Source organism: Microtus oregoni, unplaced genomic scaffold, assembly GCF_018167655.1.
Source record: "Microtus oregoni isolate MIOR12 unplaced genomic scaffold, Mior012 000009F_ref0000495, whole genome shotgun sequence".
Classification (NCBI taxonomy): Eukaryota; Metazoa; Chordata; class Mammalia; order Rodentia; family Cricetidae; genus Microtus; species Microtus oregoni.
The window spans coordinates 12,318,303-12,382,048 of record NW_024543068.1 but is presented as its reverse complement, the minus strand read 5'-3'; the positions used below and the strand labels follow the sequence as shown (position 1 = coordinate 12,382,048).

The window sequence follows — 63,746 nt, the reverse complement described above, 5'->3', positions numbered from 1 at the left end:
GCCTAGGCAGCGCTGTTTCTAGAGAGACTTTACCAGAAAAATGTTCTAGCTTGTAGTATCGTAACTTGTAGACCACAGAAGACAATTTCAACCCTTATTCTCTGGGAAAAGCTTTGCATACGATTGTGTACAAATGTATTCATATACATTAAAAGCACTTTTGGAAGTGCTGGGGATTAAACCTAAGGTATTATGCTTGCTAGGATTTGGAAAACAGTCTATCACTGAGCTATATTCCCAGTCTACTCTTCTTTTTGAAAGAGGATCATGCTACATTTCCCAGCTGGCCTTGAATTCACAACCCTCCTAACTCTCTCTCTCTCTCTCTTTGGTTTTTCAAGACAGGGTTTCTGTGTGTAACAGCCCTAGCTGGCCTGGAAGTAGGTCTGTAGACCAGGCTGGCCTTGAACTCAGGAGATTCTCCTGCCTCTGCTTTAAAAAGGCTGGAATTAAAGGCATGCGCCACCAAAGCCTGCTTGACCTTTTTTTTTTTTTTTAAAGATTTATTTATTTATTATGTATACAACATTCTGCCTCTATGTATGCCTGCAGGCCAGAGGAGGGCGCAAGATCTCAGTACAGATGGTTGTGAGCCACCATGTGGTTGCTGGGAATTGAACTCAGGACCTCTGGAGGAGCAGCCAGTGCTCTTAACCTCTGAGCCATCTCTCCAGCCCCCCTGCTCGACCTTCTTAATACTTAGATTATAAACACGTGTGAACATGCCCAACCAAAGACTATAAAATTAAAGATGAATTTGGGTGATCACTAAAATTCCAGGATATATGCTTGCCACATTTAAAACTTAGAGAAGGATGTCAAAAATTAATCATAAAAACCATGAAAAACTTACGTAACTATGGGTGGGGAGGCTGGGGCGTAGCTCAGTGACAGAGCACTTAGCACACATGAAGAGCTGGCTTCAACCCTCAGCACAACACCACAAAGTTTTAAGCAGCTATCTAAGAAATGTTAGCAGTAACCTCAGCGGCTAGGGATCGACACACCCGGCTATTGGTCTTGTATTCCTCTCAGTGTTGTGAGCACAGAAGTATTTGGTCATTTCTCAGTTACTTTTTGGCTAGCTACTCACTGTGCTGTGAGCAGACGATTCAGAAAAGGGAACGGTTTCTGTTTCCCTTTGCTTAGCCAACAGATGATGTTTGTTGGTATTTTTAAATTTTTATTATTTTTGATCATTTGTGTCTGTTCTGGAACTATGCAAATGTCCATGAAGCCTGAGGCGTTGGATCCCCTGGAGTCGGAGACAAAAGTGCTTGTGAGCCACCTGATGTGGGTGCAGGAACAGAACTCTGGGCCTCTTAACCACTGAGCCATCTCTCTGGTCCCAAAACAGACAGTTTTAAATACGTCATCATGGCAAAAAGCACCGTAGTGATACAGACACACAACTTTGGAAGATGAAGTACCCGCTCCCTCTGCCAGAGGGGAAAAGGGAAGGATTCCGAAAGAGGTTTAAAGGGGAATTAAAAGGGATAAAAAGGAAGGAGCAGCCTACACAAAGATGTGGTGTGAAATAGTGTCTGGGGTAATGGCCAGCAGGGCATTATGTCTAAAGCTTGGCGTCTGTGAAAACAAAGACAGAGCCCAGAGCCCAGAAGGCAGATTAGCAGGAGTTCTGGTTAGCCGAGGAGTTCGAATTTATAGGAAGGCAGAAGCAACTGGAAGACTTTAAGCAGAGGAGTGGCAGGATTAACTTCTGTACTTTAGAACGATCTTTTGACAGCGGTGTGGAGGCAGGGTAGAGAAAGTGAAAGTGGAGACTTAAGCTTGTTTAGGAAGCTTTGGAACTAACCAGATGAGGGCCCTTACAGACCCAGTTATGAGCAGCAGCTGGGAATGGGCGACCTCTCTATTTCTAGGTAGCGATTCTGTCCAGTGCTCCAAGACTGAAGTGGCAGTGTTTCCAGGGTTTGGCAAGTGAAGGTTATGTGAAGGTTTTGAGAATTGGGCAAGATAACGCGAGTAAACAAGCAAACAACGGACAATAGGTGGTTCGTTCATCTGTCCATACATTAGTTTATTTATTCAGCTGCACCTCATGGGATACTTCTTCTGTTAGGAAGTCAGGCTTACAGGATTTGAGAGCAAGCAGAGAAGGAGGGGGAAGGGATGCCATGGGCTTTCATTGTAAGGCAGTGGGCAGAATGGTATACCCAAAGCTGGGGAATGGGAAGCCTACAAATGTTTATCTTGTATAACTTATGCCAGCGGGATACATCATTGAACTAAACAATATAAGCCCCCTGAGATTACACGCCCAGAGTTGGGCAACAAATGGCTTACAGAATGTACAGGATGGGTGGGGAAGTTAGCTTGGCTGGAGAGTTTGCATAGGGACCGGAAAAGAACAGGAGATGAAGCGGAGTGAGGCTAGTTGATGCCTTCCAGCTCCTAAAACAGTGGTTCTCGGCTTTCCTAATGCTGCACCCTTTAATAGAGTTCCTCACATAGTGCTGATCCCCAGCCACAAGGTGATTTCCGTTGCTACGTCATAACTGTAAGTTTGTTACTGTTATGAATGTAAAATATCTCAGATGGAGGTTACTAATACGCCCCCCCCCACCGCCCCACCCAGGAGTCGCGAACATAGATTGAGAACAGAGGTTATAAAAGAATAAATGAGAGAGCCCTTTACAGGTTCCTCGGTACTCTAGCCTGTTCGGGGGACCGAGGAGACGGGGCAATAAAAAGTGCATGCATATGCTTGAGGCGCTCCAGGCTCAGAGAGGCAGTGCCACCTGCCCAAGTCCGCCTAAGTCTCACTTCAGGTTGAGATTCGAGTTCATTAGCCTACGTCCTGAAGCCGTTCTCTTCCTAGAGTGCAGAGCAGAATAGCCCGGGGCAGCCAAGGGCGCCAACAGAACAAGCTCTGAGAAAAAGTAGGGAAGGCTTGAACTCGGGGGCGCTCCGGTGGCCGGGTGGCTGTCCAAGTTGGCGGCCTCTTGACAGCACCACATCCCCAGCACCGGGGCAGCTAACGCACCGGGCCTGGCTCACACTCTCGTTCCACCTCAACCTGCTAGTGGTTCGCTCCGAACACCCCTCGCTGCACGGCGGGTGCCGCGGCCTGCCTCACTTCCGGTTGTTGCCGGGCTCTATATCCGGTGTCCGCCCGCCCTCCATCCCGCTCCCTCCGCGATGCTGTCCCGGTCTCGCTGCGTGTCCCGGGCGTTCAGCCGCTCGCTTTCTGCCTTCCAGAAGGTACTGTCTGGCGGGGCCGGGGTACCGGCGGGTTCGGAAGCCGGCTGTGGGCGGACGGGCGGGCTGAAGGGCAGGGACGCTGGCCAGGCCGGGCACCAAGGGCACCGGGACGCGGAGGCAGCCGACGCCCTCGGAGCCGCCCCGCCGCGTGTGCCGAGTCCTGCCACCCTTGGCGTCTCCCAGGCAGCCTGCGCCGGCCGTTTCCTGCTGTCGGGGACCCTTAGCTCCGGGGCTGGGTGCCGCGCCCGCCGCGACATTGACTCAGAGTTGGCGTGGGGGCACGGCCCCCACCGGATTCCGCGGCCTCTCTTCCTCAAAACCAGCGCGTGTCAGTCTCGTGGGGAGGTTGACATGGTTGGCCGACTCGGTGTTTTGCATTTACCTTCTGAGTTATGAGACTCACCTGTCAGCAACTCGTTAAACTTGCACTTAAAATTAATGTTTATTGCCTCTTTTCATTTTGGGTGACGTCGATAATGTCTTCTTTCTCAACAGGGGAACTGCCCTCTAGGGAGACGTTCCCTGCCTGGTAAGTTCTGCCCTTGTGGTCACCTAAAATACTCTTCTCGTGGTCAGAGCAGCAGGTCAGGAAATGTGTTTCTTCTCATACTTTTTAAAGACAGTGAGTTTAGATAGACGCGAAGCAAAATGCTCCTCAAGTCTAACGGCTGTCTTTTATCCATTCGGTACACAATGACTAAGTTTTGTTCTGCTCTTTCTGGTGCTGGGGATGGAACCTAGGGCATGAGAGGCAAGCACCTTACCACTGAGCTACACCACCAGCCCTTGGTTATTGGATTTCCGCTGCCAGGTACTGAGCTAGCTACTCATTAGAGACACAGCCATTAAAACAGCCCCGTCCCCCTGGAGCTTAAGGCTGAAGTTAGAAAGGCCAAGCGTAAATTGCTAACCAAGTGACCAAATTGTTTAAGTGCTTGGAAACGCGAGAGGGGACAGAACAGTGTTCTTTAAGTAGGCGACATTAAAGCTGTGATTTGGAGGATGTGACAGAGCTCGTGAAGTGACCAGCAGAAGAGGGAGAACGGGATAGTATGCATGAAGTCCAAGGAGAAGAAAGCAGGTGTGGTAGTCTTTTGAAATTGGAAACAAAGTGACTTGCTAGAAGACTTTAGTCAAAGACAACAGTATCCTAAGGTAAATGATGGTGGAGAGGCTGTTGGAGGTTTAGATTCCCCCCACTCCTTGCCTGCGCCAGCTTAAATTTATTTTCTTTGTGTGTGTGTGTGTGTGTGTGTGTGTGTGTGTGTGTGTACTTGCTTGTCCTTCTGTGCCCATGGAGGCCCCAAGAGGTGTCTTATCTGGAGTAATTGGAGTCACAGGTGGTTGTGAAATGCCTGGTGGGGGTACTGGGAACCGAACCTGGGTTCTCTGCAAGAGCAATCCAGGCTCTTAACAACTAAACCATCTGTCTCTCCGGCCCCACAAAGCTTGATTCTCATTCTCACAGCTGTGTGCAGGTTCTTGTTGAGGTTGGTTTTGTTGTTGGTAGAGGGGAGGAAGAGAGAACGTTATTAACAATCTTATGTAGCTGACTTTTTGTCACATGCCTGGCAAACATTTTCCCTCTTTCTCCCCCTTCCCCCCCTTTGAGAGACAAGGTCTTGCTGTCTAGTACTGGCTGACTTAGAGCTCACTATGTATACCAGGCTGACTTTGAGCTTCCTCTTGGTCTCTGACCCTGAGATCTGGGACTACAATCTTGTGCCTACCACATCTGACTCTGACAAATTATTTGTTAAAAGATTCAGTCTTACTGTAGGCTTTCCTGTGCCAAACATTGTTCTGAATGCCTTCTGTGCAACTTTGGGTTAATCATAACCAAATGAGATTTAGTGTCTTTATTTTACAAAAGCATTTTCCAAGGGGTTAGAGTTTTAGGCCAAGGTCACCCCCGCCCCTCAGTCCAAACTACTGAATGAATAAGAGTTGTTATTATTTACTGGTCTACTCAACAGAGTATGACTGTCTGTCTGTCAGTCTGAATGACAGGATCTGATGTAGGCCAGGCTCAACTCAAACTGGGTAAGCAGTCCCAGGATGACATTTAACTTCCCAAGTGCTGGAATCACAGGATTGCTCCACCATGCCTGATTTTACACAGAACCGAGGCTTACTTTGTGCATGCCGGGCAAAACTCTTACCAAACTGCCTTGTCAGCAGACTAGAGTGCTTACTCTGCCAGCTGCTGTGCTAGGTGATAGGGATACGGATGGTCTCTGTCTGCAAGAATCTCATGGGCTAACTGGATAGATGGAGCGAATACACATTTATGTACACATTAGAACAAAATAGCACTGTGGTTACTAAGAAATACAGGATGTTGTATGAGGGTAGCATGATACAACCCTGCTTGGGAAGTTAGTAGAAGGGAGTGTTGGTGAAGGCCTCCCCAGAGAATTGTCATTTAAGATGAGACTTAAAGAATGCATGAGTTAGCAAGGGAAATGGTATTCCAGGTAGGGAGTTACTTGTGCAAAGGTTTCCAAGCAGGAAGAGTTTTGCCTTGGTATAGAAGTGGTAAGCTGGAAATACAGAGCAGGCTAGGCGGACGGTAAGGTGCTTGGACTTTAAGCCCGTGTCAGGAGGACATAAGGCATTAGCACAGTTCATAGTGCATTAGCAGTAATAGCCTTCCTTTTCAACTGGGAGTACTGAGAGATGCCACAAGTATTTTCTCCTTTTTTAATCTGTCAGGAAAAGGAAAAGCCTTGTGCTTAGGGGTTGGCATCTTGACTCAGGCATTCTGGTTAGGCTAGTCACGAACCTAGCTGTATATAAAATAAGAATAATGGCCGATGGCCATTCTGCTTCAGGGTGTTGCTGTGAGTATGAAGAGGTCATTGTATGAAACTTCTTTATAAACTTATTATAGGATAAGCTTTGCACTGAACTCCAGTTTCCAAGCATCTGTGTAGCCAGCTGTGCTCTAGCTCCAAGACAGACTCTGTTTAGAATGTGCACTGCAGAGATGACTGACTGACCTGACTCTGGGAATGTTTGCTAGGGAGTGTGCATAAGGACCAGCTGTCTCGCAGTTCATACCTTCTGCACCCACAGTGTAGAAAGGGTTGTTAATAGACACAAATAGCAGCAAAGAAAACATGAGAAATAATATCTTGAGAAGAAACAGCTGTGCTTAGTAGATATTGGGGAAATGAATTTACGATAAGGACAGTTGGTTTGGTGGGTAGACACTTTTCCCTCTCTCCCTCTCTCCCTCCCTCCCTCAGATCATTTTGCTAGAATTTGAGAGAAAAGCAGCAGGTCAGTAAGCTGTAGATCTGGCAACTGCCATGAGGAGGAAATACCCAGACCTTTTGATTTAGGGTCTAGGAAAGCAGGCATGTTCAGCAGTGGACGTTGTGGGCAGCAACTATAGACAGCACAGTCTTCACAGAGACACTGGGAACCCAGAGTGCCAAGGAAAGCAAGCTTGGGTCATTGACCACTGTCCAGAAAAGAAAGGGGAAGTTACCCTTTTTGAATTAGAACTCAAGACTCATCTTTTGTTAGAGTGACCGGGCTGGAAGACTTAGGAAAGAACTGACAAGGAGAGAGATGATTTGCTCAGTCAGAGACAAGCTGAAGACCCTAGGCCTAAAGCTGCCTGGTCTTTGCTGCTAGGGGTCAGTCAGCAAACATTGTAGCCTAATCCATAAATCCCAGAGCAGTTCCCACCTCATGTTAGGTCCTGTGAAGTCACGGGGTAAGCCATTGTGTGTCTTATTTTCAAGTTTTAATTGTCTTTGACAACCTGCGGGCTAGAGATATTATGCAAACATAAAGGCAGGTCGATTATACAACTTCTAGGGCTGTCTTCCTCTCCATATGCATACCTGCTCTTAATCTCCCATACCTATTCTCTGCCAGTCAGACAGATAGAATGTTTAATAAGCATGATTCCATATGATAAAGATTATGTCGTTGCCTGAAGTTGGTCCACTCCGTCTAGGGTATGTGGGATGAATAGCTCCATTTAATATAGTAAGAGCTCTTGATTAAGAGTTTTTTTTTTTTTTTCTTTGCAGGGGTCTCCTTATGTCAGGGACCAGGTGGTTACCCTGACAGCAGGAAGATGGTGTAAGTATCACTGGGTACTATAGATGTGTGGCCATGATTGATTTACTTAGACACGGATTCTGAATTTAAACATGTCTTTACAGACCTCCAGTCCTATAATTGAGGTCATTATATTGAACCCTTAGACCCAGCCTTGATGGTCATGGTCATTTTTATTATAATCTACATTTGTCATCTGTTCAGTGGTTAGGTATTAGACCAAGAGTATCCTGGAACTTCTTGGATAATTAAATATAATGAGTGTTAACTTGGAACTTTTTTTTTTTTATGGAAATGGGTGTCAAAGAGAACTAAAAGATTCTAGTTGGATATAAGTTCAGCTGAGGGGCTGGAGGTCACAGTTGTAAAAATTGAGAGCATTCTGTTGGTAGCATAGTTACTTATTTAAATGCAAAAGACCAGTTAAGCCTAGGACTTTTGACTGGTTTGTAGGAATGCTATTGTTGTATAATGGAGAGTTTGGAGGAGGGCCATCCACGTGTGGTCAAGATTACCTTGTACTTGTGAATGTTGTTTTGAGTTACTTTGCATTCCAAGTATTTTTAGGGTGCTGAGAGGCTTCTTTCTAGTAACCTATTGAAGAACTGTGGAGCTGCCTTGTTTACAGGGTGCATGAAGAGCTGGCCTGAGAACTTTCTTATTATGCATCACAATAAGTTTGCCTTTTATTCCAAAACTGGTTCATTAACGTGCTATTAGAAGTATAAAACTCCTGAAACTTGTGTTTTGCAGACAGGGTTTCTCTGTGTTTCTGGCTATCTTGAATAGCTTTGTGGGCCAGACTAGCCCCAAACTCAGATCCTCCAAGTGCTGGGGTTAAAGAAATGCCGCATCATGCCCGGCTCTGAAATTGCATTTCTAGGATCTATACTGAAAAATTTACATACTCAGATCCCTCTCAAAAATGAGAAACAACCAGGGGTTATGCTTAGTATTTTAACATGTTTCAATAATGACATGTTAAATAAGAGAGATTTACAGAATTCCATTTTCTGATTGTGTAATTCCATTATAGAGTTCTTTTTCCTCTTTCTAATATTCTGCAGTGAGTAAGTAATGCTTTCATAATTTAAGAAAGTGACTTAGAGGAAGTTGAAACGTATAACTTGTGTGGTTTAAATAAAATTGGGGTAATCAGGAGTAATCGTGATTTATGTAATGAATACATCATGTAGCTATTTGAATGTTACTTGTGAAAAATATCTAAACTTCCAGTTGAGACACTCTTAATTATGTCCCCCTAATAATACCTTCGTGTTGCATATTGTCTTTCTTCTATGCTTATCTGCTTTTTTTATTACACATATTTGTGTGGCGGGGTGAAGGGAGCACACCATGACACTGATGTGGAGGTCAGGGACCACTTGCAGACATTGGTTCTCTTTCTACTATTCTGGTCCCAGGGGGACCAAACTCAACCATCAGGCCTGATGGAACCTTTTCCCCTGAGCAACCTCACCACCTTGAAAGATCATTTAACGTACAACTTTTTACTTTATTTTTATCTAATAGGTTATTACGTGTTTCAAAAGGAAAAAAGCTGTCAGGTATTTTTATCCCTGTCCTCTAGCACATTGCACCTCCTCCAAGAGGCAGCCAGAGTGCTGTGTCCAAGTCTCTGCCAGAGCAGCCCCTGCCTGTCCACGTTAGCTGGAAGTCTTTGCCCATGAGCATGTGTCTGTACAATCTTTATACACAGCACTCTGTGTTCTGTACATCACAGTTTTTGTGTTGTTCCCCTTGGTGCTACATATGTACTTTACAAAGTCATCTCGACATCAAAGTAAAAAGGCCAAACGACAATTAAGTCCATTTTACTTATGTATTGTAAAGATACCTGTTGAGGTATAGTGGCACATACCTTTAATTCCAGCACTCTGGAGGCAGAGGCAGGTGGATCTCTGATTTGAGACCAGCTTGGTCTACAGAGTGAGTTACAGCACATCCAGGCTACATAGTGAGGCCCTATCTCAGAAAAAGAGGGGGGGGGGGGGAGATACCTGTTGAGACTGTCCTTCAAAATCCTTGTGTAAAAAGCAGAAGTTTCCATCAGTTTAATCTTTTTCTCAAAATGTAGAAATAACTGCTGGCTGGCAGATAGCCTTAGTAGCCATGTGTATCTGTGTATCTTTCACCCCCCCAGAAGTAACTGTTAATGAGTGTGCACGCAGGTGATAGCTCTTTCCAGCTTGTTCTACCCCAGGTCTAAAGAGGCCTGGTTGGAAGTTCTTTGCAGTGAGTCCAGGATGGGCAGGTGTGCTGCCTCTTAGCAAGAGCATGCTAAAGGAAATGCCATGTAGGTGGGCTTTTGCTTCTGTTTTTTCCTTTCTTCATTCCTTTCTCTTTTTTTTTTTAGGTTATTTTTTTGTGGGGGAGTTGGTGGTTGCCTAAAAACTTTGCTTGTTTCTGGGTTTATTATCATCTTGCTGCCTTATCTGATCTAAATCTGTGACCCTGAGGCTAGAAACACCTTTGTATTTGGCACACCTGCTGGCACTGCTGAGGACGTGCCATGTGTCTTAGATTTGGATAAAGGAATCTAGTCAGGAAGGTAAATCATTTGGTTAGTTCGTAAAGAACCAAGTTTTTTTTTTTTTTTTTTTTTTTTTGAAAAGTGACATTTCATTACAGTACAGAGCACTCTTATGGCACCTAGGTCATGTCTTTGGGGTCCTACCTGGTAAGTTAGAGTCTCTCCAGGTCTGGCCTGGCGTGTGTGCTTTGACAAGCTCCCCTGCATGGGAATCTGGTCAAGATTCATCAGTTTAAAGAGGTGATCTGTGGAGCCTGGACTGGACAAGATACTAGTGGTTCACAGTCTGAATGAGCTAACATTTGTGTTTCTCTTGTAGCATTAACAGCAGTAGTGTCTTCAGTGTTCGCTTCTTCCAAACCACAGCTGTGTGCAGTAAGTACCTGATTTCTTGTGAATGGACTTTTACTGGAAAGAGCAACGACTGACTGAGCTTATTAAAGAAAATCATTAAAAAGACAAAATGGAACACTCATGATTTTCCCAATTTGTTTTTTTCCTAGAGAATGATGTGATTACAGTTCAAACCCCAGCGTTTGCAGAATCAGTTACAGAGGGAGATGTCAGGTGGGAGAAAGGTACGATTTCGTTCCTTCTGATGTGAGTTAAAAACTTCTAAGGTCTCTCTTACCTGAACCACAGCCTGTGGGACCTGTGATTCCACCTTTCTTTACCTACGTGCCTAATTCCTCCCAGTCTTGTAGGAAACGTCTTTAACACATCAGGCTGAAAGAGTACAGAGGCTCCTGGCTAAGAGGAGATATCCTTTGATTGTCTTTCAGCTGTTGGAGATACAGTTGCAGAAGATGAAGTGGTTTGTGAGATTGAAACTGACAAGGTGGGCTTATTCTAAATCAGTGACGTTTTCTTGTTAGTCTAAGGAAAGAGATAGGAACTTACTGTTCAAAGATCAATTTTAAGTAGCTCTAACCTCACTTGTAAAAATTTCTTGAGGGAATCATGGAAAAAAAGATTTATTAAAGTTTAGCTTTGATTATTCTGTATGTACTATGTATAGTATTCATCATTTGATAGATTTCATTGTTTTCTTTGTAGTTCCTGGCCTGCTTTCAGTGTTTTTCCTTGTATCACTTGGAAACATACTAACTAACGTTTGTTTTAATGTTTCTAAGAAAGGTCAGACGGGTGAATTGTCACAGTAGCAATGACTTGTCATTCTCTAACTCTGAAAATGTGGCCTTAGGTGTTTCCGTGTGCAGAGGAGATGTAACATCCAGATGTAACATGTTGCAACTCTTATGACTCATCCTGTTAGTGATTACACAATTGATTAATGCTGATACAAATGTAGAACGTGTCTCTATCTCTTTCTTTTCCAGACTTCCGTGCAGGTTCCATCACCAGCAAATGGCATCATTGAAGCTCTTTTAGTACCTGATGGGGGCAAAGTTGAAGGAGGAACTCCTCTTTTCACACTCAGGAAAACTGGTGGTAAAGAAGTTCTCCTGGTGGTCAAGGTCTCCAGTATTTTCCCGTGGTAGCAATTTCATTGTGGCCCACACTGGCATTCTGGTTCCACTTTTAATTGAGAGATAGGAGAAATCCTGTTGCTATGTGGTGAACTTAAATTGTCAAGTTTTAGAACAAGAGTAATATAAAACAATAGCCCATAATACTCTGCTCTTTCCATATTTCTCAGATTGAACCTTTTCTTAACTAACAGAAGTGAAGAGTATAAAGATAGTGATTTTCTCCACACTGACCTGAAAAATATAAATGGAAAGGCTTTGAGTGCCAGATATAATAGATGCATTGTTTTTGTTGTTGTTGTTGTTTGTTTGTTTTTGTTTTTAGTGTTCCCCTAAGTGATTTTGATGTATAGTCAACCCTGAGAACCTCTATTTAAAAGTGAAAATTACAGCTAGGCAGTGGTGGTACACGCCTTTATCCCCAACTCTTGGGAGGCAGCAGATCTCTGTGGCCAGTGTGGTCTACAGAATGAGTTCTAGGACAGCTAAAGCTGTTACACAGAGAAACCCTGTCTTGAAAAACAAAACAAACAAACAAACAAAAAAATGAGAATTACTGTTGTATGTTGTCTGTTCTAGACTATTCAGTGTAATTTTTCTCTTTTAATTTTTTTTTTTTGAGACAGGGTTGCTTTATGTAGCCTTGGTTGTTCTAGAACTAGCTCTGTAGACCAGGCTAACTCACAGAGATCCACCTGTCTCTGCCTCCCAAGTGCTGGGCCCAAAGGCATGTGTGTGTTTGTATGTTTATATCTGTGACAGGGAGTGTACATGCAAAGGCATGCGTGTGGAGGTTGGAGGATAACTTAAGAGTCAGTTTTCTCTTCCTGCCATGTGGGCACTAGGAATCAAACTCAGGTTCTCAGACTTGGTAACAGGTGTGGTATAGATTTTTGTAGTTGTAGCATTTAGCTGCTAAAATAGTCAAACAGAAAGATGATGAATTGGACTATTGAGGTTGGTCAGGCCAGGATTAAGTTCAAAGTGAGGAAAAAATGTAAAGTAGTTAGGAAGAATGAATCTGTTGGATTAAGTCCATCCTCCCCTCTTTGTTTTTTTAATGTGTGCCTCTTTGTGTGTATGCTCATGTGTGTGAATGCAGGTATGTGTGTATGTGTTAGTGGGGTCAGAGGACAAGTCTTAGGTGTTGGTCCTTGCTTCCCGACTTGTTTGAGACAAAGTCTCTTGTTCTCTGCCTCACAGGCCAGGTTTTCTGGCTGGAGAGTTTCCAAGACTTATCCACCTCTTGTCCTGCCATAGGAGGAAGGGGATTGTAGATGTACCCACTGTACCCAGCTTTACATTGGTTTTGGGGAACTGAGCTCAGATCCTCACTTAGTTAATAGAGCGAGTGCTTTACCACTGAGCCAGCTCTCCGGTCTGAACTGTGTCATGGTTTTTTTGTTTTTTGTTTTTTTTTTTGTTGTTGTTGTTGTTTTTGGGGGGCGGGGATGAGACGAGGTCTTACTCTGTAGCCCTGTCTGGCTAGATCAGGGTGCCCTCAGTTTCACAGAGATCTGTCTGTCTTTGTCTCCCAAGTGCTGGGATAGCAGGTGTTTGCTGCCAAACCCAGCTTTATCATTTATTTTTAGTTTTAAAATAAAATTCTTCTAATTTAACTACAAAACTAAATATAATGTCCATATTAAAATTGTAGATTTATTACTTGAGCATCTAATTGCTTCCTATTAAGAGTTATTCTGGACAAAATGCTTTGAACTGTCTAATCTTTTACTTAGTGTGTGCATGCGTATGTGTATGTGTGTGTGTGTGTGCACGTGTGCATGCATAGATGGAGAGGGAGACTGTGAATGAACGTGCAGATATAAGTGCAGATACCCTCAGAGTCCAGGAATAGGCATTGATCCCCTGGAGCTAGAGTTGCACACAGTTATGACCCATCCCACATGCATGCTGGGAACTGAATTCAGGTCCTCTGCAAAAGCAGTATGTACTATGAACTCCTGAACTATATCTCCAGGCCCCAAAATAAAACTTTTATCAAATGTTCACTTAAGATTAAAGAGTTCAGAGGCTAGAGGGTTGACTCAGTAGTTCAGAGTACATACTGCTCTTACAGAGGACCCAAGTTTACTTCCCAGTATTTAATAGCTGCTCATAGATGTCTGGAACACCAGCTCTGTGGGTTCCAGTGAGCCTCTCTGGGCACCTGCATTTACATGCACATACCTCATGCGATGCACACATACACACAGTTAAAAAATAAGTCTAGGTCTGGTGGTGGTGGCGCATGCCTTTAATCTCAGAAATCAGGAAGCAAAGACAGGTGAACTGTGAATTTGAGTCTAGCCTGGTCTACAAAACAAGTTCCAGGACAGCCAGAGCTCATATAGAGAAACACTGTTTCTGTAACCTTTTTTATTTTCAATGGATAAGAGTATTCCTTCTGTGTGTTATGTTAAAACAAGATGAATATATCAGCATTGATATAATTCGAAGTATGTCACGTTTATATGTCCATTTTTCAGTTGCCTAGACTGTGACATAAAACAGTGGTTTTCAACCTGTGGGTTGTAATCCTTTTTGGGGGGTGGGGTCACATGACCTTTTCACAAGGGTCACCTAAAATCATTTGCATATCAGTTATTTACATTATGATTCATAAAACTAGCAAAATTACAGTTATGAAGTAGCAAAAATAATTTTCTAAGCCAGGTGGTGGTGGCGGCACACACTTTTAATCCCAGCACTCGGGAGGCAGAGGCAGGCAGATCTTTGTGAGTTCGAGGCCAGCCTGGTCTACAAGAGCTAGTGCCAAGACAGGCTCGAAAGCTACATAGAGAAACCCTGTCTCGAAAAACCAAAAACAACAACAATAATAATAATTTTATGGTTGGGGGTCACCAGGACAGGAGGAATTGTCTTAAGGGGTTACAGCATTAGGAAGGTTGAGAAACCATTGTACTAAAAATTTTATTTCTTTGGACTTAGTAGGTGTTTTGAAAGTATTTACAGGATTTGAAAATAGATTTTAATATTTGTGAAATCAGGAAGGCAGCTTAATTGATCCAGTAGAACATTTAGGGAAGCCTGAGAACAGAGAGTAGGGGCTTATATTAGTGTGTATATCTCTTGGTGTTTTGCCTGTAGCAAACCTAAAGGATTGGAAACAGACCTTTGTCTCTAAATCCTCCTTAGTATCTGTAGTTTAGTTGCTTTCCCTTTCAGACAGTCCCAATGGCATCTCTCTCTCTCTTTTTTTTTTTAATTCAGCTGCTCCTGCTAAGGCCAAACCAGCGGAAGCTCCTGCTGCAGCCCCAAAAGCAGAGCCGCAAGCACCGGCAGTCTCTCCTCCCTCTGTAGCAACTATACCCACTCAGATGCCACCAGTGCCCCCACCCTCACAACTTCCTTCTAGCAAACCAGGTAAGACCCTATGTTAGCTAATTATCTCATTGCTGTAACAACCACCTCATGAAAAACTACTTAAGAAAGATTGATTGATTTGAGCTTGTTTTGAGAATGAGAGAGAGTCCATCATGTCAGGGAAGGTATGGTGTCAGTGTGAGGTGGTCCCAAAGCCTTTACATCCAGGAAGCAAGAAAGATAAACACTGCTCCATCCACTTACCAAATGTCTTCTTTTAAAAAAAGAAAATCACTCCAAGACCCCAGCCCAAGTTATGGTGCTATCCACACTCAGAGTGAGTCTTTCCACTCTGAAAATGAGAACGTCGGTTTCTCTGGAAACCCGTGTGGACACACCCAGGGTTTTATCTCCTGAGTGGTTCTAAGTCCTGCCAAATTCAGTCAAGATTAATACTCATAGTTTATATAGGAGAGAGTGCCTCTTCTTTTTCTTTTTTTGAGACAGGGTTTCTCTGTCGCTTTAGAGCTGCCCTAGAACTAGTTCTTGTAGACCAGGCTAGCCTCGAACTCACAGAGATCTGCCTGCCTCTGCCTCCCGAGTGCTGGGATTAAAGGTGTACACTACTACTGCCCAGCCGGAGAGTGCCTCTTCTAGTACCATCTTCCCTCACAGGTACAGTCTGAGGCTGTCCATGGCTCTAAACGCGCCACGTTGACTGCTTTGTAGAAAGACCTCTAGATTTCTAAGTACTGGGTTTGCCTCCCAGCTTTCTATTTACTAACCATCTGACCTTATTCTCAGTGCCTCTATGAGCAGATTGTTTATCTGTGAGTTTGGGATGATGCTGAGAAACCTCAGTATCTTGACGGTCGTGATAATATGCTGTGAGAGTATTGCTTTCCATGTCTAAGGTAGCTGTACCCTCTCTTCATTTTCAGTTTCTGCAATAAAACCCACTGCTGCCCCTCCGCTGGCTGAGCCAGGAGCTGCTAAAGGTGTGCGCTCGGAACATCGGGTAAGCCTCTGAAGACTTCCAGAGAAGTGGCGGAGGGCTGCTGAGAGCGAGTGTGGTGCCCATCTCTAAAGAGCTGGTGCCTTCCTCCCTCAGCTTTGAGGGTGTGGAAAGTTACTTTTCAAGTTCTCAGATGGTATGACTAAAACATAATGTCTTCTGAACACTTGTCCAGTGGGTTCTCTGCTGTGTTGTGCTGTCTGAAATGCTTCCGATGAGTAAACTATCTGTGGAGAACAGCAGCTTTGGAGCACACCTTCTCTTTCCCACAGTGACGTGCACTCCACAGAGGCAGTCTACTGAGAGCTGTATTCTTAAACTTCCGGGTGGGGGGCAGTGGGCCAGATTGTTGCATTGTAACAGTAAGCTGTCAGAGCAGACAAAACCTCAAGGAAGTATGGTCAAAAGTGTGGGTTTTTGCTTGAGAATACTTCCTAAAAATACCATAGCCTCAACAATTTGTTGTTTTTTGAGTTTCCGTTCCCCAAGTAACTATTCTCACGCAAACCTTTATCAACAGAAGTTGCCCTTTCTGTAATGACTCTTAAGTTGGCTGGTCTACACCACAGTCTTCCTTTTATAAATTGGTTTTGGTTTTTAAATCACACTATTTCCTGAGCCTCTGTTCTTGGTCAAATTTCAGGCTCATCTGAGTGAATACTTTGATCTCTGTTTCTGTGTTCTTGATTTGAGGCCATTCGGGAAAAGGGAAGCCTGTAGTTTAAGCAGTAATGATTGGGCCTAGCATTGTGGCATATGCCATTAATCCCAGTACTTCAGTACTCGGGTGGCAGAGGCAGGAGGGTCTCTAGCCACCCTGGTCTCCATAGAGAATTCCCAGCTAGCCAGGATTAAGTAGTGAGACCCATCTCAAAACAAAGCTGTGGTGCTTGCCATCCATCTCTGGTGTGCTGAGTTGTCACTGCCTGGGGAGTGAGATTGTAGTCAGGTTGTCAACACTTGTTCCACTTATCCTTTCAGGAGAAAATGAACCGGATGCGGCAGCGCATTGCTCAGCGTCTGAAGGAAGCCCAGAATACGTGTGCAATGCTGACCACCTTTAATGAGGTTGACATGAGGTGGGATCTCTAGACTTCTAGTCTGTGTTTCTGTTAGAGTACTCGGACGTACCCTATATTCCTTACCCACTGCTGATTCCAAAACTAGCCTGGACAGCTAGAGGTATTTTTCAGCTTTGCTCATTGTTGACTTATGCAACATGACCTACTAGTTTCATTTGCTAATTTACTTTTCTGATGCTATGTCTCCCTCTTCTGCAATGTAAAAAGCTTCACCTTTTGAACTTTCATGCCTGAACTATTATGATTTCTGATAAATGAGCCTAAAGTAATTATTTTTTTTATTTAGGTTTTTATATTTATTTTTACTTCTGTGTATGTATGTGTGTGGGAGTGCCCACAGAGGGCAGAAAAGAGCATTGGCTCCCTTAAACTACGGGGGGTTGGGAGCCCCTTGACATGAGTGCCAGAAACTAAGCTTGGGTCTTCTGGAAGAGCAGCATGTGTTGATAATTGCTCCAACCCTGTTTTGTTTTTGAGACAAAGTCTCACTTTGTAGCCCTGGCTGGTCTAGAAATAACTATGTAGACTAGGCTGACCTTGAACACACAAGAGATTTGCCTGCCTGAGCCTCCATAATATAGGGATTAAAGATGTGTGCCATCGTGACCAATCTGTTTTTATTGTTTGGTTGTTTTTGAGACAGGTTCTCATGTTACCCAGGCTAGGCTTACACTCTTTGTAGCTGAGGATGATGTTCATGGTGCACCATGGCCTACTGCTGTGGTGGCCCACTTCCAGACATACTGCTCTCTGGAATGGGAAACCCTTCACATCATGCCCAGAGCCAGGACACCACATTCTGCTTCTTTCTATCGGGGACTGTTGGGGACTGTTTCTTGTATGTTTCCCAAACAACTCAGAATCAAGCAGACCAAAGGGCAGCTACTAGCACCTCTCACTCTTCCCAGTTTTGATCATGGAATTGGAATTAAGTTGGGGAGGGAGGGAATATGAATGTGGGTGGGTGTGCATATAAAAGCCAAATCTCAGCTTAGTGTTGTTCCAGGGAGTAATCTGCCTTGTTTATTGAGTTAAGAGTCTGTTAAATAGGCTCTGCTGGTTGGCCAGCGGGTCCCAGGGGATTTCAAGTGTGTGTCACTACACCCAGGTTGGTTGGTTGGTTTTCATGTACGTTTTGGAGTTCAAACTCCTCGTGCTTGCCTGAGAACTGAGGTATCCTGCCCAGCTCCCAAATAATTCTATTTCTAAAATATAAACCTTAGTTTACTACACCCATTCCTGTAATAAGCCAATTGGTGATTTACTTGTTTGTGCAATACAAAACTTGTTTAAAATTTGTGGAGAAGAGAAAATAGTTTGTTGTTGTTGTTGGTTTTTTTTTTTTTTTTTTTTTTTTTTGGTTTTTCAAGACAGGGTTTCTCTGTAGCTTTGGAGCCTGTCCTGGAGCTAGCTCTTGTAGACCAGGCTGGTCTCGAACTCACAGAGATCCACTTGCCTCTGGGATTAAAGGCATGCACCACCACCGCCTGGCGAGAAAATAGTTTTATTTTACAAGCATTGTAAGTGTTTATCATATGCAGAGTAAAGTGTGAAGTTCAGGGGGATTTGCAGATGAGTATAAAAGCTCTCTGAAGCTTACTGTCCCATTTTGGAGAACACTAAAGAAAATATAGAAAAAAACCATCAAAAAGATAAAAATGAGTATGAAGTGGAGAAGAGAGTGGGTTTGTTCTTGATAAGGGTAGCATTAGCAAAGGTAGGGTCAGGGAAGGTCTGCAGGAGGAAGGAGTCTGAATGAGCTATCAAGAATGACAAACATTTAAACCAGATATAGTGGTGCACTTATGTAATCCTGGTGCTTGGGGGTTGGAGGCAGGAGCAACAGTAGTTCAAGGTTATTCTCAGCTACATAGAGGTCAAAACCAACCTATACTATATGAGACCCTGTTTCAATAAAAACAAAAAACAAAATGCTGAGTAGTGTTATAGAGAAAATCATTCCAGGTAGTTTTAACAGTCTGGATCATGACACAGTCAAGAAAGTACAAGAAACAGAAAAGGTCATTACTGCCATGAACAGTATATAAAAGAAGAATGATTAGATCCATATTTCACTAGGTTTTGAATGTCAATGTAAGAATTCATTAAATCAAAAGATCATCAAATCTCCTAGCACCCATCTCCTTTTCTGTGAGTATTAAGTCTCTCCCATGTACTTTTCGGTGAGGAAATTTGTTTCCTTGGTTTATTGACGGTGGAGTCTGCTTACTCTCACTAGAGTCATTGTTCTACTAGGAAGCCTTCTTGATACTGCATGTCATTTTCTGGACCATCCACAGTATAGAAGGACTTTCAGTAATGAATCACCAAGGCTGCAGCTTATGTTTCCTGCATTAGGAGCAAATTGTACACAAATTAAATTGGACTTTGAAATTTTACCCAGTTTCTTAAGACAAGCATGTAAATATTTATGTCCCTAAAAGATGTAGTTGGCCCAACATCCGTGATTACAAGTAAGTTTAATAGCTGGATCTCCTTTCAGTGGCTATCTAGTGTCACTTAGCAGTGGCATGAGGCCTCCCTGTGGCCAGTAATCTGGTTTAGATTGAGTGCCCTTTGGGTCTTGTACCTATCAGCTAACCCAGAGGAGGCTTTTCTGAGACTTGCTCCTTCCTCCATTGTCCCAGCTCTGCCTCCAAGGACAGACCTCTGAAATAGAAACTCCTTAATGACCAGAAAATGGCATTCAGGCAAGTCTGAGAGCAGAGACACTTATCACGCCTCTTTTCCCGCTTTTGCTGCCTTGCATCTTGGGAACCAGTAATGTCTTTAGGGTGGTAATCCTAGCACTAAATGAGGTTAGACTCAGGAAAAAAAAACATTTAAACCCAATCAGTCCCCCTAGGAAATTTTTCTTTTTTTCAAAAACGAAAGGTCTGAAGTGGGCAGTTAAAACTGTACCACATCTTCTCTTTCCTGTTAATGTTGAATTAAGCCATTACAGGGGGAAAGGGAGAACTGAGCATTTGGGCCTGAGATAAAGTTAAATTCAATTTCCATCACAGAATATCATTCCTATAATCAGTTCCTTTGGGAAAATGATAGGAGAGATGTTTCTCAGTAACTCTGTAGTGCTTGTGTGGAAAACAAACTAATAATAATAATAATAATAAAAAAAGAAAAACCCTGCTTGATAGACCAGAGGATGTTCAAATTGCAGTCTTCTCAGAGACAAGCCCTGCTACTGAATCTGAAAGACAGGCCACAGCCCACACGGAGCCACTTTCTAAATACCAAGGAAACCACAGTCAGTCAAACTAATCTTAGGGGCAGGCACTGAGCCTTATCACATCTCACATGTGATGGGTCTTAGTTACCGTTTGATGAACAAGTAGCAAGAACTGCTAACTCAGGAAATAGTCTGATTGCTCTGCACAGCCTGAAGGAGGATTGGGTTTACCCTTCCGTGTGTAGTTAAAATTGCTTGGACTTGCACGGAGCCCATACTTCATGGGTAGCTTTTTTCTTTTTTTGCCAATTAGGTAGAAATATCACAAAATAAGCAGCTTTAGTTTTTGTTTATTTAATATAATTCTAACAAAAGTAATATTGTTTTTTAAGAGTTGTTTTTTTTTTTTTAATAAACTTAATTTGTGTCTAGTGGGGATAATTCATGGCTTTAGTGTAGCCAGAAATACTTTTCCATTCAGGGAAAGGATGTTGATATTTGGTGTGCTCTTCTGCTCATGTATCTGACACTGAAATCTGTGACTTCCAGGACAAAAAAGGATCCCCTTAAAGATAGGTTGGCACTGATTCTTCTAGGTCAATGTTTTTGTGATAGAGCAGGTTATTACATTGACTGCTAGTGAATGTTTCAAAACTTGAACTTAGATAGTACAGACTAAGGGAAAAACTCATCCAGTTGTATATATGGGAAAAAAACCTATGAAAGTCCAAAATTGGACTTTAGCCACCCTGGTAGGTGGTACAGCCAGCTCTTCGGATGATTGACTCAGGAGAATTGCATGTTTAAGGCTAGCCTGTGCAATTTCATGACACCAGTCTTCAAATTTTAAAAGGGTGAGGGGCATAGCTCAGGAGTACAGCACTCAGGAGTGCCAGCGTGGCTCAGAGGTCTTTGACTCAGCCTCTGGCAATATTCACATGTGCGCACATGACACACACACCAGAGCTGCATTGGGATTTTTTTGTATTATGTATTTACAGTAACATCCAAGAGATGAGAGCTCGGCACAAAGATGCTTTCCTGAAGAAACATAACCTCAAACTCGGCTTCATGTCGGCATTTGTAAAGGCCTCGGCCTTTGCCTTGCAGGAGCAGCCGGTTGTAAATGCAGGTGAGTTTCTTAAGACCAGTGTGGCAGAGGTCTTTAGAGCTGTTTGTGAATACAGACCTGCTGTCACATTTAGGGGTCTTGACCAAGGCTTCTTGTTTCACAGTTGTGGAAACATAACTGCCTTCCCTAAGTGAATTTTTCCATTCTCCTTTTCCAAATACTCTCATGATTACTATCTCCCAGCCAAGTGGGCAGAGAGGGTTCCCCTACTGGGTTGCTTGGCAGTCGCTCTGGCAGCAGGCTACTCGGGGTCAGCCCAGCTTTCCAGGCTGCTGCTTCTCACCACCATGTGGGCCCTTTACTTGGGGCTTGATTTCTACATTTAGTATAGGCTCACCCTGGAGGATGACCTTTGATCTTGCGTGGGCTTGGTGCTCTTGTCTTTGCCTTTCACTCTCGTCATTGAAGCGTTGCTCTAGCTCACAGTACTTTCCTGTTGAGGCACTTCTGTGTTCCTTGGAAGACAGGAAAGGGGACATTGACACTTTTGGAGTCTTCAGCATAAAATCCCTAGTCTCCCCCGCTTTGAGTTCTGTGCTCTAGCTAAGTCGGAGGCTGTCTTTGCTTGCAGGCATCTCAGCATTCTCATCCATTTTCCATGCATTCTGACAATACAATGTAGACTCTTTGGAAAAGTCCCAAGCCCTGATTTTATTAGCTATCACTTATAAAGCTATCACTTTATATCTATCACTTATGTAGCTACAATTTTCAGCAGGTGGCTTGCTATTTCAAGATGGCGTATTTAAAAGCCAAACCACCTCCACATCTACCTGGATCTCTAGAGAGAGGATTCCCTTGTCTTGCTGAGGAAGTGGATCAGGCAGCATCCTCTACCTTCCTTTACTTTTCTACAGAACACTCAATAACTAGTTATTGTCTGCTCAGAGAAGGCTTGCATAGATAGAAAATGTACATTCACTGTGGGAACCTTCTGTGAGCTGTGCTCCTAGTGCAGGCTCATTCAGAGCTTGGCAAATACTGTCATAAATTGGGATGGGAGCAAGGACAGTGCCAGTTGATTGTAATGTAGTTATTTTTTTTGTTGATTCATCAATCCACACTGCGTTGGCTACTAAAAATTTTCACTCTGTTAACTCATTAGTCTTGGCCAAAAGGGTTATATGTAACATGTGTTTCTCTTTCATAGTGATTGATGATGCAACCAAAGAAGTGGTGTATAGAGATTATATTGACATCAGTGTTGCTGTTGCTACTCCAAGGGTATGTTGGAACAAGAATTGGGAGTGCTTGCTTAGATCGTGACTTAGTTATTTCTCTATTGCTATGATAATGGCACGACCAAGGCAACTTAGGAAAGAAAGAGTTCATTGGGTGGGCTTCAGTTTCAGAGGGGTCAGAGTCCACTGCCATCGTGACAGGGAGTGTGGCAGCAGACATGCTGCTGGAGCAGTTGCTGAGAGCTCAGCATGCTGAGACAGTCAGCAAAGCAGAGAGAGCTAGGCAACTGGGAACGGCACGGCTTTTGAAATCTCAAAGCCTGCCTGCAGTGACACACCTCTTAATCTCCTAAACAGTTCCACCAGCTTCAGACCACGTATTCAGATATATGTCCCATGGGGCCCATTCTCACTCAGACCACTACAGATCTCACTTATTTATATTAGAGCACACGGAAGGGGTCAGTAGTAAAATAATTTTTTTTACATCATACCACATTCTTTTATCTTCATGTGAGTCTTTTTAATTCTAGTGAGTTTAGGGTATTATGGTTAGGAAGACCTGTGGATTAAACCAAGGAAATTATAACTATAAAGAATATTGTTATTTTGCAACTGAAAACAACTTTTCATTCCAGGGTCTCGTGGTTCCTGTCATTAGGAATGTGGAAACTATGAACTATGCAGATATTGAACGGACCATCAGTGAACTAGGAGAGAAGGTACGGTAGGCGGAGTATGTGGGTGAGCTGCTGGGCAGTTGAGGGAGCGCAGCCTGCACAGGCGTCATTGCTCAGGCATCTGGGATCAAAGGATGCAGAACCACCTAGAAAAGCCGTGGCTGTGTGAGTCCAGGAGAGGCATCTGCCAGAGCCTTCCATGCTCAGGTGATAGAAACTTCAGCAGTCAGATCTGCTGGGAAGTAGTGTTGGCTGTAGAATCCTGCTTCTTCTCACAGCCCCCTTAGCTGAATACCTGTCTTGTTAGCCGGAGTTTGTACTGCTGAGCTCAGATAAGAGTTTCCTAAGTTTACTTGTTTGGAGTGAAGAAATCTGGTTTGACTTAATGTTTCAATTATGAAACTTGTTTTTAGGCCAGAAAGAACGAACTTGCCATTGAAGATATGGATGGTGGTACTTTTACCATTAGCAATGGAGGAGTTTTTGGGTCACTGTTTGGAACACCCATTATCAACCCCCCCCAGTCTGCCATTCTGGGTATGCATGGCATCTTTGACAGGCCTGTGGCTGTGGGAGGCAAGGTAAGAACCATTATCTTCGATTTTTTATTTTTAATTCTTTAACCAAATCCTTATTATAAAGCATTCACTGTAATTTCAGGCTTAAGTTCCATTTCTTTAATTACTAAATGATAGCTAAGGCACTGCTTCTCAAACTGTGATCTGTGGATGTCAGCGTCATCTGGGAATTTATTAAAAAAGCAAGCGCTGAGCTAGAGAGATGAATCAGCAGTTAACCTGGGTTCAGTTTTCAGCATTAGCCATCAGTAACCAGTTCTGAGGGATTAGGCACTCTTTTCTGTCCTCTTCAGGTACCAGACATGCACATGGTACACATACATGCATGTAGACAAAATGCTCATACATATTAAAATAAATTTTTTTGAAAAAGCTAATTAACTACAGAAGCAGACATGTAGACGGTTCTGATGTTAAAGCCTGAGAACTACTGAGCTAACTACTCCACCCAGGCCTCTAGGACTTGTTGACATGCTTCATTGCCAGAGTCCCCCAGGGAGTCAGGGATGGATAGCCTGGGAGACCCTGGGAAACAGCACAGTGCACTGCAGTCTGTGAGCTATAGAATTGTGTGAGAAACTTAGAAGTTTTCTGGGAGGTCAAGGATTGAGACCAAAGAGCTTGAGTTAGCCATTGGAAGATAAGTTAGTTTAAAAATAAAGAGATTTCTGAGACTGCTGTGTCTGGAACGTGTGTGGGTCCAAAAACCGTGGGTCTTCTTTCTGCAAAACAGTTACACGCCTAACTTTATACATAAGAGATTCTTGTTTTATTTATGGATTTTCAAGACAGGGTTTCTCTGTGTAACCCTATCTGTCCTGGAACTCTCGGTGTAGACCAGGCTGGCCTTGAATTGAGAGAGCTTGCCTCTACCTCCTGAGTTCTGGGGTTAAAGGTGTGTGCCACCACACCTGGCAGATAGCAGGAAATTTGAACTCGGAAGATTAATTTTCCCCCTCAGACTATGAGTATAAACTAGTGGTAAAGTGTTTGTCCAGTGTATTCAGAGCCCCTGGTTTGATACACCAGGTGTGATAGTACATGCTTGTAGTTACGGCATTTAGGAAGTAGAGCCAGAGACCCAAGATTGAGTGTCGTCCTTAATTTTACAGTGAGTTTGAGAACAGCCTGTGTTACATGTGACCAGTTGCAAAAAACAACACCAACAAACAAAAAACAGCATACATTTTCCTCTTTAAATTGTAACTTCAAAAGGTTGGGGATATTTCTCAGTAGTAGGATGCTTGCCTAGCATACTCAAGGCCTAGCGTTGGTTCCACATCATTAAAAAAATAATAATAATAATAAAGATTGTAATTTCAGCCCGGCCTTTAAATCCCAGCATTCAGGAGGCAGAGGCTGTCTCTGAATTCAAGGATGGTGGTGGGGGTGGAGATGTGCGCAGAGAAACCCTGTCTGGAAAAACAATAACAAAGATTATAACCCCGGGATGCACCCTTTAATCCCACCACTCATGAGGCAGAGGCAGGCAGATCTCTGAGTTCGAGGCCAGCCTGGTCTTACAAAAGCTCGTTCGAGGACTAACTCCATAGCTACTGAGAAACTCTGTCTCGAAAAACAAAAAGCAACAAACAGACAAACAAAAAGAAAAGATTGTATCTTCAGACTATCTCTCTTGGCAGTCACAACTAAAGAGAAAACCTTTCTTCAGGGACCAAATTAGCCGGTTGAATGTGGCGTTGCATATTTCTTTTAAGGTGGTTTGAGGACCTGCTTTCTTGTTTGGACCTTGCTTCCGAGTCCCAGAGGTTTGCACTAAAGATTAGCTTGGTCTTCAGAATAAACCCACATTACCCCAGACATCACTGTAGGGAAGACTTGGAACTGCGAATGCTAGTATGTGCTTTGTTCTCTCACCCTTGTTGCTCTTCTCTCTATAGGTGGAAGTGCGACCTATGATGTATGTAGCCCTGACCTATGACCACCGGTTGATTGATGGCAGAGAGGCTGTGACCTTCCTCCGAAAAATCAAGGCAGCAGTAGAAGATCCAAGAGTCCTCCTCTTAGACCTTTAGGAGGAAGCCACGCCCCCTACCTATCAATCATGCAGGAACTGAAAACAGTCTTCTCCCTGTCCCCTCATCAGTCCCAGAGTTCGCCTGACGACAGGCAGGCACCATACTGTTGGCCTCGAGCAAGGAAGCCAGGGCACTATATAACCAGCTTTCACAGGCCTTTCCTTCGTGTTCCTTCTAGACTCTTCCTCTCCCTCTCTGTGTCCTTCTCTTGAGAGAGAGTGAGAGCCCTAATGGATGCCCATTGATATCCCACCTTTCTTCCAGCCCTCTGCAAAGATGGTTTTGTTTCTCCCCAGTAACAGTATACTACAGGGATGCCACCAGGGACCATGTGACCAAGTTTGTCTTTGGAAAGTGCTCTCCAGAGATGCCTAGGGGGTGCTCTGCCTCCCGGGCTCTGAGCCTCTGTCCCAGCTGTGCATATTCTCAGCTGCTGCCACCTGTGTGGAGGTATCGGACACAGACAAAGGCGCTGCTTTGCTTAAATGCACCACCATTCTGAGCTGTCAGTGGCTTCATGGTGCCTCTCTACCTCTCCAGGAAGCCCAGGCCGGGGGGCCTTGGGGATAGGCAATGTGGTGCGGAGTCCCCTGAGGTTACCTTTTATAATCCCAGATGGGAGTAGAACCCTGACTTGCCTCGCGGGCTTCATTGTAAGCTCACACTGGGAAGATTCTTTTTGGTGTAATCACATACAATTATGGTCATACCAACCCTTCCCAGGGTTCTGGGGTCATTCTAGAACACTTCGCATTTAGAGCAGATTTTTAGTACATCTTGGCGGTGAGTGAGGGAAGAGCCTGGTGAAGGGACTGGCTCTGACCAGATCAGGTTGGCTAGAGTTCTCAAATTCAAGGAGGAATCAGCACGTGATGGGAAGGGGCTATTCTCTCCCTTTCTGGGTGTGGCTTGCAAGGAGCAAGGTCTTGGCATCCCTAGCAAGACACAGATACAGGGGAGGATGGACTGTGGTGGGATCCAGCCTCAGGAGTCAGTCCAGAGTGATGGACGGGCTGATGTCATCTCCAAGGTACTGCCCTTTGGGTGCTGGCACAGTCACTGGGATTTCTTGAAGCATGGGAAACTGCAAGTGACTAGGTATGGAAGGAAGCTCCTAGACCTTGTGTCCTCTGCACTGAGGCCTGAGGCTGCTGACAGTTGACACAGGGCCATAGTGTTCAATGCCCTTTTTTCTGTCATCCAGGACAAGCTGGGGGGAGGGGGAGAGGCCAGTATTGAGTGCCTGCGGCGTCTGCTACTACATCTTCACTATCCAGAACTTGTAACTAAAATATTTAAAGAGGCTGATTTTGAATGAAAATTAAAGGGCAAATGTTCTCAAACAGGGTTCCAGCATCTGTGCTCCTTTTGGCCCTTGAGATTGTACAGCCAGTGTCTTTATCATTGAAAAGTACTTCTTGAATTGCTATCTTGTGGTGTCCTGAGGCCCCCATCCCATACTTTAGACATGTTAGGGCTATGCTAATTTAACTGTCAGCCAGGGGCACCCACAAACCACTTAGTACCCTGGGTTCCTTTTGGGGAGCCCGACAGTTGTGACAAGCCAACTCTTGAAGAGATGTCGTAGCTCCTACCTATGTGAATCCCTTTAAAACGCCGGGGAACAGTTGCACCTTCGAGGGACTTGTGTTATTTCTGAGATGGAGTGGAGAGACATGAACACTTCTAATTTCACTTGAACTTAGTTGTCACATGTGTACCAAGATGTTTGTGGTTAGAATAAACAGGTCGCCTAGGAGCAGTAGTATGTGAGGGACAGGACAGGGTTGGTCACTTTAGGGTGACCACAAGGGATAATGGGTATGATGGAGGGTAGACTTCAACCCTCCCAGCCTTCACACAGAATCCGGTCTGTTGATCCTGCCTGCAGTGAGGCTCTCTGTCGCAGGAAGAGGAAGCTGGCAGGTGGTTCAGTGAATTGTGTGTCAGATGCAGTACTAGATATGCTATCAGATACAATGTTTCCAGCAACTTCTGGAGTAGCTGCTGTCAGAGCTGGGACCTTGGTGTTCCAAACGAAGTGGCTTGTACTTCATAAAGCAGTGGCAGAAGTTGGTTTGCATGGTCTACCACAGCAGCCTACACCTGTGAGCCAGCACTAGTGGTCGGTTCTAAGTTAACGTCTCCAGAACCTCTGTTTTCTCAGGAGGAGCTTCCATGGGCTCACTGCAGAGATTAAGGTAGTGTATTCCTCAGGCACCATGGTCTTCTAGAGCATCTCTTCCCTTTCCTCCCTTTCCTGAGCCAGTTCTGCAAGAGCAGGGGCTGCTTCCTTGCAGACCACTTTGACTGCAGTAATGAGGCGAAGATGCCACCAAAAGAGAAGGCTTTATTAGAGTGGACCAGCCCCAGGGGCTGCTGGGATTCCAGCCATGGAGCAGCTGCGCTGTCCTTGTCCTCTGCTCCAGACTCAGCACCAGGAATATTGGGCATCTCCTCATGTTGCCCCCCCCCCCCCCACACACACACATAAGTGTTTGGTGAGTTGCCCGATGGGTGAACTACACCAGATGCTACCTTGTAACACTGGAGGGATCTGGAGATTGGTCAAGTGAAATTTTGTTGCATCTGCCACACCTCGGGGATTGGGTTGTCCTGTTCTCAAACCTAGGGAAAGGACTGTCTGCAGATACCCACTTACCTAGTTCTTCAGAAACCAGCAATACTGGACTTAAAGCATTGGGTAAAATCAGTCTGTATGTTCTGTGGTGTCTCGTTCTAAAAGCGGACAGTGGATTGAATAAACTTCATACTAAAATGCAGAATGGAAACAACCAGCCTGAGAAAAGACTGCTGACGGCCTGTGGGGCAGACCCTTCTGACACAGGAGAGCCAGCCAGAGAATAAAGCTCTTTATTCTGTTTGAAAACTCAGTCTGAGTGCTAAAAAGTGCATTCTTACCCACTTGTAACCCTACTGACATCTCTTCCCCTTAGTTGATTCTCCAAAGTCATTGGGCCATACTTCCCCACCTCTCCCTACTTAACCCTACAGAATAACCTACTTCCGAGTGCCCCAACCCCTGCGGGAACAAACATCTGGTAGAAGTAGCCTGCGAAAGTGGACCGAGGACAGTCTTGGATTGGGTCTACTAGCCATGGGATCAGTGTCCTGAGATGTCTTAAGTGGTTGGTGTGCATGTCTGTGTCACCAAGTGTGTCAGTCGGCTCGGCAGGTGTTGAGAGGTTTGGAGCTAGAGCAACAGAAGGCAGCCTTTAACATGAGAGGTCCCAGCCAACGGTGCAAGGTGTGTGTCCAACAGGCATCTGTTGCTGATGGGTGCAGGTCGCTCAGCAGGGTGCACCTCACCGCCCCTCCCAACAGTTACAGGGGCTGACTTCTTTAGGACAGAAGCAGTCACACGTCTGAGGCCCAAGCAGATTCTGAGCAGGTAAAGCAGCTACCGCCCCACCTTCGTCCCCTGAGGTCCACTGATTAAGGGCCAGCCAGGTGGCAGACAATCAAGAACTAGGCCATCTTCTTTGTCCACTTACCCACCCCTTACCCCACTAGTCGGCTCCATTGGATAGTACTGAAAAAGGGGTGGGACTTGAGTTTGCTGGCGCCACCACCTCCAGCACCGAGGCGCCGCTGGGGATCGAACTGCAACAGCTGTGGGGAAAGAATCAGCGCTCTGCCTCCTTTCCCCATCGTGGAGGTAGGCACCCACCTCCTGCAACTCCTATTACCAGCCCTCAGGGCGCTCATTCCCCTTCCCCATGATGCTGGTGGTAGCTGGCACAGGCATGCGTGGGCATTTATTGCCCTATTGCCCTAGTGTTTTTCAGCTTACATAGGACAGGTGGTTCTTCCCATCCCCCCCACCCCCCCCGCTGCCGCCCACATACCAAAGAGCCAGCCAATACCTCACCTCAGTCAGCAGAGAGGCTGCTGGGCGACTGAGCCACTCAGGCAGCTGAAGTTGGGTGTGGGCCTGGAATCCTGAAGGGTGGCTCTGGGACAGGGCCTGGAGAGGAGGGGGACACAAGGAGAGGCACTGAAGTGGCCACTTTGGGGAAGCTTACACCCTAATGGTAGCCAGGACTTGGCCCACTCCCATGGCACATTGCAGGGCTAAGATGCTGTTGATAGTTGCCTTTTGCTAGAATCTACTGATGACCCAGACACAGAGCTAGACCCTTGACACTAAAAACAAGAAACTGGTTCAGGAAAGGGGACTTGGGTTAGCATTGGGATTTGAACCCGCAGCTAGTTGGAAGCATTCTCTCCATTGTTTTTAGGGTGGACACTATTGGGAACAGCCCTAGAACTTCTTTCCTTACAGAAAAAAAGGTTCCACGAGCCACACATGAGATGGCAGGCCTGGCCCGCAGCCACTGAGAGCAAGGGAGGAATGTGGAGAGAAGCAGAAGTACGTGAGGAAAAGGTGAGCAGCAAGAAGAGAGGGGGGAGCCACGTGGGGCCTAGGGTATTTGTCTAAACGGTGCTCAGAGCCCCTGAGCATGGGGAACAGGCAGATCAGGTCAGGTCTCTGGGTCACACAGTAGTTTGCTGGGGCCATGCAAACTGTTTTCTGCTCAGATGTAATCTGTCCTCTCGCTTGTCTCCTACCTAACAGACCCCAGATGGAGTTCTGGGCCCATCTGAGAGGAGTAAAGAGGGCAAAAGTCTTAGCAAGTGGGCTTTCTCCTCTCTCTCTCTCTCTCTCTCCCTCCCTCCCTCCCTCCCTCCCTCCCTCCTTTCCTTCCTCTCTCTCTCTCCCTCTCTCCCTCCCTCCCTCTCTCCTTCCCTTCCCCCTCCCTCTCTCTCTCTCTCCCTCCCTCCCTCCCTCCCTCCTTCCCTTCCCTCTCTCTCTCTCTCTCTCTCTCTCTCTCTCTCTCTCTCTCTCTCTCTCTCCTGAGAGCATGTGGAGACGAGGCTGGAGATGGAAGTCTTTCCTCTATTGCTCTCTGTCTCACTGGACTTCACTTGACTTTCACAGGTTGCCGGGGAACTAAACTCAAGCCTTCATCCTGGAGCAGCCGGCACTTTTCCCACTGAGTCAGCTCCCCGGCCTGTGAGTGGGCTTGCTTGACCAGGCTGGCTGGGATGTGAGAACCTTCTTCCACCTTCCAGGTCTAGGGATCACAGCTTTGGAGGGTGAGTGGGGGTGAACAATAAGAGGATATTTAGGACATGATCCAGAAACCTTCCGGGGAGGGATTGCGGCTTCTCCAACCCTCAAGCCAGGCATGCTCTTCCCTAAACCCCTGGCTATCCCAGCTCATGTAATTCATAGAAATTGACTGTCTTCTTAACAACAGTCCCTCGTGTGCTCTGCCGGCCTGGTGGGAGTGACTTCCTCTATTGCTGGTGGTCTGGTGGGTAGAAGGACGTCCAGCCCAAAAGTCAGGCACAGAGAACCAGGCGGCCTCTGTTTAGATCCTGGCTGGCTAAGAAGCCTTTGTTCGGCTTTTCCTCTGTGGTCCCCAGCAGGGCTCTGTACCCTGCCCAGCTACTCACCGTTCCCGTGAGCAGTTCATACAGAAGTGACCCATAGCTCCACCAGTCACAGGCTTCGGTCAGTTCAGAAATCCCCCCGACCTCTGTGAGAACAAGAACACATAAGATGGCCCTTTCTGGTGGCATCCTGGTACCCACTGCCCTTCCCCTGTCTTTAACCCACACAAAAAGCACACAAGATCTAGAAGCTTCCCCCAACTCCCTTCTTGCCTGGAGCACTGTACAGGCTGTCTGCAGCCTCCTGGCTGCACCGCGGCTCCACTTCTGACCACTGGCCAAAATACGTGAGTCGGATGTGACCTTGTCCAGGGTGTGTAGGGAGGAATGGTGGGGCAAAGGTTGAAAGTAGCATCACTGAGCAGCTGGAATCCCTAAGTGGTCCCAAGGCTTCCCCCAATACAGTCATGTTAGGGGTTAAAGGTCATCCCAAGTGCAGTCTCCCTAAGGGCCTAGGGAGTGTTTCTGGAAGGGCAACCCCAGGCTCAGGTTCTCATAAGGGGCCAGATGAGGAAGGGGCGTGGGGAGGGACGACATGTAGCCCTATAACCTTGGGGGTCCTGTTGACTCTGGGTCCCTCCCAAGGAGTGGACTTGGAGCAGGGGGGCTAGGGCTCCTACCTGCCTGATCCAGAAGCAGGTTCTGTGGGTTAAGGTCCCGGCACAGTACCCCTTGCTCATGGAGTGCCTCCAAGGCCACGAGCATCTCGGCTGCCCACTGCCTCACCTGCTCCTCTCTCGAGCTCCAGACCGCTCGTCCACACCCCAGGCTGGCCCTGTTTGCCGATGGGGGGTTCTGGCCTCTGCCTCGGCCGTAGACCCCTAGCACCCGGTCGGCCCCTTCCTGTAACCAGTGGAGCCTCCGGCTAGGTGCAGTGTTCGAACTCTGGCCAGCTCGCCTGACTTGGCTGCGTGAGTGGCCACATGGAGCTTCTGTGAGGTCCGAAAAGCAGAAAGGACCTGTCCTGGCCGAAGGGTCACTGTCAGCCTCTTCCTGAGGCTGGAGGGATGGGATCCCCTTGACTGGGAGAAGGCTTTGAGAAGTCCATGGAGGCTCCATTGGGATTCTTTCCTGCCCAGAAGTGTGGCCTGGTAGGAGCTTTGCTGGGGTCACGAGGCAGAGGCGGGTGTTGAGCTGGACTTTTGACTTCTCCTGAGCAGAGCCAGACTTGAGCCCAGCATATTTAAAGTGGGCCTGGGAGAGTAGATGTGACCACAGCCTGCCTCCTGTGGGCCAAACAGGGAGGGAGAAGTGTGGACACTAGGTCCAGGCCCAACCACCCCCATGTCAGCATGCCCCCGTTTCTCATCTCCCTGCTCTTCCACCTTGTGACATAGGACACCCGCTCCCCTGCTGTGACCCGCTTCCAGGGGGTCTCGGCTTCACAGCCCACAACCCCGATTGCTGGTGAACTTGGCCCGAGTATAGCACCAGCTAGAGCACCAGTGTTCAGACTTTCTCTTTCGTTTTAGGGAGAGTGGTGTCACCAAAGGGTAAAGAGCCAAGCATGGATTTACAGCGACTGCATCATGACCCGAGGATGTGCCGCACATTTTGAAGTCACTAAATAGCGGCCCCACAGCTCAGTTCCCGTCTTGACAGCTTTAGTTCCCAGCCGCTCTGTGGCCACTGGGGACGGGCAGTGACTGGGAAAGTGCAATGCAGAGACTAACAGGACGGCAGCTGAATAATGCCCTTGTCCTCTGCCTAGGGTGGGGACATCCTCCGCAGGATGTCCCCTGCTCCCTCAGTACACACAGGTTCACAACAGCCTGGCCCTCCCCTCAGCCTTCAGAAAGACTGGGTTCCCTGTCTGTGCCACACATCTGGAGCAAATGGCACTCCTCCTCGGGGCTCAGCATCCTTTTTCTGGGGTGTGGGAAACAGGAATGCCCCAATGCTCGGGAGTTGACGGGGCCCCACAGGTCCCCTCACCTTGCACGTGCTCCAGGTGCAAGAAGATAGAGCCCTCGCTCACAAAGTAACGCAGCAATTTCGTCATGTAGGGGACGCCGTGTGGGATGATGGTCAGCCGCTCCCGGCTCACCACATGGCATCTGGGAAGGCTCTGGGGAGGGGACAGGGTACGTCCATGAGCTGACAGCGCCCATGACACTTCAGGACACTAGGATCTGGATTGGAAGCTAGGCAGAGCAACAACTGCTTCTCCCAGTCCCTGACCCAGCCCTCGCCCCATAGCCCCACGGAGTCTGATGTCTGAGGATGAGATAGTGTGGGGGCAAAGCCTTGGGCAGTGCCCAGGAGAACAAGCAGCCTTGGCTTTGGAGGGACCATGGGCCTCATCTGTGCATTCTGGGGAAAGGGTGGGAAGTGGTCTCAAGAGCTCTGTGACAGTTCCAAGAGGAGTTGCCATGTGGCAGCAGCTGGGCAACACCTGCCTTCAGAACGAAGGTTCCTCCCGTTGCTGGGTCCTGGACCAACTGCACCTGCCAAAGGAGGCACTGGTCAAGGTATTGTTGATCCTTGGGCTTTCCATGTCCTGAGGCTGACATCCATTCTGTCCTAGCGACCAACCCTTGCTATGCCCAAAGTTTCATAGATCTCTGGTGCGTTTTCCTTCAGCATCTGGGACGCCTACCCTATCTTGAGTGATTTCTGGGCTTATCCTCAGGGGAGCTTTCTCACATTAGCCCCCTGTACCCGCCCGGATGTGAGCTCCACAAGGGCAAGGACCATCCTGTCCAACTCAAGGACCCCACAGTTCTGCAAAATGGAAGGATGAAGCAGGTACTTCATGTATGATGGCAAGTGATGTAAGTATCACCCTCTGTTGTGTGAGTCAGAACCCTCATTAGGACACTCCACCCTCAACTACCCACACTAGCTAGGCCCTGTGTGGCCCAAGGACAGCCAGAGTCAATCCTCCGCTGCAGGCTTTGGCAAGAGTCCAGCATCCTGGCAGGGACTAAAGGTGGCATGGCTGAAGGACCTAATGGCTAGTCAGTTCTCCTGAGCTTTGCTTACAAGTGAAGCTAGGCTAGGCATGGTGGTCCATGCCTTTAACCCCAGCAGAGACCGAGAAAGGCAGCAACGTGTAGATCTCTGTGAATCCAAGTGAGCCCTTGTCTCAAACCCAAACCAGTCAGGTGGCGGTGGCGCCCACCTTTAATCCCAACACTTGGAGGCAGAGGCCGGAGGATCTCTGTTAAGTTCGAGATCAGTCTGGTCTACAGAGAGAATTCTGGGACAGCTAGGGCTACACAGAGAAACCCTGTTTTGAAAAACAAACAAAACCCCAAGCAAGCGAAGGAGCTGAGGCTCTTGAGAACGCGGTTCCAGATCGGGTAGACTGAAGGAGTCAGGCTCGACAGACCAGGAACCTCTCTGCCTTGCTTCCCTTCCTTTAAATAAGTCAAGCGTGACTGTGCACACCAACCACCTGAGGCTGCCCTTTAGCAGTATCTGTCTCCGTCTCAGGGTGGTTCTGTTGACAGGCAGTGGTCCACTCAGCACTGAGCCTTGTTTGGAGTTGTGCCCTTGAATCATCTCCTGGCCAGGCAAGGGTGGACCCAGCTGCAGGAGAGGGAAGCTGGGCCCACACTGCTAGACAGTGGTGGAAACTGTAGCCTAGGGATGGAGGAGGGGAAAGAACCCTGTATTGTTTCTTTACTGTACTGGGGGTTGAACCTAAGGCCTCATCCATGCTATTCGAGAGCTCTTAGATCCCCTAGCCCAGGGCTCCAGTTTTAGAGCTTGGGCAAATAAACTGACTTTCAAATAAACTAATCAAAGAGGAACTATAAACCCACCTATGCTATATCACTGGTTTATTATCACTGGTCAATGAAAGCTATGAGAATATGATACACCTGCCAAGCTGCACCTTGTTCTTGTGGGGTGTGTGTGTGTGTGTGTGTGTGTGTGTGTGTGTGTAGGCCAGAGTTGATGATTCTGGGTGTGTTACTTAATTGTTCTCCATCTTGGTTTTTTTTCTCTTAATTTTGTTTAGATTTTATTTTATGTGCATTGATGTTTTGCCATGGGTTCGGGTCCCCTGGAATTGGCCTTACAGACAGTTATGAGCTGCCATGTGAGTGGTAGGACTTGAACTTAGGTCCTCTGGAAGAGCTCTTAACCACTGAGTCATCTCTCCAGGCCCCATCTTGGTTTATTATTATTATTATTATTATTATTATTATTATTATTATTATTATACAGTGTTCTATCTGCATGTGTGCCTACATGCCAGAAGAGGACACCGAATCTCATTATAGACGGTTGTGGACCACCATGTGGTTGCTGGGAATTGAACTCAGGACCTCTGAAAGAACAGGCAGTGCTCTTAACCTCTGTGCCATCTCTCCAGCCCCTCTCTATCTTATCTTTTGAGGCAGAGCCTCTCACTGAGCTTGGAGCTCACCTATTCAGCTAGGTTGGCTGACTAGCAAGCTCCAGGGATCTTCCTGTCTACCTCCTCTGTGTTGGGGTTACAGACATGTGCCCCACCATGCCCAGCTTTTTTAATGTGATTTCTGGGAATCAAACTCAGGTCCTCATGTTTTCACAGGAATTATTCCATCAATTGAGCCATTTCCCTAAGTGCCCTAAAAATGGGATCACGGCAGTTCATACAAGCATCATTGTGCTTGATAAAAGCAGAGAATCCAAGTATAAATTCACGGTCATTATCCATGTCATTGTAGAAGACAGAAGCATTGGCTATAATGCGTTTATTCTGTCCTTATTTAATTTGGTTCTCCTGACCAGCTGGGGGTGAGCCACTTTATTGATGAAATTGGGGTTTTGAGAAGTGAAATGATTCACAGCCCTCCTGCTAAGAAGTGGTAGCATCAGAATTTGAATACAAGCAGCCTGATCCTAAAATGAGTAAGTGCCTGCCACGCTGGGCCTTAGTTTCTCATCATTAGTAAAGAGAAAGCAGGGCCTGTGTGAACAGCACCACCTCCTTCCTACATCAGGGCAGCAGTATCGCTTTTGACCACAAGAGGTCGCCCTCTCGTGGCTAGAGACCTAACTCAGTGGGACCTTGGCTCCCTGACCAAACTTGTGCAATGTCTGGAGAGGCAGTAAACGCTGGGGTCATTTAAGAAAAGTTTCCCACAAGTACTGGCACCCCTAATGATTCCCCAAGTGGGATTCCCCGCCACCCCCTTCTTAGTCAAGCCCTCTGATTTACAGCCTGAAACCCAGCCAAGGATGGGAGCCAGAAACCTCCGTATTTAAAACACCTTAAAACCCATTTTACAGAAGGAATTAGACTTAAAAGTTAACAGCAATTATCTTGAAGTTAGGTACGATGGTGAATTAATTTCTTTTCCTTCCTCTACCTACTTTCTTTCTTGTTTTGAGCTCCCTTCTCTTTCTGTGTCTTCCCAGCAGAGCAGGCATTTCCCCATCGATAAAACCAAACAAATGAAAAAAAATCCCCTTCCTCTGATAAGCGGCTTGGGGGACAGAATACCCAGCACCTGACAAACTTCGCTTTGTTTCCTTTAAGATGATTATTAATGACTGGGGGTGTTGTTTGGTTGGTAGAGTGCTTGCCTGGCAAACATGAAACCCTGGGTTTGATCCTCAGTGTCGGATAAATTGGGATACACCTGCCATCCCAGTACTTAGGATACAGAGGCAGGAAAATCAGTTCAAGGTCATCCTTGGCTACCTAGCAAGTTTGAGGCCATACCGGGCTACATGAGACTCTTTCCCAAAAGTGGGGACAATTACTAAAATACAGCACCGCCAAGCAGAGCTTTCTGTGCACTGGAACCGTAGAGCTGAGACACAGAGCACTGGATTTTAACTAATCCACAAATGGGATGCTAGCCTTATAACTGGAAAGGAGGAAGGCAATTGTGGTCACTTACACACACACACACACACACTCTCTCTCTCTCTCTCTCCCAAGGGGCTAGGGAAATGGCTAAGTGAGCAAGAGTGTTTACTGTGAAGGTATGAAACCTAGGTTCAGGTCTTCAGCAGCCATGCAAGAAGTAGCACTGTTAGGGGGGCATAGACAAAAGGTCACTGGGGCGTGCTGGCCACCAACCCGTTCAGCGCGAGGCCCCAGGGGAATATAGGAGAGAGGACAGCAGACTATTCTGTGTGTGTTCATGGACACACATATGGGCACACATGCATATACACCACACGCAGGAAGAAAAGAAGGAAGGCAGATGGAATTCTGGGGGCATGGTGATACAGCGTTGCTGGAACACAGTGAGGCCTTTCTTTAAAGACACACAAGGAATCTAAATCTTCGGTGGAACCTCTCATGAAGCTAACAGGCCCCAAAGCAGCTTCAAAGGTGTTCTTGTTTGCTTTTGAGACAGGGGTCTTTTAAATATAATTTATTTATTCTTATTTTTATTTGCATTGCATGTGTATTTTGCTTGCTGCCATGTGGAAATTGAACCTGGAACTCTGGAAGAGCAGCCAGTGCTCTTACCTGATGAGCCATCTCTCCAGCCCTGAGACAAGGTCTTTTTATTATAAACCCTGACTGACCTAGAACTTGTTATGTAGACCAGGCTGGCCTCGACGTCACAGAGGTCCACCTGCTTCTGCCTCTCCCAGTGCTAGGATTAAAGATATCATGCCCAGCTCAGACAGATTCTTAAACTCAAAGACGCTCAAGCAAAGCTAGAGCAGAGAGTGGACAAGGCCAGGGCCCTGACGTGGGCAGCTCCTCCCTGGCTCCCTAGTACTACACGGGAGTGTGAGCCCCACATCTCCAGATCTGATCTTTTTCTCCAGGAGAAGCTTGAAATGCAGACGTTTATATGAAATCTACACATTTGAAAATGTTGATAACAATTAAAAAAAAAAAGAAACAAGCTGGGCATGGTGGCGCACGCCTTTAATCCCAGCACTCAGAGTCAGAGGCAGGCGGATCTCTGTGAGTTCAAGGCCGGTCTGGTCTACAAAGTGAGTTCCAGGACAGCCAGGGTTGTTACACAGACAAACCCTATCTCAAAGAAACCAACCAACCAACCAAACAAATGAACAAAAACCATCTGTATCTGACCCAAATAAAACAAGAAACACCTCAGGAGACCTTTCTTCCCCATGCCCGGTTCAGAGCATGGCTCTCTGAGGAGGTCCAGAGGAGGTAGGGACAATCCCTGCTGCAGCCCCTGAGCATCCTGGCTGCCCACCTAGTCCCTGACGTGCTCACTTCACCACTCCCTGATTGCCTCCATCCCTTTCACAGCCAGCGCCTTTAAGGGACACGGGATTGTCCTTGGCTCTTTTCCTGAGCCGGAGGGCTGCCACCGGCAGGCACTGGCCCGGCTCTGCTCCTTGCATCTGTCTGGGAAGAGCTGTGGAGCTGGATCGATGGCCCTCACACCTTCCTAATTTGGGGAAATAACTGTCCTTGACTTGGGCATAGCCCAGGGGAGGAAGAAAGACCCCAGGAGGGAGCTGGCATTCACCACTTGAGTATCTGAAAGAAGCAGCCTAAAGATCTGGATGCATACTTCCCCTGCACAGGCCTTGGCACTGATGTTTAAAATGCTTTACACACGCGATGTCCCAGGGTTGAGCAAATCGGAGCATTCTGAGGCACAGATTCCCTTGGGGACTCCTATCCATGCACACCCTGAAGGCTCTACAAATGCCTAAAATTGAAGTCCAAGTGGTGTAACTTCAATTCACTGTTTCCCAAACTTACTTAGTTTGGACCCTGCCTTCATAACTGGCATCTCACTCAGAGAAATGGTGTAGGTCTGTCTGTGAGAGCAGCTGTGCTTAGCCAAGGTCAGGCTGTGGCCACTGGGCAGTTCAATGGGAGGGGAGACTTGGACAGATGGGAAAGCGGCTGGACCTTCACTGGGCCTGGGGCCTGTTCCAGGGACCCGGAGCAAGGGCCTAGAGATGGGAATTAGGACCTCCCACTCTTGTGGCTTGCACTCAGAGCCATCAACCCTGCATGAATGTCTTAGTAGGTGCCAGGCCTTTCCCAAAAATGGTTTCATTTCCTTCCCAGACCACCCCTTTAGGGTAGAAATCCCCACCCTACTTTACTAATGAGGAAACCAGTTCTCAGAGCTGTGCAAGGGCTTGTCTACTGCTCATTGGCCAAACCCAGACCCTCCCCCCAGGCAGCACGCTGCCCCCCTGTAAGGCAGAGCATCACACAGCGCTGCTCTCTTCTCTGTGGGCTCCCAGAGCCCCCAAACTTGCCCAGTGTTTTAAACTATACCTTCTTGGGTTCAACCCTAGACATTCTGATTCCATAGGTTTGGGATGGAGTCCTGACATCTACATATTTGAGAAACTCACCAGATGACTTCCATAAATGGCCATTTTGGGAAAGAACTGTTTAGAGAACCCTAGACTAGAGGCAGAGGACAATCTGATACAGGCTCAGCCCTGAGAGGACCTCTTTGTCCCTCAGATTTCTCCATTTTAGTAGGGGTTGGGCCATCATCTCTTGTCTTCTCGTCCACTCTGAATTAAAGAAAAGGAAAAAGGTGCAAGATGGCATCAGATGAGGGCAGGAGTCTCAAGCAGAGGAGAAAGAGTGGGGCTGCCGAGGCCCTGGACAATATAAGCCACCTCGCGCTTCAGAAGTGCGTGTGCCCGCTGGACAGGCTGGGAGAGGGACCTGTCGGCACAGGAAGTGCTCAGCGGTGGGTGTCAGGGATACTCGGGGGCTACAGTCCCCCCCCCCCCAGCAGAGTGAATGTAACGTGGAGGATTGTGGGAAATGGGGGTGATTAGGGCGGTGAGCACTGAAGAGGCCCTGGGCATAGCCCCTCCCATGGTCTCTAGTTGGAGGGTAGAGAGAAGCAGACTGCTGCCTCTTCTCAGCCTCGGTTTCCTCTCTAGAACCTGGCTGGTGCATTTTGGGAGAGAGGAGGAGCCACTGGATTCGCCTGCCATCCCCTCTGAGCTCGCACACCACCCTCCGGATGCAGACAGTTGCTGCAGATGCCTTCCCATTGCAGAATTTTTGTTTACACTGTGTGCAGATGTGCTGCTGCGATTGGTTTAATAAAGATCTGACTGGCCAGTAGCTATGCAGAAGAGAACAGGCGGGACTTCCAGGCAGAGAGGAACTCAGGAGACTAATCTAGGCATGCATGAGACAATGGCAAGATGCAGAACAAGCTGAACATACAGAATGGAAGAGAGGTTAACACACACACACACACACACACACACACACACACACACACGGCAGAATGTTATAAGAGCTAGTTGGGAATGAGCCTAAGCTAAGGCCAAACTTTCCTAATTAATAAGTCTGTGTCATTATTTGGGGGTGGGTGATCCAACAAAACTTGCTACACTTTCCACCCTACCTCGCCCTCCATCCTACCTCACCTTTCACCCTACCTCACCCTCCCTCCTACCCCGCCCTCCATCCTACCCCAGCCCCCTCCTACCCCGCCCTCCATCCTACCCCACCCTCCCTCCTACCTCGCCCTCCATCCATCCTGCCAGTCCCTCCCCCACCACTCCTGATTGCACACATCTTTCCTTCCCACACTCGGTGCTCGCTCACCTTCTCAATGATCCCAACCACCCTGCATCCTCTCAGCTGCTCCAGAGCGGAGCTCAGTGTGCGGATGGGCCGGAGCCTCAGGCTGCTGAAGCCCTGCGAAGGAAGGAGACAAGGCCTCAGCCGTGACTGCCTCAGCTTTGGCTGTGGGCTGACGCATCTGGATTCCAGGAGAGTGCTGAATTGGGTAGGACTTGGAGCCCAGGAAGAGCCTGCCTCCCTGGGACAGACTGAGCAGAGGAGTGCTCTTGACCTAGAGTTTGGGGACACACTGGCTCAAGGCACTCAGGCTGACTTTTTGCACAGCCCCTATCCGGCCATGCTAGGAGTGTGTCTCGGGGACATAGAAGCCCTTTCTCAAAAGCCTTGTCTACAAAAGGCAGATGCTCTCAGGGTTTGGGGTGGGAACATCCGGGTCTCAGCCTCAAAGCTTAGACAACTTTTGTGAAAGGAAAAGCTTCAGGACGCCATGAGCCAAGGAGTGTGCAGGTCTGTGGCCTGGAGAATGCGTTTGGTCAATGAGTTAATAGCAGAAAGAGCACCAAAGGCATAGTTATTCGTGTGTGTGTGTGCATGTGTGTGCACACGCGCACATTCCTAATACTTATGGTGTGCCTACTCAATAGAAACCGAATCCAGAGGCACTGAGTGTACATGTGGAAATGGTACAGAGTCACATGCAAACTGGGGCGGGCATCTGGGACACGCATGCCAAGTGCTCTGTGAGGCTGGGTGAGGTGCGAGGGTGTGGGAGACAGAGGAAGGATGGGAGGGCACCCCTGGCTCACACCCTCCACTACCCACTCCTCCCTGAAGCAGGAAGGGAACAGGGGTGGGAAGCGGCTGTCTCTTCCCTAGGGATCCAGGGAGGGCCTCCTCACCGTGTCGGGGCTGGCTCCACTGCCCAGTGTCCGCTGCAGGTGGCAGTTGAAGATCTCCTCTGCCCTCCGTAGGTACTTGGTAATTTTCAACTTTACAGCTTCACGTCTCTCTTTGTTAGGGTCAACTGTGGGGGGCGGGGGTCACCATCTGTGGTCACAGGACTGCACCCCTGCCCTGTGTCCTGGGCTTTACTGGTAGGCTGAGATGCCAGCTCCTGTTAACTGTCTCTGCCTATCACAGCCAATGGCTCCTATTTCCTAGACACTTTTAGCTGGTTCATCCCCTGGCTCCTGCTCTGGGGCAAGAGCAGCGGCTGCCAACTGCTCTTTATAGTTGGTACCCATCACCTCACTAGCTGTTCTCATACCCGGGGAAGGAATGAGGTGGAGATTTGCACATCCTTTCCCTTCAGAATAGGAGAGAGAAGCTTCCAGAATACAGTGCTTCCTCTATTTCTGCCCGTCATGGAAAAGGCCAGGATGGAGACCAGCCCAGATGGAAGAGGCAAGCACCAGGCACTCCTGCAGCCCAGGCATGGTAGGGTCTCCTCAACGGAGAGTTGGAGTACCCCTGGTTACCATAGCCTGGCCACAAGGCTCTAGCATCTCAAACTGGCCTCAGCATGGAAATGTCTCAATCTGCCCTGATCAGCCCTCCCCTTTCCCTCATAAACCTGGACCCCCCTCCCCCTCTTTGGAACACTTGCCAGCCCCTCCACTGGACAGCACATGTACTGTCCCTCAACAGCCCCATTGGTCCTCACATCTAGAAAATGTCCCGTGCTAGGCCCATCTGACCTCAGTTTTCCTCTTTTCCCCTCCACGCGCCCCACCCAGGACTATAACTGCATGTGCACTTGACCGTGAGCCCTCTCCTGTCATCTGGAGTGCAAGCTTCCAGAGGGCCACTGTCCAGCCCAGCTCCATGGCCAGCCAAGAGCAGTGGGCCAAGGACACAGCCACAGGAGCTGAAACATTCCAGCTCCCCATGTACCCCTTGGTAGCTGTGGAGCCTGTGTGGACCCTTGGGCAAGCTCTTTGACCACTCCGTGCCTTAATTTCTTCATCCGGAAAATTCAGTATGAAAATTAGTTCTTGCCCAGAGTCGCACACACTTGTAGTCTGAGCAGTCAGGAGGCTGAGATAGGTCAGCCTGGGTAATGGTGAAAGACCTATCTCAGATAATGATGGTAATAATATTTCCTGTATATTTGTAACTACATGCAATTAAAAAGTCTATTAACGTGAAACTCAAATGAGTTACTATAGGTAAAGACTAGTGGGGCCTGCTATGTAGAATGCCTTAATAAATTCAAGTCCTCATTATTGCCCTTCATGGAGGCCTGGCAGGGTTAGTACAGTGCCCCACACCCCAAGTATGGACAGACAAAGGACCCTTCACTGGCCCTTCCCTGCCCACCTCTGTCCCCGCGCATCCCTGCCCTCACCGTGTACGCCGCGGAGCAGCACGTCCACACCGTTCTGGTAGTGGTTGAAGGCGGCCTCGTAATCCTCGCTGACATCTCGCTCCAGGGCCAGGTGGATCTGAGTGGCTGCATCTACCAGGTAGTCCCGCTTGGTCACGTCAGGCGTCCCCGCAGCTACCCGGTTACGGATCTGTTCCAGGTACAGGCAGGCCTGGGACCGAGCTCGCGAACAGGGCTCCGGCTCCGGACCTGGGCCATGTGGACATTCACAGGCTACCAGGCTCATAGCGGCCCTGCAGCTGTGACCTGCAAGAAGCAAATGCATTAGGGAGGCACTTGCTGGGAGTCACATTCCTACTTGGATTCCAGTGTCCTCCACTAAACATCGGAGAGCCTGGTATCGGCATACAGAGGCTGGAGGGAGTCGAGCTAACGTTGGGAAGGTCCCTTCCTTGAGCCCAGTTCTACCTCAGGGGTGGTCATGATAGAATAACATAGCTGGGCCCTTTCTTTTCCTTTCCATTCAGGTTCAGTTCCTCAAGTCCTTCCCCGGGATGCTGTGTGGAGCACTGAGAGCTGGGGATGCCTGTGGTCCACGGCCGCCTTCAAGGGGTGTCCGCAGAGCAAACTCAGTGTCTGGCACACAGGAAGCATACGGAAGGCAAACACTGGCGCAAAACTTCTCCTCCCACTGGTCCCCCACTTCACTTCTCCCGCCCCCCTCCCTGCTTTCCATGTGGAATTTCATCCAGCCTTGGGCTTCAGCTCAGTGGGATCTTTCCCCTAGACAAAACACATGTCTAGGCTTTTTGTTAGCTTTGCCCCTGGGGTCAGGAGTGGGTTAGTGAGGAGTCCCCTCATCCGTCAAGCAGCGAGCAGGGAGTACAGAGCTCAAAGCCCATGAGCAGATAAGATGACTGAGTGACAGTTAACGTGGAATTCAGTGACTGCCAGGGTGACTCGCTGGCTTTTTCCTCCTGGCTCTCGGAAGACCAGGGGGCCAGCGCGCCCTCCCAAGGACCTGACACCAACCCCTCCCTAAGCAACGTGTGACACCAGTGGCCCAAGGGATTAGAGCGGCAGCTGACGGACGGGAAGGGGCAGAGAAAAAGCAGCCAGCAGCATGATCTCTATCCCTCACAGCAGCCCGGCAGCCACCTCTGCTGCCTCGGGTACCTGGAGAATGACTAGGAGGAATTTTTTATCATACGGGATAAAGGGAGAGGTGGGAAGCAAACACATCTTCAAGGAGCCTGAACCTGTGCCTTGGCCAGGATGAGGCCGAGGATGGAGAAAGGCCGCCTTCCTGCTCTGCCAGGCCTAGCGGGACAGGTATCTTCGAGGCCTGAGCCCGGGGTGACTAACGCCTGCTGTGCAGGGCTGCAGGTTTTGGGTCCAGCCGGCTCTCCGAGCCGCATGCCTAAGACTACAAGCTAGCACGTCCCGGGCGCACAAGGTGCATCAATCTGGGAAACGTACAAGGAGGTCGGGCTGAGGCAGGGAGGGGAAGGCTCCTCCTCGCCTGGGAGGACGGCTGAAGAGCAGAGCAAACACTATACCTGTCCGCGTGCCAGCTCCGGGATTCTGGGCTAATGCTGTCCCTTCACCTCCGCAAAGGATCCGTGCCTACCACCCTTCTGCAGGTGCCTGGGGGAGGGGGTGGGGCGTCTAGCCGGGTGCCTGCTGGCCATTGGTTACGGATGAGCTCATCCTCAACCCGTTAGAATAAACCTCCAATCATCGTCCTCCTCGGCTTCTGACGGCTCTTAAAGCCCTAGAGTTTGCTTGGCCCCAAACTGGGACTGGGGCGGGAGTGGGCAAATGGGTGGGGATGGATGGGGATGAGTGAGTCTAGGGTAGAGGGAAGAGGTCTATTGTCACCCAGAGATGCGGGAAGGGCTGCCTTAGACCTCTAGGCTAACGAAACGCACCACACCTCTTCTGAGACTTTTCTCATTCACTACTTCAGTTAGGCAATGTTTCTTGGTTGGGTGTGTCGTCTGTCCCAGGGCCTAGGTGTAGGGATGCCTTGACGGCCTCAACAGATCTGCCCGGGTCTTTCCGGGCGTTAAGCTCAAGTTTGTGGTACCGAGATGAGCAGCACAGAAGGTTATGGCCTAACCTGGAGTCAGAAGGGCATTCCCAAAGAAGCCACTTCTGACCCGAGCCTGTCGAAAGCCACACTGCCCCTAGCTATGGCCTGTCTCTTTGATAGCTTTCCCCGACAGTATCCTCTGGCTCCTCTTCCGCACGCCCTCGCACCCAGAGCTGTCGCCTTCTCTGGGGACTGACGTCACCAGTCTCAAACTGCAAGCTCTTTACCCACCGAGCCACCTCACCAGCCCCCAAGTTATCTCTTTATTAATATAATAAAACATCTGCAACCCAACACGCAAGAGCAAAACTAAAGCATAGCCAGCAGAATGGGAAGGAATGTTTGGAAATCATGTATTTGATAAGGATCTGGTATCCAGAACATATAAAAGAATTCTTAGCTGGGTGGTGGTGGTGCATGCCTTTAATCCCAGCACTTGGGAGGCAGAGGCAGGCGGCTCTCTGTGAGTTTGAGGCCAGCCTGGTCTACAAGAGCTAGTTCCAGGACAGGCTCCAAAACTAGAGCAAACCCTGTCTCGTAAAACAAAAAATAAAAAACAAAACAAAACAAAAAAACAAACACAAAAAAGAAAAAAAAACAAAAAAAATCTTACATTTTGTCTTAGTCACTGTTCTATTGCTCTGAAGAGACACCATGACCCTGGCAATGTTTATGAACGAAAACATTTATCTGGTGGCTGGCTTACAGTTTCAGAGGTTTAGGTCATTATCAGCATGACAGGGAGCATGGCAGCATACTAGAGCAGAAACTGAGAGCTACATCCTGATCCACAAGCAGGAGAGAGAGAGAGAGACAGAGACAGAGAGACAGAGAGACAGAGAGAGAGACAGAGACAGAGACAGAGAGACAGAGACAGAGAGACAGAGAGAGACAGAGACAGAGAGACAGAGACAGAGAGAGACAGAGAGAGAGACAGAGACAGAGAGACAGAGACAGAGAGACAGAGAGAGAGACAGAGACAGAGACAGAGACAGAGAGACAGAGAGACAGAGAGAGAGACAGAGACAGAGACAGAGAGACAGAGACAGAGAGACAGAGAGAGACAGAGACAGAGACACAGAGACAGAGACAGAGACAGAGAGACAGAGAGAGAGGAGGGAGCCTGGGTCTTGAATGGGCTTTTGAAACCTCAACACACACTTCCTCCAGCAAGACCTCACCTCCTAACCCTTCTAATTCTATGGAAGAGTGCTGCTCCCCAAGCATTCAAACATACGAGTCTATGTGGGCCACTTTTTCTCAAACCACTACACATTTTAACAAAAATCTCAAGTTTTTGTTAAAGTTTAAATATAAAAAGTTCAAAACTGAGCAAAAGATTTCAATAATTTCTTCAAAGAAGATATGAAAACAACTAATCAATAGATGAGAAGATATTCAATATCATTGATCCTGAGGGGAACGTAAATTAAAACAGCATACCATTGACCCCACTGGACGTGCACAAAGGCTTGCCAAGGATCTGGAGGAACTGGGACCACGCACTGCCGCTGCTGAGGATGAGTGGTAATACCTCTGCGGGAACTGAGTTCGCAGCTGCTCCGAAGTTAAAGAGACAGTTACAAAGGGCGCAGCATCCCACTCCCGGGTATCTATGTGAGACTCAAACACATGCTGGTGTGCAAGTCCACACATACGCTGCTAGCAGCCGCAGTCACAATAGGGGAGATAGAAGTGGAATATTGGCACATGACTGTGACCCAGCACTCAGGAGGCTGATGCGGCAGGATCTTGAGTTGGACATCAGCTGGGGTACCAAAAAACTTTTTTTAAAAGTAAGCCACATATGCTAGAAATGTCTGTCATCCCAACACTTGGAAAGTAGAGTCAGGAAGATCAGGGGTTGAAGGTTATTCTCAGCTACACTGTGAGTTTGAGGCCAACCTGAGCTACAGGAGATCCTGATTCACCCCCTCATTTCCTCTCTATATTTGAAATGGAGTCCCATGTAGCCCAGGCTGGCTCCAGACTCAGTATGTAGCTAAAGATGACCCTGAACTTCTGATCCTTCCACCTCCAAAGGGCTGAGATTGCAGGTGCATTTCACCACGTCTGGTTTAGAAAAAAAAAAAAATAAAGAAAGAAACAGAAAAAAGTCAATCAATTTATTAAACACTTATACTAAATGGGCTAGTATTTGGGTATAAAAGGATGAAATACTGATAATGCAATATGGATGGCCCTTGAAAAGACTGACCAAGTGAAAGAAGTCAGACACAAAAAGCTGCATGTCATTTATATAAAGTTCCCGGGACAGGTAGATCTGCAGAAACAGAGAGTAGATGTCAGGGAGGGCAGAATGAATGTTGGGTTTCTTTGGGAGGAGGCTATCCACAACTCTAAGGTAGACAGAGGGAGGAGGCTATCCACGACTCTAAGGTAGACAGAGGGAGGAGGCTATCCCCAACTCTAAGGTAGACAGTGGGAGGAGGCTATCCTATCCACGACCGGAGGTAGACAGTAGCGATTGTTGCACAAACTTGTAAAGATGATGAAACTCAGTGATCTTTAAATTTTATTTTATTTTTTTGTATACTGTTTTATTGTAGGCTACAGCCAGTGTATAAAATAGTTAAACCTTGAGAAACAGAAATCCATGAAGATTCAGAAAGGTAGATGTTAAGGATTGACGAGTAAAGACTGTGTATTATGGCTCATGTTAGAGAAGCTTCTGTACAGACTTCAGAATATCCACTGGTTCATGAAAAGTGGTTTAAGAAACCTCAAGATAGCTGACTACAAAAAAGGAGCAGACTTTCTGGGGTCTGAAGGGATTTGTATTGGAAGACACTCTGGTCAGCAGAGGGTCATGTTGAGCATTCTGCAGATAGAACTGTTTCAAGTCTGCAGCTGCCTGGGAAACCTTCACGCAGTTGAGCCCGGCTTCCAGCCGGAGCTGCAGAACCACCTTCTTCATGGCGGCGACGCTAGAGGAACCCTACATGGCGCTGGGGACAGCCGTGCCGACTCCTCGGTCCAGATGAGGGGCGGCAGGTCGCGGGTCGGGGTGTAAATTTTATTTTTTAAAAATCATTTTGGGGGGGCTGGAGAGGTAGCTCAGAGGTTAAGAGCATTGCCTGCTCTTCCAAAGGTCCTGAGTTCAATTCCCAGCAACCACATGGTGGCTCACAACCATCTGTAATGGGGTCTGGTGCCCTCTTCTGGTCTGCGGTCATACACACAGACAGAATATTGTATACATAATAAATAAATATTAAAAAAAATAAAAAATAAAAATCATTTTGGGCCGGGCGGTGGTGGCGCACGCCTTTAATCCCAGCACTCAGGAGACAGAGGCAGGCGGATCTCTGTGAGTTCGAGACCAGCCTGGTCTACAGAGCTAGTTCCAGGACAGGCTCCAAAGCCACAGAGAAACCCTGTCTCGAAAAACCAAAAAATAAAATAAAATAAAAATAATTTTGGTTTTTTCCTGTGGACTGTAAATTTTATTTATTTATTTATGTATTTTTAGTTTTTTTGAGACAAGTTTTCTCTTGGTAACAACCCTAGCTGTCTTGGAACTCTCTATAGACCAAGCTGGCCTCAAACTCACAGAGATCCATCTGCCTCTGCCTCCTTAGTGCTGGGATCAAAGGTGGGCACAATCACCATGCCTGCTGGTTTTTTCTGTGAACTATAAAATTTAAATATATTTATATATATATATATATACATACACACACACACACACACACACACATATATATATATATATATCCCATTTCAACCATTTCTTCCACATTTGCAACAATACTTTGATGTGAACATCTTTATTTGCTATTCATTTATTGTGGGAGCATTTTTAACTAATTTTGTCTCTGGGTTCTTAACATTTTGTTTTTTATTGTGTGTATTGTGTACACACACACATGTGCACCACGACACATATGGAGCACAGAAGACAGTTTCTCTCTTTCTACCACACAAGCTGAGAGGTCAAGCAGCTCAGGCTGCCAGCTTTGGCAGTAGGGGCATTCCCATCTGAGCCATCTCACTGTCCCCCATTTTTGCTTTTAGGACTTTCCTGTGTTGCTCAAGTTGTTCTCTAATTCATTAAGTCCCTGACTACTGAATGTTGAGATTACAAGCATTAGTGACGTTGCCCGGTTTTATTAATTTAGTTTTCAAAAAACATAAACAAATGGGAGACTGGAGAGATGGCTCAGTGGTCAAGAGCACTTGCAGCTCTTCCAGAGAACTCAGGCTTGATTCTCAATTCCCAGCACCTACAAAGCCAGTTCACAATGGTCTGTAATTCCAGTCCCAGAGGAAATAACACCCTCTCCAGGCTCTGAGGGAACCAGGCCCACATGTGGTACAGACACAGATGCAAATAAACACCCCAAACAAGTAACCACAAAAATTACACACAGTAGCCAGGAGGTGGTGCACGTCTTTAATCCCAACACTTGGAAGGCAGAGACAGGTGGATCTCTGTGAGTTCGAGGCCAGGCTGGTCTACAGAGTGAGTTCCAGATCAGTCAAGGCTATAAACACACACACACACACACACACACACACACTGCAATAGTTTACGAATCCGGTTACACACACTTGACTTACTGTTGAAGATTCTTCACCTCGCTCTTCTCTTCCTAATCTTGTCCTAAATGCAGCTGCCACTGCCACCCTGGGGAGCCCCTCAAAGCATCAGTAAGATTCTGCCCCTCCTTTCTCAAGTCCTGAGGATTCCCATCTTGCTCCAGGATGTACTCAAGGACCTCCTGCGGCCCCCAAGACCTCCTTTCACGCCCTTCCTAATTTCTTCTCCCTTACTGACTTCACCCATCCAACTTCAGCTCCTCCACAAACCAGACATCGCTTACACTAAGGCCTTTGCCCTGGAGCTGCCTCCTTCTAGAACAGTCTTCATCAGAAATCTGCCTAGTTCTCCTTCCCCTAGGTTGAGACAGGCCCCTGAAATGGTCTAGTCTGGCTCCTCTTCCCCATCCGCTCCCCTTGTCTCCCCTAGACTGATAGCATGGCCTCTAATCCACTTGTTCATCTGTGCTTATGTTTCTCTCCTAACTCTGGTGTGACCCTCATGGGCTTTGGTCTGTTTAGTTCACTGCTGTCCCCAAATGCCATGAATGGCATATGTCACGTAGCATTGCTCAGGAAATGTGTGTTGAGTGAATGAGTGAGCTCTAAAACCTAAGAAGAAATTAACCAGGGAATGCAATTGAGAAGGGCTGCGGAGAAGGTTCTGGACAGAGACAAAATACGTATGAATGCCCTAGTAAAGTAAGGGCAGGGGGTGGGGGAGGAGGGTTTCACATCTGCCGATCAAACAGAAGGCATGTAGTCATTGACAGACATTAGCACCACTTCCTGATAGATGAACACTTCTTCACAAACTCTAAGCAAAGCTCGCAGATTTTCCTTTTAACTTGATAATGGGTTATCTTCCAGAAACCGAGCAAACCCCATATGTCACTTAGAAGCGTTCCCACAGTCAGCCATCCTGGCAGAAGGCAGGATGCTGCTGCTCCAACCCTGCACAAGCTAGGCTGAGTCATCGGACTTGCTTTGAAGTGCTCCGGGATGAAGCATGTGGTATTTTAGGGTGGGAGCTTCAAAAGCCGGTGGATAATTCATCTTTCCCTTCCTCCCACCAGAATGACTATGGAAGCAGAGAGCCTAGATCGCTGGGGAAACAGCAATACGGCCCTCTCTTCCAACCATGACGTGAGCTGGGTATGAACCGTGAGTGACAGAGAAGGTTTTATTGCATGAAGAACTGGACAGAGATTTACAGTAGAGGGATGCCTTTGATGTCCAAGGCTGTTGCTGTTTTTTGAAGCGAGAAACTTCTGCACACAAAGAGCTAGCTACAAGGTTGCTTATCACAGCTTTCTTAATAATAACCACCACTAAAACCTAAATGCCCAATAGTGCATCTGTTGACCAAACCGTGGGAATTCCAGATGATGAAAAACAATGCAGGACTTAAAATCATATCATTGGAGAATAGGTGATGTCATTGGAAACAGTCCATACCAGATGATTTTGATTTGATATTTTTCTTCTTTTCTTTCAGATAATTTTTTTTGTTTTTTGTTTTTTTTCGGGACAGGGTTTCTTTTGGAACCTGTCCTGGAACTAGCTCACAGAGATCGGCCTAACTCTGCCTCCCGAGTGCTGGGATTAAAGGCGTGCGCCACCACCGCCCGCCTCTTTCAGATGATTTTCAAAAGAAAGCTTTTATTTATTTTTATTCTATGTGTATGAGTGTTTTGCCTGCATGTGTGTAAGAGCACCCCCAGAGACCAGGAGAGGCATCTGGAGCTACAGATGGTTGTGAGCCACCAGCTGGGTGCTGAGCAGCCAGTGATCTTAACCCCTGAGCCATCTCTCCAGTGCCCAGACTAAGTTCTTTTTAATTTATTTATTTTTATTTTCTATGCGTTGGTATTTATTTAGACCGCATGCCTGTCTGTGTGAGAGTGTCGAGTCCCCTAGAGCTGGTGTTACAGACAGTTGTGAGTCGCCCTGTGCATGCTGGGAATTGAACCCAGGTCCTCTGGAAGAGTAGGCAGTGCTCTTAACCACTGTTCCATCCACCCAGCCCCTGAACCAGACTAAGTTTTAAAAGCAGGCTATGAAATAAACAATAGATCCTGGTTACATTTGGGTCGTAAGCTAAGTAGATGTGCGAAGGCACTGTGTTGCTCCCTTCTCTCATCTTCATCCTGAGGATGATGGTGTAATAGTGGGGTCTTTTGATATAAAACACCCTCATACAAACTACGGCAAGAGGTGTGATCTGTTTCGTCCAAAGAGCAACACATGAGGATGGTCCACAGACATTCTGCCAGGATTGAGCCGGGTTCTGGTGGAGGGGGCAGAGAAGATAAAGAGGTATACCGGGGAAATCATGTCCATCTGCACCCTAGGCCGGTTTTGTACCAAAGCCTAAAAACAAATTTATTGCTTGTTCTTTGGATTTTAGGAGAATTTGTGGTCGATTGTAAAAAAGAGTTTGGAGGAGAATATTGAAAGGAGATACGGCCACCAATTCTGTGAAACAAGAAGCAGTTGCAGCTTGCTTAAGCAAGGGAGAGAGCTGTGTTGGCAAGGCACAGCATCTCTGAGGAGGGTAGAGAGTTCTTCTATCCAGTAGTTCTCTTTGTCTTAGGGGTAGGGGATGTGTTCCAAGACTCCCAGTTGATGCTTGAAAACCTGCCCTGTACCAAACCCCGTATCTAAGCATTGTGACACCACCACGGTTGAAATGAAAGTCGACAGCAGACAGCTAGTCAGCGACCAATCGGAGGATAGCACACACTGTGGATACAGCAAAGAAAGGGATGCTGCCCGTCACCCCGTGGGATAGCCCGCAATGGCGAGAGATTGCGTCACACCACCACGAACAGTCTATGTTTTTTTTTAAAACTTTATTTAACTTCATTTCATGCACATTGGTATAACGATGTCAGATTCTCTTGAACTGGAGCTACAGACAGCTGTGAGCTGCCATGTGGGTGCTGGGAATTGAACCCGGGTCCTCTGGAGGAGCAGTCAGTGCTCTTAACCACTGAGCCATCTCTCCAGCCCCCAGTCTATGGTTTTAAAATCGCAGATTGTTTATTTCTGGAAGTTTCCCCTTTATGTTTCCCAGTTCAAAGTAACTCAGGCTTTGGAAAGTGAAAATATAGATGTCCTGGCGGTGGTGGCACACGCCTTTAATCCCAGCACTCAGGAGGCAGAGTGAGTTTGAGGCCAGTCTGGTCTACAGAGGGAGTTCCAGAACAGGCTCCAAAGCTATAGAGAAACGCTTTGTTGGAAAACCAAAAAGAAAAGAAAACATGATAGACTACTGGATGGGTTTGGGGCAAGGACAGCGTTTAGGAATGAGCCAATTTTTATTGGCCGTTCCTTGACCCTAGGAGCAGCCGCAGTGGATTGGCTATTTTCAGAGGCAGGGGGGCTGTTACTGACTGAGTTGTGCGTCTCAGGAGCCTGGTTACTGGACGAAGTGACCGTGTAAATCAGGTTTATAATCTGTTCTAAGAGTTACCTGCTGTCATAGCTACACAATGATTAGACTCTCTTAATAGAATTAGACTTTATATTCTCATGCGGAATGAAGGTGAGGGTCAGCAAACTCCATACACGAAGATGGAGTCTCAATGAGGCACTGTGAGTCTCTTTCTTTTCTTTTTTCGAGACAGACTCTCCCTATGTGGTCCTGCCTGGCTATCTCAGAACTTGCTTTGCAGACAAGGCTGACTTCAAACTCACAGACATCCTCCTGCCTCTGCCTCTCTAGGACTGGGATTACAGTCGAGTGCCAGCACACACAGCCTGGCACTGTGTGTCTTTGGTGGAGCTAATCTCTACTGGCCAGAGCTTCTCTCTCAAAGAATCAAAGGGGGGCTGGAGAGATATTGCTCTTCCCAAGGTTCTGAGTTCAATTTCCAGCAACCACATGGAGGCTCACAACCATCTATGCCCTCTTCTGGCAGATAGAGTGCTCATATTTATAAAATAATAAATTGACAATAAAAGGGGGAGTCAAAGGCACTTCCTAGAGATTCTGACGTGAGAGGGACCCCTCATCTTCCTGTGGGCTGAGAGGTTGTATTTCTAGTCACCTGGGGAGCACTTGTCTAGGAATCATGCAATTCTAGCTGAACCCCCCCTCCCGCCACCACACACACACACACACACACACACGCACGCACACACACACACACACACACAGGCACACACACACACAAACATACACACACACACACACACACAAACATACACACACACACACGCACACACAGGCACACACACACACACGCACACACACACGCACACACAGGCGCACACACACGCACGCACGCACGCACGCACGGCCCACAGGCCTGGCCCGATGCATGGGGGAGAAAGGAAGGCCACTACATGTGATCTTAGCCTGCCCAGGGCCTGGCTCTGCTCCCATAGACCACGGCTTTTGTGTCTGTGCGGCAGCCAGCCATGACCAGCTGTCAGTTTCTGACCCTCCAAGAAGCTGGGGAAGGAATTCCTAGGGCTGATCTCACCCCTCGGGGACTTGTTTGGTAAGTGAGAAGAAGACTCCACAGGCTTCATGGGCCGAGAGAGGAGGGTGGCCCTGTAGGGACTGTCCAACCTCAGGCCAAATCTTAGACCCCCTCTTCCTGGGCCACTTCTCAGTACTGTCAGTGTGGGCTGGGCTGCCTGAGGCTCCTGTTACTGCGGCAGCCTTAAGGTGCTGGGTGGCCCTGGCTGAGGGACAGGAGGATAGTGCATGGGTCTCTTGCACTGAACAGCCTTGCAGGGGAGCCAATAGTGTCTCACCTGCCATCCAGGTGACAGCCCATAGTCCAGCTATGAGACGGCCTCAGCCCCTTCCTCCTGCTGGCCATCTGATGTTTCCATGGCTGCAGGGACCAGAAACACCATGTTTTTGGCCTGGAGTCTTTGAGGTGGGGCCTCATCTTCCTCAGTCACAGCCAATGTCATGGGAGGGGGTGCTCAGGCTTCCCTCAGGAAAGGGAGGGGTTGGGCTTCTCTAAAACAACAGCTGTTAAGCTTTGTTGCTGACAGACAGCCATCTTTCCACACCAAGACTCTGTCCTGTCACCGCCCTGTCTGGAGCCTTGATTTCCCACCCGAGTTTGTGGAAAGGCCTGTTCTGTGGACCCACCCAGACACACCTCACAGATGGCTTGGCCAGCTTCTCCAGTGGGGAGTACAATCCTCTCCTCGTCCCCTCTCTGCTCTCCATCCTGTGGAGGAGGTACCGTGGCCGGGGCAGGAAGCATCCGCTTCAGGGCTGGATTCCATCCCATGGCAGTCCTTCCTGGCGAATTTGAAAGTTCTGGCTCACTTAATCCACATGGCTTTTGACAGCCTGGACCTCTATATCTTCATCTGTAGAAGGAAAGGAAAATTTGTAAATTTCTTTTGGTTCAGTATAGTGTTTGTTTAAAAAAACGGCAGCAGCTCCCAGCTCTGCAGCCCCAGAACTACTAAGAACAAACGCAGTTCAAACACCTGTTTCTCAATTCAGTCAGCAGTTTGCCTTGACCTAGAGCTGGGAGGTGATTCTCTCTCTCTCTCTCTCTCTCTCTCTCTCTCTCTCTCTCTCCTCTCTCTCTCTCCCCTTTCTGTTATTTTATTTGTTGAAACACTGGCTATGTTGTCCAGGCTAGCCTTGAACTCATCATCCTGCTGCCTCATTCCCCCGAGTGCATATGTCACCACATTTAGTCCATGGTGGCCTATTCTTTAAGGAACAACTCAAATGCCACTAACTTCTCCTTCCTTCTAGTTATAATCTTAATCCTTTGACTAACTTTTTTCCCCCTAGTTCTGAGAATTGAACCTAGAACTTTCTGTGTGCTAGGCAAGTCTTCTACTCCTGAGGTATACCTCTGGCCCTTTTAATAAATATTTATATAAATACAATACTAATATAAATTTAATAAATACTCTTTTAATTTTTAAATTTAATTTTTATTTTGTGTGTGTGAGTGATTGATATGCATGTATGTATGTGTACCATATGCATACCTGGAGTGCAGGGAAGCCAGAAGAAGGTGATAGATCCCCGGGAGCTGGAGTTAAGGATGGTTGTGAGCCACCATGTGGTGCTGAGAACCAAACCAGAGTCCTTTTAGGAACGAGTACTCTTAAACAATGAGCCAGCTCTTCAACCCCTTTCAATAAAAATTCCAAGGGCCGAGGCAATATCTCACCCAGCTCTGTGTGACCCATTGGGCTCAGTCTCTGCCTGGTGCCTTAGCACTCGGGGAGCACAGCAGCATGCCCTAACACTAGGGGAGCATGGCAGCATGTCTTAGCGCTTGGGGAGCACTGCAGCATGCCCTAACACTAGGGGAGCATGGCAGCATGTCTTAGCGCTTGGGGAGCACTGCAGCATGCCTTAGCACTTGGGGAGCACCGTGGCATGCCTTAGCAGTAGGGGAGCACTGCGGCATGCCTTAGCGCTTGGAGAGCACGGAAGCATACCTTTGCAGTAGGGGAGCACCGCGGCATGCCTTAGCAGTAGGGGAGCACGGCGGCATATTCCCAATGTCCTTCTTTCATGCCCCAGGTTGTTCTCCACCACCAAAGTCTCTTGGCAAACTCCAAACTCCTTTTCTACTTCCAGCCCCTCCTCATTTATCTTTTCTCGTAAGTAGATCAACGTAGCCTCTCTGCTATGCCGCTCTTAGCTTCCTAAATACTTTAGAATGGAATTTCCTTTAGCAGATGGGGAAGTGGGAGTGTGGGACGTTTGCATGCGGATATATTTTGCCCCATCACTGTCTACTACCTACAATTACTATGTATCTACTCCAAAATGCCTGGCCCTGAGATTCAGCTGAAGCTTAGGAACCAGGTGGACAGAGCACACGTGGGAATGCCCTACAATCTCTTCATCTCTCTGTGCCCTGTCCCTCTCATTAGAACCATCTACCATAATTGCGTCTGGATTTGCTGCCGTCTTATGAAAATTTGTGACCTCTCAACCTTGTGTCCCTAGAGAACATTTTCCAAGTGACCAAGTGGTAGCTGGGCGGTGATGGTGCACACCTTTAATCCCAGCACGTGGAAGGCAGAGGCAGGTGGGTCTATGTGAGCTTGAAGCTAGCCTGGTCTACAGAGCGAGTTTCAGAATAACCAGGGCTATGTAGAGAGACCTTGTCGAGAGAGAGAGAGAGAGAGAGAGAGAGAGAGAGAGAGAAGAGAAGAGAAGAACAAAGGTGTGTGTCATTTTCTTCTATAGCTTAACACCTTTTGAAGGTTTTCTGCCATATTGCACCAGATTTTGATTCTCTACCTGCCTTTAGAGTAAAGCCATTGGCTCCTGGCTCCCTCCCTTGCCCATCAGGCTCCAGTCACATTGGAGCCTTCCTAACCCCGTTGCCAGTGTCCTCGTTTGGAGCACTCTCATCTCTGAGTGACCGTAATGTCATAAACAATGTAAATGTGTGTTCATACCCTCCGCCCCCCACGATGAGGCTTCCTGCGACCCCTGGTCGACAGCACTCTCTGGAACGCTGCCTCTTTGCCTTTCCCCAGTTCCTGTGCCGGTTACTTATTGTTGCAGAGCAAGCCGCTCTAAAACATTCTGTCATTGTGGTGTCTCCTGATCTCCCATTAGGAGAGGAAACAGAACGTGGCGGGAACAGTTTGTCTTTGCTCCGTGAGGCCTGTAAACTCCCTTCTAACCTTTATTTTATTTTAAAAAGATTTGTTTAGGGGTGGAAGAGATGGCGGAGAAGTTCAGAGCACACTGGCTGCTCTGGTAAAGGACTGGGGTTCAATTCCCAGCACCCACACAGCAGTTCAAAACAGTATCTGACACCCTCACACAGACATATAAGCATGCAAAACACTGATGCACATAAAATAAAGATAAATCACGAAAATGATTTTTAAGATTTATTTATTTTATTTTACATGTGTGGATGTTTTGTTTGTAGTTTATATGTTTGTCTGTGTGCCATGTGCGTGACTGGTGCCTACAAAGATGAGAAAATGGAACAGAACACGGGTCCTCTGCAAGAGCAACAAGTGCTCTTTCCTGTTGACCCTTTCCTCTCTCCAGCCCCATAATCTTTATTTGTAATTATGTCTATGTGTGGGCCTGTGTACTCGCCAGGGCCTTGTATACCGGTGATCTGGAATTACAGGCAGTTTGTAAGCCACCCAAGCTGGACTTTAGGAACTGAGCCCGGGTCCTGGGCAGGAACGGCTTGTGCTCTTAGCCACTGAACTCTCTCCCCATCCAGCCTCCTGAGGCATCAGCTGAGATAACTGTGAGGGCTGGAGCCAGGGGAGTTTGGGTTTGATGGAGCCTTTTCCTCTGTTTCCTCCACGGTCGGTCATCTGAGCTTGCTTCCTACACGGTGACCTCCAGGTGGCTAACACCATCACAGCTAAGCGTTCCAAGGGACCAAGGCAAAGCAATGGTGTTCTTGAACGCTGGCGTAAGAACCACTGGCTGTGGGCCAAAGCAGCCAGCTCAACTCAGCCGAAGAGGGGAACCGAAGGGTCACCTCCAGCAGAGCAGTGTGGAGGCCATCTCTAATGTTCCACCGCTGCATTTTGGAGAGGCAAAACCCTTCCCTCCTTCCTTACTGCCTTCTTTCCTCCCTTCTGTTTAATTTTGTCTGAATCTTATTGTGTAGCTCAGGTTGACCTTGAACTCCTGCCTCAGTTTCCAGAGTACAGGAATTACAGATTTCTACCGCCAGCCCACCTTCAACTACAGATTTTTAATTTTTTATTGTTCTTGTTGTTATTAGTGTGTGTGTGTATGTGTGCATGACGTGTGTATATGTGTGTGTGGCACGTGCCACAGCACACATGTAGAGGTCACAAGACCAATTTGCGGAGTTAGTAATTTCTCTCTTTCTACCCTCTTGTGGTCTCCAAGGATTGAACTCAGGCCACAGAGTTTTTAAGATAAGCACTTTTATCTGACAAGCTAGCCCCTCTTAACTATGTCCCCCTCTCTGCTCCTCAGCTCCATCTATCCAGCCAGCCAGCCAGCCAGCCAGCCAGCCACCCATCCATGTGTACGAGTGTTTCATCTGTGTATATGTCTGAGTCCCACATGGGTGTCTGGTCCCTGAAAAGACCAGAAGGATGGTGTCGGATTCCCTGGAACTACAGAACTGATGGTTGTTAGCTGTCGTGTGTGGTGCTGGGAATGAAACCCAGGTCCTCTGGGAGAGCAGCTGTGCTCTAACCACTGAACCATTTCACCTCTCCCCTCAAGTTTAACTCTTGCTGAGTTAATTAGGCCAGTGTTTCTGATCCGGCCCTAAAGTTTCTTGTATTAGAATTTTGGGTGCTCGAGAGCCCCCTTTTCCTTAGCTTTGAGCCCACAACTGAAATGACAACCTGCAGCCTCTAACACACAACTCTCCGTGGAATGAGAGCCAAGGGCAAAGGGCACGCGTGCGCCGTTCCCCATAGTGCCTCAGAACGTCTGACTGAGTGGTATTCCACCAAAGAGTGACAAACCCATTACATGGGTCCCTGAGGACCCAGATGACTTGAGAGGACCGTCGGCTTGCTCAAATGTACCCACCATGATGTTCCTTTTCTTACTGATCATGCAGTGAACAGCCTGGCCAGGGACAAGGGTTTCTTCCTCTAACCCAGGAACTGCCCTGGTCTCTGTCTAGGTTACTGCAGAGGTCGCTGGCCTGAATGGGAGATGAAAACCTTGGAGATACTACAGGGTGGGGTTGGGGTCCTCAGGGCCCAGCCAGAGGCCTGAACGAGGGAGGGGTGCTTTCTTCAGAGAACCCAGCCAGTGACGATGTCTTCCCACAGCTGCAGATGAAGAGAGAAGCAAGCCATTTCTTTAGCTGAGTCCCCCGGCGCCAGCCCACACCCTCTCTGATCCCTCGCCAGGAACACATGCTGACCGGACTGCCGGACCGTCCTCCAGGGCTCCAAGCTTCTGTGAACAGACAGAGCCTGCTGGACCCTGCTCACTGTCGTGACCTTCAAACAAAGCAGCACTTCTCAACCTGTGGGTCGTGACCACCAAACAACACCTATTTCCCAAGGCCTTAGGAACTGAGACACCGCTTGGTAGCAAAATTAGTTAGGAAATAGCAACAAAAATAATTGCATGGTTGGGAGGCTGTGTGTCACCATGACATGAGAAACCGTATTAAAAAGTCTTAGTATTAGGAAGCGAGAGAACCAGCGCCCTATAAGCAGGCCCCTTTCTGTTCCCCTGAGCCCCGGTGTGTTTCAGCCTCAAGAGATAAAGTAGGGCTCTCCAATCAGCACACACAGTTCAAAAGGTGCTCACACAACACTTCCTCATGCGTCAGGAGAGGCTGAGTGTCTGTTAGAAAGTGGTTTGGACTCGAAGAAATACAAGTTTTTCTTTTTTTATTTATTTAATTTTTTTAAGGGAGGAAAGTGAAGGAAGTTGGGAGGCAAAAGGAAGAAGGTGGCAGCTGATCCAGGCATCCAGGGCCCAAGTAGTGAGGGGACATTGTGCCTCAGCAAACCTAGGACAGGGTAGCCCTCTTGAGGTCTGAGGACATGGGGAGACCCACTTATAGGCTATCCAGAGTGTGGGTTCCAGGCTGGGTATAAGGTGGCCTTGGGTTGGGAAAATGGGGTTTAGAGGAGCCTGGAGCCAAACCTCTCCCCAACTTTTAGAGGTGGAACTGTATGTTTGGGGATGGGTGAGCCCTGGGGGTAGTCCTGAAATAATCTATCTGGGGACAGTCTCTGAAGACCATCCAGGGCCATCAAGACAGTAGCAAAGCTCCTTTATCATGTGTCAAACAGAGAGGTCCAGCCAAGAGTAATGGCAGAGACACGCAGTGTCCCCTGGCAAGCCTGGGGTAAGGCTGACCGCTGACTCTCAGCCCATCATCCATCCTGCCTTCTCAGGCCTCGGTTTCCCCATCTGTGAAAGGGGAAACATATATGATGCTATCCATGGTGGCATGCCCCCTCCCAACCTGAGAAGGCTCTCTGAGATGAGTTAGCGAGGCTCGGAGCCACCATGCCGGTCTCTGCCTCCCCACAGCCCTCCCCTCTCTGCTCTAGAAGACACACAGCCTAGACAGGTTGGTTTCAGACGAGAATGCTTTATTCAAGAGAATCTGGCTTGGCAGTTAGATAGTTCCAGCAGAGACACCCAGTGAGCTGCAAGGGCCCTCCAGGAACCTGCTTGCTAGCCGTAACACTAGGACACACGCCCCTGACTTGCAGCGATGAAAGTCCTTGGGCAATTATCCCCCTTGCAGCCTGCCCTCTGTCCAGTCCCAGGCCACTCTGCCTATGTCCCAGAGAGGGGGCAGGGTGGGTGCTTTGCAAAGGATGAAGAGTGAACTTCTAGGCTGAAAGGCAAAGCCCACAGGCAGGCTCTGTTCTCCAGAGCCGAATGTCTTGTCCTGGTCTCCAGGGTAAACAGTTGATTGCAGCAGGAGGAGGACATGGCTGGGTCCCTCTACTGCATGTCTTCAATGCAGCCATGGCCAGAGCTGCTGTCCGGGTGGAGCTGGGGACCAGGGTAGGTACTCGGCCTTCTCTTTCCTTCTCCATTTCCCTGGAGAACCAGAGCCTCAGGGGCCTGGCTTGCCCCTTGCGAGGCCAAGTCCATGTCTTGCGTCTTCCCAAGCCGAAGCTCCCACGGAACTGTGGCTGGCTTCTTTCCTTCTCTCACGTTCTGTTTAAGGCACTGAATTCCTGAGGGTCCTGTCCTTCCATGCTCCTTATCTTGGCGGGAGCAAGTCATTCAGCAGGGTCGAGTTGGCTAATAAATAGAGGGGGGTAGGTACCAGCAGGGAGGGATTTGGGAGGGGGACGGTAATAAATATATGAGCAGGGTGTAGGGTCTCTCCTCTGAAGGGCTGGTCAGCTCCGGGGAACAGCACCACCAAACCTGCCAGAGACCAAACACAGACAAGTCAGGGAGATCAGGACACTGTGGAGGACAAGGCCCCCTCCCATAGAGGAGGGTGGGTGCAGAGGACAAGGAGCAGAAAGCACCCTGGGAACGCTGCTCACACCCAGGCCAGCAAGCAGTTAGCACCCTTGCCAAGCACTGTCTCCCTTTTCAGGACACCCCACAGGGATGTTACCTGCTCACAAATGAGGGGCGAAGGTTCAGAGAGTTTAAGAAACTTGCCTAAGGCCACACAACTGTTCGATGACAGAGACACTTGAAGCCAATCTGGCATCACGCAACAGTGTCTCTGGTTACCTCAATCTTCAGACAAACGTTCCAAAGACTGAGAACCGGTGACAGTGGTTTCGTCGTTTGCTTTTTGTTTGTTGGTTTGTTTTTTGAGACAGGGTGTCTCTGTCCTGCAACAAGCTCTTGTAGCCCAAGCTGGCCTCAAACTTGCAGAGATCTGCCTTCCTCTGCCTCCCGAGTGCTGGGATTAAAGGCGTGCGCCACCACCGCCCGGCCTGTTTGTATTCTTTTACTATATGTTCTGTGGCACTGAGGATTCTTTCACACGATGGGCAAGCTCCTTACCACCGCGCTACATCCCCACCCCCCAAACAGGTGTCTTTTGCTTTTGTTTTGTAAGAACTGAGTTTTCAGCCTTCTTGGATATTCCGTTTTAACTTTGTGTGAGGAGGTGGCCCGAGGCCTGTCCTCGCTACAGCCTCCCTGCACCCCTTCCCCCTTATGGAAAGCTAGATCCTCTAAACCCAACTGTTTGTTAGTATGATTTTAAAAGTAAAAAAAAAAAAAAAAAGAGAGAGAGAGAGAAAATTGCAGTGGCGCATGTCTGTAAACCCTGCCCCCCTGGGAGGCTGAGGCAGGAAGATTGCTGAAAGTTTAAAGCCAACGTGGGCTACATAGCATACCATTTAAAATAACCCTGCATATGTTAATGGCCAACCTAAAATTAAGCAAGAGGCACGTGAGGTTTTGATGGTCTCGTTGGGAAAATACCTGAACGAGACGCCCGAGAACCCACGTCTGAGAAATGGCCGGGCGGCATTTGATATCTGTGTGTGTGTGTGTGTGTGTGTGTGTGTGTGTGTGTGTGTGTGATATGCAACTCCTGCTAGCTTGGTTACCTGGTGGGGGAGTCCCTGCCCTGGTCTTCCAGCTACACTGTTGCCTGGCACTACCACCTGCTGCCCCGAGGTGCGAAGCCAGGATGGCCAAGGAACAGAGAAGAGAGAAGAAGGAAGGGACCCAAAGACAGAGACACTGACCAGGGGACCCGAGAGGAGGGTATTGCACTTTCCCCAGGGCTGCCCAGAAGTGGCCAGCTGTGGAGCAGAAGGCAAACACTGGAAGAGTGTGGCTGTCACCAGCGTGTCTGGCACACAGCGGTGCTTGGCAGAGGCCTGTAGACTAGCCCAATGCTTGCTGTGATGCCAGCCCCATCCTTTTACAAGGAAAGTGATTATTTTAAGGCCATGCAGAGATAAGGGGCAAGAACTAAGGTCCCTTGATGCACCTTGGTCCTTAAAAAACATGAATTCCCTGTTCTTACCTCGAGATCTCATTTGAGCTTTTGCCTCACCCACCCCTGACCATTGGCCCTTGCTGCCAGGGCCACCCCTTCCCCTTAGACCCAGTCTTTCTGCCAGCCCTGAGCCCCAGCACACTCACAGGTGGGATTCCTCAGTCTGTGGGTTTCTGCTTCTCTCTCTTCCTCTTTCCCTTGATCTTCTTCCTGCAACAAGCCATACATCAGCACAACATAGCTGGAGCTTCTCAGCTAGGACAGGAGCTGGCAGGTCCCACAACTGCTCCAAGCCAGTACGCTTACCTTTCTGACTTCGTCTTCTCCAGAAAAGGCCTAGGGAAACAGAAAGAGACAAGGAGAGAAGAGTAAGTGGGGGCTTCCCAGTTTTCCTAAGTGGCGGTAACGCGGTCGTGCCAGCGCCACTAGGGGGCAGCACGGGAGCTGGTGAAGAACCGGCGGCAGAGGTCCCAGTGCTTGGGCTCCTGCCCTACCTAGGTCCTGGCAACCTCCAGAGAGGCCGGAGTTTCCCCTGGGGGCTCTTCATCACATGTTTCTGCTCGCCCTAGCCTCTTGGCATGAAATCTCGGATTCGTCCTTAGCTACTATACTTTCTCTGTTCACTTTCCCCCTTTTCTTTCCAGGGTGCATTCTGGGAGTTCCCTCAAGGAGAGTAAATGATCGACAAGACTGTGGACTACAGGGCAATGGTGGCGGCCAGCTAAGGCTGCTCTCCTGGGCTCAAGCGTCTCCCCAACCCCCACCCCACCGTGGCAACAGCAGGGAGTCACCAGGCATGTCCCAGCTCTGCCTTCTGGGGCCGTGGCTGT

At 47.9% G+C, this 63,746-nt stretch overlaps 3 protein-coding genes and 1 pseudogene across 8 annotated transcripts in view; 1 reads left to right on the top strand and 3 right to left on the bottom strand.

The window, feature by feature from the left end:
* The first annotated feature begins 3,104 nt into the window (after positions 1-3,104).
* On the top strand, positions 3,105-26,916 carry Dlst (dihydrolipoamide S-succinyltransferase). The gene is made up of 15 exons (XM_041658006.1): positions 3,105-3,225; positions 3,721-3,754; positions 7,275-7,326; positions 10,179-10,234; positions 10,363-10,437; positions 10,642-10,697; positions 11,200-11,311; positions 14,584-14,736; positions 15,618-15,694; positions 16,673-16,770; positions 20,965-21,095; positions 22,246-22,319; positions 22,915-22,998; positions 23,370-23,537; positions 25,436-26,916. The coding sequence occupies exons 1-15, from the start codon at positions 3,163-3,165 to the stop codon at positions 25,568-25,570; spliced, it is 1,368 nt and encodes a 455-aa protein (XP_041513940.1). The 5' UTR covers positions 3,105-3,162; the 3' UTR covers positions 25,571-26,916.
* Positions 26,917-28,064: 1,148 nt separating this feature from the next.
* On the bottom strand, positions 28,065-44,502 carry Rps6kl1 (ribosomal protein S6 kinase like 1). Of its 5 annotated transcripts, none has more exons than XM_041658001.1 (11): positions 44,412-44,502; positions 42,874-43,158; positions 41,426-41,550; positions 40,548-40,640; positions 33,454-33,501; positions 32,990-33,122; positions 31,675-32,280; positions 31,268-31,444; positions 31,058-31,140; positions 29,466-29,561; positions 28,067-29,206 (listed from the first exon to the last, which is right to left on the bottom strand). In XM_041658001.1, the coding sequence occupies exons 2-11, from the start codon at positions 43,136-43,138 to the stop codon at positions 29,096-29,098; spliced, it is 1,737 nt and encodes a 578-aa protein (XP_041513935.1). In that variant the 5' UTR covers positions 43,139-43,158; positions 44,412-44,502; the 3' UTR covers positions 28,067-29,095. The 5 variants fall into 5 exon arrangements, with proteins under 5 accessions (XP_041513939.1, XP_041513936.1, XP_041513935.1 ...); XM_041658003.1 differs by having other exon boundaries at positions 28,068-29,206; positions 31,268-31,357; XM_041658002.1 differs by lacking the exon at positions 33,454-33,501 and having other exon boundaries at positions 28,066-29,206.
* A 3,055-nt stretch (positions 44,503-47,557) lies between these two features.
* On the bottom strand, positions 47,558-47,912 carry LOC121452102 (annotated as a pseudogene).
* A 12,645-nt stretch (positions 47,913-60,557) lies between these two features.
* Pgf (placental growth factor) overlaps positions 60,558-63,746 on the bottom strand; it is a 10,364-nt gene continuing 7,175 nt past the window's right edge. Inside the window, exons 5-7 of one of the 2 annotated variants that reach the window (XM_041658574.1) lie at positions 63,223-63,252; positions 63,063-63,126; positions 60,558-61,364 (exon numbers count right to left, since the gene is read on the bottom strand). In XM_041658574.1, coding sequence (XP_041514508.1) covers positions 63,075-63,126; positions 63,223-63,252 — 82 coding nt within the window. In that variant the 3' untranslated portion in view covers positions 60,558-61,364; positions 63,063-63,074. Of the gene's footprint in view, positions 61,365-63,058; positions 63,127-63,222; positions 63,253-63,746 lie in introns of those variants that run through there. The other variant, XM_041658575.1, reaches the window with a different exon arrangement.

What these genes read in the sequence shown, in the direction of transcription:
- Dlst (XM_041658006.1), top strand. Translation starts at nt 3,163, where the DNA reads ATGCTGTCCCGGTCTCGCTGCGTGTCCCGGGCGTTCAGCCGCTCGCTT. An exon ending in CGCTTTCTGCCTTCCAGAAG is followed by an intron (nt 3,226 to 3,720) that starts GTACTGTCTGGC and finishes CTTTCTCAACAG; the next exon opens with GGGAACTGCCCTCTAGGGAG. An exon ending in GTGTGCGCTCGGAACATCGG is followed by an intron (nt 15,695 to 16,672) that starts GTAAGCCTCTGA and finishes TTATCCTTTCAG; the next exon opens with GAGAAAATGAACCGGATGCG.
- Rps6kl1 (XM_041658001.1), bottom strand. Translation starts at nt 43,138, where the DNA reads ATGAGCCTGGTAGCCTGTGAATGTCCACATGGCCCAGGTCCGGAGCCG. An exon ending in GTGGAGCCAGCCCCGACACG is followed by an intron (nt 40,641 to 41,425) that starts GTGAGGAGGCCC and finishes CTTCCTTCGCAG; the next exon opens with GGCTTCAGCAGCCTGAGGCT. An exon ending in GAGGAACCTTCGTTCTGAAG is followed by an intron (nt 33,123 to 33,453) that starts GCAGGTGTTGCC and finishes TCCCCTCCCCAG; the next exon opens with AGCCTTCCCAGATGCCATGT.